The sequence below is a fragment of the Miscanthus floridulus genome, chromosome 1 (assembly GCF_019320115.1).
Source record: "Miscanthus floridulus cultivar M001 chromosome 1, ASM1932011v1, whole genome shotgun sequence".
In the NCBI taxonomy this organism is placed as follows: Eukaryota; Viridiplantae; Streptophyta; class Magnoliopsida; order Poales; family Poaceae; genus Miscanthus; species Miscanthus floridulus.
The window spans coordinates 43,845,463-43,915,595 of NC_089580.1; the positions used below are offsets into that span (position 1 = coordinate 43,845,463).

General features: G+C 47.8%; 6 protein-coding genes and 1 non-coding gene across 8 annotated transcripts; 3 read left to right on the plus strand and 4 right to left on the minus strand.

Moving 5' to 3' along the window:
* Positions 1–2,751: 2,751 nt before the first annotated feature.
* LOC136481776 (meiosis-specific protein ASY3-like) lies at positions 2,752–5,675 on the minus strand. Its single transcript, XM_066479074.1, has 8 exons — positions 5,421–5,675; positions 5,069–5,158; positions 4,317–4,376; positions 4,085–4,124; positions 3,900–3,993; positions 3,433–3,492; positions 3,269–3,360; positions 2,752–3,142 (listed from the first exon to the last, which is right to left on the minus strand). The coding sequence occupies exons 1-8, from the start codon at positions 5,561–5,563 to the stop codon at positions 3,053–3,055; spliced, it is 669 nt and encodes a 222-aa protein (XP_066335171.1). The 5' UTR covers positions 5,564–5,675; the 3' UTR covers positions 2,752–3,052.
* Positions 5,676–10,811: 5,136 nt separating this feature from the next.
* Positions 10,812–15,756, plus strand: LOC136481787 (uncharacterized). Of its 2 annotated transcripts, none has more exons than XM_066479083.1 (10): positions 10,812–11,281; positions 11,398–11,518; positions 11,865–11,950; positions 12,231–12,645; positions 12,744–12,844; positions 12,929–12,995; positions 13,261–13,488; positions 14,047–14,487; positions 14,749–14,821; positions 15,051–15,756. In XM_066479083.1, exons 1-10 carry the CDS (start codon positions 10,917–10,919, stop codon positions 15,293–15,295), a joined length of 2,142 nt encoding a protein of 713 aa, XP_066335180.1. In that variant the 5' UTR covers positions 10,812–10,916; the 3' UTR covers positions 15,296–15,756. The 2 variants fall into 2 exon arrangements, with proteins under 2 accessions (XP_066335180.1, XP_066335185.1); XM_066479088.1 differs by having other exon boundaries at positions 10,813–11,281; positions 12,234–12,645.
* A 207-nt stretch (positions 15,757–15,963) lies between these two features.
* On the minus strand, positions 15,964–16,035 carry TRNAQ-UUG (transfer RNA glutamine (anticodon UUG)). Its single transcript has one exon. It is a non-coding gene; the product is annotated as a tRNA-Gln (tRNA).
* A 1,091-nt stretch (positions 16,036–17,126) lies between these two features.
* LOC136504502 (G-type lectin S-receptor-like serine/threonine-protein kinase At1g34300) lies at positions 17,127–20,562 on the minus strand. The gene has a single exon (XM_066499469.1). The coding sequence runs from the start codon at positions 20,073–20,075 to the stop codon at positions 17,520–17,522; it is 2,556 nt and encodes an 851-aa protein (XP_066355566.1). The 5' UTR covers positions 20,076–20,562; the 3' UTR covers positions 17,127–17,519.
* A 35,629-nt stretch (positions 20,563–56,191) lies between these two features.
* Positions 56,192–59,075, plus strand: LOC136504584 (ammonium transporter 3 member 2). The gene is made up of 2 exons (XM_066499569.1): positions 56,192–57,261; positions 58,288–59,075. The coding sequence occupies exons 1-2, from the start codon at positions 56,322–56,324 to the stop codon at positions 58,797–58,799; spliced, it is 1,452 nt and encodes a 483-aa protein (XP_066355666.1). The 5' UTR covers positions 56,192–56,321; the 3' UTR covers positions 58,800–59,075.
* A 75-nt stretch (positions 59,076–59,150) lies between these two features.
* LOC136481803 (subtilisin-like protease SBT3.17) lies at positions 59,151–60,013 on the plus strand. The gene is made up of 3 exons (XM_066479095.1): positions 59,151–59,455; positions 59,547–59,644; positions 59,733–60,013. Exons 1-3 carry the CDS (start codon positions 59,241–59,243, stop codon positions 59,807–59,809), a joined length of 390 nt encoding a protein of 129 aa, XP_066335192.1. The 5' UTR covers positions 59,151–59,240; the 3' UTR covers positions 59,810–60,013.
* A 387-nt stretch (positions 60,014–60,400) lies between these two features.
* On the minus strand, positions 60,401–66,431 carry LOC136455814 (uncharacterized). Its single transcript, XM_066455575.1, has 7 exons — positions 66,125–66,431; positions 65,302–65,329; positions 62,030–62,310; positions 61,722–61,808; positions 61,556–61,607; positions 60,996–61,208; positions 60,401–60,707 (listed from the first exon to the last, which is right to left on the minus strand). The coding sequence occupies exons 1-7, from the start codon at positions 66,429–66,431 to the stop codon at positions 60,401–60,403; spliced, it is 1,275 nt and encodes a 424-aa protein (XP_066311672.1).
* Between the last annotated feature and the right edge of the window lie 3,702 nt (positions 66,432–70,133).

Here is a 70,133-nt window from a genome sequence, read left to right on the forward strand (position 1 = left end):
AGCAGAGGCTGCAGGGTGCATCTGCACTACGCCGGCGGCGGCGGCCGCACTGGCCCTGGGCCCTGGCCAGCTGCTGTAGTACTCCGCGAAGGGCACCACGGCGTTCGTTGTCGGCGACGGTGCCACCTGCAGGAACATGTAGTTTCCTCCGCCGCAGTGCGCGCCAGGGCGTCCCAGACCCTCGGCGTCCACTGCCTTGTCGCCTCCTACAACATCGGGTGGGCAGACCCGAAGCACGCCTTCCTGCGCGGCCATTGTCCTCCATCCGAAGCACACATTGCTGTGCGGCCACCGTCTCCCTCGGCGTGCACCTGCCGCGCGCTTGAGGGCGACTCCTCAACGTTCTCACGGAGATCCCGACCTCCCGATGGCCGCAGGCTACTGTCGAGCCTCTCAGCCCGGTGCTCCTCCCCCTCCCCGGCGCCGGCGCGAGTAGCGGGAGGTTCGACGACGAGTTCGGCTTCCGCGGCAGGGATGATAGATGCCACAAAGGCCGTTGACGGCTGGCTCTCTTACGCCGCTCGTGCGCCGGCGAGAGGCGCTGCAGATCGACCTGCGACTCGGCATGGAACCCATCTGTGAGCGGGCGTCGTGCTCGCGCCTCCAAGGCTGGCCCTACGGTGCTCCAACGAGCTGGCAGGAGCCCTACAGGCCACGTCATCAAAGGTGGAGTGCCGCATGGGCAAAACAACCTAGCAAAACCACCCAGAGAATTATTTATCCGATTTTACAAAGTTTAACATGTAGAATATCTGGTTTTATAGTTCAGGGGTTACGTAGACCATCTAAATACGTTAGGGGTTATATAGGTTTTTTCCTAATTCTAATATAAGTACCGAATTAAACAGTCATAATTTTGATCAGATTTGCTAAAAAAAATATCAATATTTATTATACTAGTATCATTTGATTAAAAAGCTAGTACTAGATGGACTCCTATTCCGGGGCGGAGCCAGGTGCTTCAATCGGGCGATTCGGACTCGACTCCGACTGGAACGCGCGCCGCGCGGAGACGAAAACGCCGCCACCAATCCGTCGCAATCCAATCGGACTCCGACCCCGACTTGGAGGCAACTGAACAGCAAGCTATATATCTCCCTCGCCATGCAAAGGCTCCGTCCATCCAGACCAATCCAATCCAGCAGGCTCCCACATGGCAGTGTGTACTGCGAGGGAGAAAGCCGAGAAGGCGTACCGGCTCGCGGAGGAGCTCTTCCTCGCCGGCAAAATCCGCGACGCGCACAGAAAGGCCAAGAAGGCGAAGCGGCTCTGCCCGACCCTCCCGGGCGTGGACAACGCGCTCGCGGCGTACGAGGTCCACGTCCACGCCGCTGAGCGCGGCGGCTGGCGCGCGATCCTCGGCATAGGCCCCGCCGCCGACGCCGCCACGCAGGACGCCGTCAAGAAGCAGTTCCGGCGGCTGTCGCTCCTCGTCCACCCAGACAAGACCCACTGCGCCGCCGCCGAGGGCGCCTTCAGGCTGCTGCGGGAGGCACACGATGAAGCCCTCTCGCCACCACCACCGCCGCCCTCCCCCTCCTGCTCCGGCCCGGCGGACCGGGACACGAGCACTCCCCCGCCTCCGGCCGCCGCCGCCCAGGCCCAGGCCCAGCCTCCGCGGTTGAAGGTGAAGGTGCTGATGATGACGCAGCCGCCGGTGCAGGAGCCGCGTGAGCCCATCCTCATCTACTGCCCCTCCTGCAAGAACGAGTTCCGCGGCATGGTCGGGCGCCGGGAGCGGCAGGACGGCATGAGGTGCGCCCGCTGCCCCGTGTGGCTCAACACGCCGTGGCAGACGAAGCCGCCGACGGAAAAGAAGCCTCCGGCCGCCCCGGGGCGGCAGGTGTTCCAGTGCCCGGCCAAGTGTCCCAGGTGTGGAGAGCGGTACACATCCATGGTGTGCGTCGGCCGGTGGTGCCTCCGGTGCAAGGCGTGCTCCATGACAGCCATGGTCGATGTGCACGGACCCAATCAAGCGACTGCCTCTATCAAAAGGCGTGCCTGATGCCCTGGACATGCATGACCTAGGAACCGGTTCCTTCCAAGCTACAGGTCAGGAGATGCTACCACTTCAAGAACCGTGGAATCGCCAACGGTATCAAGCCTTTTTTTTTTACCCGGTGAAGTATGTGTGTAAAGTCTCCCGTTCTTTTGCTTTTGCATTCCTTTAAAAAATATACTCCCTCCATCCTAAATTATAAGTCATTCCAACTCTCTTTTGGAGGAGAGTCAAAGCATATTAAGTTTGACCAAATTTCTATAATAAAATAATAACATATATGATACAAAATAAGTATTATTAGATTAGATTCTTCATCAACTATATTTTTATAGCATATCTATTTGATGTCAGAAATCACTGTAATTTTTTCTATAATTTTGGTCAAACTTGATCTCTCAAAAAAAAAAGTTGGAATGACTTATTTGGGACGGAGAGAGTATGAATTTGCAATGACATGCATGCTGTATATGTTTTATTACTGAATATTGATACAGGAGATGCTACCACAGTACCACTTCAACTTCAAGACATGTGGAATTGCCAACGATCTCAACCTTTTTTTCCCCCATTGAAGTATGCGTGTGTCAATCTCCTGTTATTTTGCTTTTGCGTTCCTTCAAAAACATATGAATTTGCAATGACATGTATACCATATATATATGTTTTATTACTGAATATTGATACAGGAGAACTTGGTTTGCAGTTGGCAGTGGCATGGGGACGGCAGATGCTGACCAAATTGTAAAGCGTCCAGGCCAAGTATAGCATGTCTTGTAATGGCGCAACCAGAAAATGCGTTTCCAACCTAGCACAATCTAAGCCTCTTGCTGTAAAATACTAAATTCCACCAACAAGTAAATAACGTGAAATCATTCTCCATAGCATCACAGCTCCAGCCGATGAGAACTAAGCACACGAGTTGTGCAGTCACAAACTATCAACTCCCTATATATATCCTTGACTCCCCTATGCACTGATGATTTATATTCTACAATAACATATTATCCACATAGATCTGAAACTAGAAACCATTTGGTGAGAGCAGCTTATTCAGTCATCATCCTGACCAGACTGATCATCAGGGTCGCCGCTCAGAAATGAGCCGATGGACTTGCGAAGGATGTGAATTGATTTGTCGTCCTGTGAAGGATGAATGCAGAATTTGAGAACTGATTATGTTTAGTGAACCATACGAAGTTTAGTCACGGTAACGATGCATGGTGATGAGATCAGTAATCGAAAAATCAAGCATGCTGTAACATTTACCTGCTTCATCTTCTTCAGAGATTCTTCTGCATTTGCTATCTTCTCTGAAAATGTTTTCTCAAGTTCAGATAGAGTAGCCTTCTCCTTCTTCCCTGTTAAAAGGCAGCATGTCAGAACAGCAAACTCATAAACACAACGGAAGGAACTAGCTATCTACTACTTACTCTGCAGTTCATACTGTGCAAGCAATTTCTCTTTATCATCTTCAAACTTTGAGAACAGGTCTGCACAAAACAGTACACAGATAGGTCAATTAAAAATGAGGATAACTGATGACAACTATCTCAGTGAAGAGGAAAGTGAGGCAATATATGCACAGCACAGTGCTCTATGGGTGATTTCACATTAACATTAAAATATTATCTCTTTCTAAATCACGAATTAAAGGAAAGTGTGAGTGTGTGACAGTAAAGGCACAACTCATTTGTGGCCACAGAATATCTGGAGTCAAGATCTAAACGTGTCATATTCAAGATGAAATGTTAATCATTCCAGGCCAGCATATGCATGATGAACAAACTAAGGATGGACCAGGACTGCTCAAGCATGACATGAGCTAGATAAAGATATGCTAGATGATAACAGTACAGCATATCACAATAGGTATCAGCTTAGCTCTTATCTGGCCTACCTTTGAAATTCTGTATGTGTGCAGCTTTGTCTTTGCAGAACTTGTCATGTGTTGCTTGAAATTTGGTGTACTCATTCTTCAACAAACCTTCGCACTGCATAACATATAAATGAATCTTCCATTAACCAAAACCTGATCAGATTAGTAACCAGAAGCACAATGAAGCATCAAGTACAATTCCAAACCTCTTTTGAAGTCTTTGACAATGCTTTCAGAAAACTCTGCCTGTGCACGCACATAAAAACAATTGTCAGGGGTACATTCCATTCAGGGTGTTCACAATATTTATTATCAAGAGCCTGTTTCAGTTCTTAGTTCATAGCTACAACTAAAAAGGAGCACATCAGATTTCGCTGCAGGAGCTAATGTATTTCTCTAGTGAAGAAGGCTGGTGATATGGATTAGTTATTTGCTCACCTTTCCTTCTCAAGCCTAGTCTTGGTGTCCTGTACCATAGTCTGAATCTCTGTTGCCACGCTGAAAGATACCAAAACTTGTTAGCAATGTACTCAAGATAGCTCCCTGCAACGAGTACAACATCCAGATAGAAGACATCATGTGGACATCGGAAACGACAGCAGAACAGAGCTTACCTAGACATTGGTCATAAAGACAGAAACTATACAAGATTATATGATATGATGCCATTGTTCCTGAACTCCAGTCTCAGTCTACTTGCCAGCCACCATAGGTGGATTCAGTTCAGTAAGTATTAATGCTACCTTCAGCATGCACAGACCAAGGGACAACAAATCCTCTAATCGTGAACTACAGCGAAAATCAAGTGATTCACTAAAGCACCCAGCGAATGGCGAAACAACTTGGCACACATGATAGGCGCCCTGCTAAACCTGTGGTTTCAAGCACAGCCATCTGAAGTGCACAAATCAGACACAACACAGCAAGTATCACCAACACATGCCTTCCATAGTAGGGTACTACATCAGGTACCAATCAGACGTTTTGTGCAAAATCTGCATATCTTGACCAGATATGCTGCTTGCCATGCACGCACACCAAATCCCCCTCGACTAGATTGGGGCAAACAGAACAGTTGCACACACACTGACACACATTACATTAGGTACACTTTACAGAATAGTCACGCACATGGACATTCAGTAAACTAAAATGCTGGGTGGGTGGGCGGGAATGGAAATCGTAATCACCTGGAAATGGCCTGCTCGGTCTTCTTCTGACCGTCCTTGTGGGCTTTGTCCTTGATGTGCTTCAGCAGCGTGACGATCTCCTTCATGTCACTGCCTCCACCAACCAAATTGAAGGCACGCCCCGGATCATGAAATGTGTACATAGGAATCAATCAATCGCACGAAATTTCCCCCAAAAAATTGTCACGGAACGGAGGCGCAGTTAGGAACGAAAACCCTCGCTTCGTTGCCCCGATTCGAACCAACGGCCTCGCTCACGGACCGGCGGCGAATCCAAAGCAGCGAACACGAAAGGCGGGGGGTGGGGGGGGGGGGGGGGGGGGGGGTGGGGGAGGCGGAGCACGCAAGGCACCTGTCGAACTCGTGGTCGGAGTCGTCCATGCCGCCGCGCTCCCGCCGCCTCTTATCGGAGACGAGAGCCTCGGCGGGGTCCTTCGCCGCCGCGGCCCGCTTGCCGCCGCTCGCCTTCGCCTTGGCCTTCGCAGCCGCCGACATCGCCGCTGGTGCCCGGGCCCGAGAGAGACCGCCTTGCCGCCTCTGGGGTTGGTGCGGTCGTGACGCCGTGCTTGGTTTCGCGGGTTTTGAAATGGACGCCGGGTAAGGGACTGGACGGCGAAGAGACTGGAGGGAGGCGTTGGGCCTAGCGAATTTAGGGAGGTCCCCAAATCAATGGCGGCCCAAGTCAATTTGTTCTGTATTTTCTGAGAGTTTCCATTTTTTTAGGCTCAAATGTGTGTTTTCCCATTATTACAAGCAATAATTAGCACGGAGTACTATCCACACACAAGGCACACCAGACCGATAATACACACACACACACACACACATATATATATGTATATATATATATGTATATATATATATATATATATATGTATATATATATATATATATAGAACTACTATCCTGTAGCTGGCTACAGAATAACTTATTCTGTAGCCACTTTGAGTTATGATAATTACTATATTAATTTACGAGATTATAGTAACTCCTTACTAAGTGGTTTAATATAACGTTATGGTAAATATCCACATGTGTTATAGTAACCCAACTATCGTAAATATGTATTGACATTATGGTAAATTAGTATATAAAATTATAGTAAATGGAGGTGGCTACAGAATAACTTATTTTGTAGCCGGCTACTGAATAGCCTCTCCCTATATATATATATATATATATATATATATATATATACGCCTCTGGTTAGTCATTTTGGACATCGACACGCTCTCAAAAAAACAACTTAGACAGCTACTTTTAGCTATAAACACTACTATAGGAAAACTTTTACATAGCGTTTCACTTTGGGCCTCAGAGGCGGACGGGCCAGCTACCCGCCTCGGTTATTTGTTGCAGGGCAGCCTGCCCAGCAACTGCCTTGGTTAATACTTAACCGAGGCGGGCAATGTAATATAACCGCCTCGGTTAATGCTTATTAACCGAGGTGGGCATTATAACGCAACCGCCTCGGTTGATACATTAATCGAGACGGACAATGTAATATAACCTTCTCGATTAATATATTAACCGAGGCGGTCGCTTCCAAACAGACTAACAAATTATTAATTGCGTTCAAACCTCGAGGCGCGAGCGCACAGGAACAGGAGTGGGAGTGGGAGTAGGGCCCACGTGTTGGTCGCGGTGAGAAAGCACAAATGTGCTGCGCGTTGGGGTGATCCGTGTGCTACTCCACGTCAGCGATCCGAAAGCGGGGCTGGCCACTCGTGGCTCACCACGCGTGCAGCGGTTTCACAAAACCGGAGACGGCGTCGGTGGTTTTCCCATTCCGCCCATGGGATAACTCTGAGCAGCACGGTCTTCCAGAGCGCAGCGGAAATAACTCCACGCACATTCATCCCTTTCTCTCTCGTCCGTCCCTCTCTCTCTCTCGTCTCTCTCTTCGGTCTTCCAGGAGCGAAGGCGGCTGCCAGGGAGGAGGAGGCGCACGGGGAGGAGGAGGTGCACGGGCCAGCCCCTTCCAGGGGCGGCGCGCAGGGAGGCCTGTACCGGCGACGACGCCCCCTCCCTCTCCGGCGTGGAGGCAACGAAGGCGGCTGGCGGGGAGGAGGCGGCGCACGGGCTAGCCCCCTCCGGCGACGGCGGCCACCACACATAGCGGCGCGCGCGCGGGAGGCCCGCATCGGCGACGATGGCCCCTCCCTCTCCTCTGAGCACGGCACGGTGGCGGATCCAACCACCGGAGGCGGCAGGGGCGCAGATTAAGTCACCAGCAGCGGTGGGGGCGCAGATCTGGCGACCACCGAGCGGATCCGGCCACCGGTGGCTGCGGCGGCGTGGATCCTACCACGGGCAACGACGGCGCGTGGTACCAGGCTCGGTGGGTTTTTTTTATTTCATAAAATTATTAACTGAGGCGGACATTATAATGTAACCGCCCCCATTAATAGCATTAACCGAGGCGGTTGTCTTATGCCGACCGCCTCGGTTAATGGGCCCGCCTCGGTTGAGGCCACGATTAACCATGACCTTTCGTCCAAGGCGGTTGCAAAAACCGTCTCGGTTAACCCTTTTTGTCCACCACGGTTAAGATTCCTGTAGTAGTGAAAATATTTATAAAATGTAGTCAATATATACTTTTATGAAACTACATTTTGAGATGAATCTACTTACATCACTTTTATATTTTCGAACTCAACCTAAAAAAGTTTATTTATGGTCAACGTTTAAAATGTTTGGCTTAAGACAAGCTCAAAACGATTTACTTTAGAGGACCGGAGGGAGTATATAAGTTTAATTTGGAAATTATGTTTGCTTATGCTAATAGACTAGGTACCCCTGGTCCTCTGAACTTGATGGCTCACTTTGAAATGCCGGATTTTAGGGAAAAAAACATATTATGCTCTCTATAATCATGACTACTACGTGCACTTTCCATATGTCTATATCCCGCTAAGAGTTTGTTTGGAAATGTATGTATCCATCTCAATCCATGTGTGTTGTAGTGAGTTAGGATAAAATTTAGTTTAAATTTCACCTTGACTCACTCCAACACACATAAATTGAGATAGATATATGCATCTAAACCAGACTTAAGAGAAATCTTAGTTCCACGCGCCATATCCGGTGCGCCGGCGCTGGGCTTCGGCTGCAGCCTGCAGCCGCGGGAAGCGGCGTACAACAACTTATATTACTATTTACTAATGTGTTGCGGTGATTATAACTAATTTACTCTTTCTTGATTTAATTTTAGGTGTTTTACATGATAAGTGTTTAGGTTGTCAAAAAAATCTAGCACCCTTTCATATTTTGAATACCCGAGTTGAGAAGGCGCCCTCACTGCTGTAGCTTCACCCGTAACCAACAGCATTGGGATGGGAGCATATGCCACTGAGGGGAAAAAACCTGCTTTCGTTGCCGCTCGTCAGGTGCGTGGCAACGCAGCGAAAACCCATACCCATACGGCCACCCATGCTCTAGCTACTACGGTGGCTATTTTTGGTTGGCTATTCTCCACAAAAAGGCGCGCACGTACGCGTACGCGTACGAGTATGCACGCACGATGGTACGTGGACGCGTATGCACATGTCGGGCGCGAGTTGGGGTTTTTTTCATACCAACTCATTCAAAACGACAATTAGAGGACAAAGGCAAACTCACGACAATTAGTTATTACAGTAGTTGCCATAACTGATAAGCTACGGTTAAGCAGTAATAAAGCACATCATGCATGAGAAGCCCCAAGCACTAGTTACATGTATACTCAGTAGGAAAAAACCCTAACCACATTAGCTAAACCACGCACCCTAACCACAGTAGCCCTAAGCTCTAAGCTGCATCGTCTCCAGCGCCAAATATGAACGTGTACAACCATGGCGGGGAGGAAGTCAACGACGACGATGGCGGCGAAGACATTGGTTGTGGAAGTAGATCGCCTGGCGGACCAAACTTCATGATGTCCAGCACGGTCCCGAGGGCGATGATGCCCTTGAGCTCCTCCCTGGCTTCCACGTAAGAGGGCGCCGACGGGGCGCTCGACAGCGTGTCGCCGACGTCTCCTCAACGGGGACGACCGGAGGCTCCAAGGCTCAGACGACCTCGAGATCCGCCCGCTCCTCCACGTATGGTGGCGCGGATGGTGTGCTAGGCGACGGGCCCAACCTGGAAGACGACGGCCACATCATCTCCGAAAACGTGTCGTGTCCGCTGGCGAGCTCCGAGGTGGAGCTAGCGTCGCGTCCGCCCGTGAGCACCTCAATCTCCGAGGCTGAGTTGGAGCTTTAAGATGACATCAGCGTGTTTTTTGCCCTCAGGGGCATATGCTCCCATCCCCAATACTACCGGATTTGTATTGGGTTGGATGCACTATAAGAGAGAGAGACAATCAAATACTATTGATCTGAAATGGAATGGATTCCACATTGCATGCATGTGAGGGCGTGAGCCTGGGACTCACGTCTCCTGATGTGATGGCCAGGGGCTAGAAATGTGCCAGAATGCTCCCTTTGCTCGCCTGTAGGTTTTGTTTAAATCTTTTCCGTATTCGAGAAAAAAAAAGTAGCCAAACAATATCTATGTTTGAATGTGCCAAACTAACAATAAAACATCTAATTTGAATGTGCCAAACTAACAATCGATCTTTGAAAGACCTAACGCATTCACTAATGCAAAAGAAAATTCTTAAGCTATTTTATTTGACATGTTGCCTTCCATTCACGGCAGCAACAGAAGCAAATGACCATACTGACCAGTGAAATAGGTTACCAGGTAGCAACTTCATGGCTGCTCCAAAGAGTGTGGAGCTAGTATTTGTGAGCAAGCTAGTAGCACTGGATCGGATGAGCCAGATTGCAAGTTTTTTTTTTGTGTGTGTGTTTATTTTCTTTGTTGGTGCCTCCGTTGCGTACTCTATATGATCATCAAAACGAAAATTTAGACCAACCAGTATAGGTCCATTTTAATTATGTAGGTGGCAAATATCATAGCTACATTGAAGGAACCTGCATTTGCTGACCCCCCAATGTTTAGCGCGCCCGAGCCCTGGTGGCCGCGCCCCACTACAGCGCCCGCGTCCGCTGCATCCGCGCTCGAGTGTGACCCACCCCGGCGGCCCTCCTCGCGGTTGCCAGTGAGGAAAAACTACTATTTTCAGCTTCGTCTCAATCTATTCCTATGTGATAGCAGGTTTTCAAAAGATTTATCCATAAAACATGTTTGGCATAAATAATTTCAAACAGCTCAGCAAGCTGGTGAAGAAGCTTATAACCAAATAGAGCCTATGCCGGGTTTCGGGTTTCCTGGCCATTTGGCTTGACTGGGCCTACAGATTTTGCCGGTTTATGTTTGCAACTGGACGACCCAGCCCGATGTCCGTCAGTCCGTCCATGCGTGCTAACTGCTAAGCAGCGGCTGGGCCTGGTCGAGGCTGTACCAAATGGGCAGGCCGCACGGGAGGCGCAGGACGGGCCACGTCGGCCCGCTGCCCGCTCACCAGTCACCACACACGGGAGCCGGGACCGCACACGCACTGACATCCCAACCCCACATAAGATTCATCCAACGAAAACGATACTGACACGTGGGACCAGTCCCCACGCGCCACGAGTAGCTACGGTGCCTCCTCGCCTTCCCGCCACACATCCCCCACTCGCCTCTCACCGTCGCAACAGAAACAATCGCTTGTCGCCGTCGACCCAAGCCACGCCACCGACATGTGGGACCGTACCGCAGGTCCCACTCGCCATAGACTCCGGCGGTCCTTCGAGACAGCGAGAGCGAGAAGGCGACGGCTCCCCGGTCACCGCGCGCGTCTCCTCCTTCCTCGGCAGGCACGACACGACTCCCAGTGGCCAAGTACACTCTCCCGCTCGACTCGAGCGCACGAGCGATGAGAGCTCTCGCCTCGCCCGCCGCCTCCTTCCTCCCGGGGATCTCGAGCCCTAGCCCTCGCGCGCGCGCGCCTCCCCGTTCCGCGCTCTCGCGGGCCGGGCGCTCCGTCGCCGCCGCGGCCGCGGCCGCCACAGGGGACCACTGGGGCGCCGACCACCAGCACTACCACGGAGGACGCGCGGGCTCGTCGGAGGCCGGGTCCCCCGCGTCGGCGCGCGGCGTGAAGTGCGACGTGGACGTGGTGTCGTGGCGGGAGCGGCGGGTGCTCGCGTCCGTACCCGTTGCCGCCGACGTCGACACCCTGTGGCAGGTCATCACCGACTACGAGCGCCTCGCCGACTTCATCCCCAACCTCGTCCAGAGGTTCGCATTTTCTTGTTTCGATTTGTCGCGTCTGAACTGTGATTGCACTGATGGTCAGGTCCTTCTGATTTCTGAATGTGTCTGATTCGGGTGGTTTTGTTCGTGCTTGCTTGCAGTGGGACGATTCCATGCCCGCATGAAGGGCGGATATGGCTGGAGCAGAGAGGCCTGCAGCAAGCGTTGTACTGGCACATTGAGGCGCGCGTCGTGTTGGATCTCCAGGAAATCCATGACTCCGTACGTTCTGTCGCAGATTGACTTCCATTAACTGCTAAATTGCAATGGAACAGTTTTGGAGTATCCAACATTTGTCATCGCCGACAATTTTATGTGAAATGCCACTGAAAAGTACTAGTAGATGATCAGTTGGCCAGTCCATGAGGGTGTGAATGCAACATTTGTGTTTTTTTCAGCATGTGTTCTTCTTCTTGCTGTGGAGCTGTGCTATTGTGTTTCTCTCTGATATATTTCTTAGTTGTATTAGCAAATACGAAAAACGATGATGGATCTCCTCCATTTTCTATTCCATGTTAAGTTACATACATTGCCTTACTTGATTATTCGTTCATGATTATGCTTTCAGATCAATGGGCGAGAACTCCATTTCTCGATGGTAGATGGTGACTTCAAGAAGTTTGAAGGAAAATGGTCCATAAGATCTGGTCCAAGGTATGCATCTGATGATCATTTTATTTCTGAGGATAGGTGGGATGGGAGGTAAATCAATAAAGGCATAAGTACATGCATCTTATTTACTACCTTATTTATTGCTTTTCTTTTGATGAACATCCAGCTTAATTTCATCACTAGATTATATTTGCATCACCATGATGCCCCAGACTAAAAACAATTTTCCTTCTTTTCATTATTCCTTAAAGAGGTCTCCAACTTCTAGTGAGCGGAAAAGGAGATTAAGTCTAATATGGCCTATTTTGCTTTTGTTTGCTAGCAGGTCCTCTAGTGCAGTTTTGCTGTATGAAGTTAATGTGATACCAAGATTTAACTTCCCGGCTATATTTCTTGAAAAGATTATAAGGTCAGATCTTCCTGTAAATCTTGGTGCCTTGGCTTGTAGAGCTGAAAAGATTTATCTGGAAAATCAAAGTTGTGGTTCGAGAAAATTCTCTGTTGAGGACTTGAAGCCATCATCTACTTCTTCTCAGCTTGATAAATTCCATAGTACGACAGTTGATTCTTCTTCTAGTAAATTTAAAGAAGCACCTCCCACTTCTGGTGTTAGCAGTGTGCTTCCATCACCTGCTTCTGAATTGATTAGCAAATGGGGTGTATATGGAAACGTATGCAGAATTGATAGGCCTTGCGTGGTAGATGAGATCCATCTTCGAAGATTTGATGGCATGTTGGTAATTTACTAAACTTATATCATTACTTATTGGATTCTTAGCCATCAAGGGATGGGCATTAAAGTTTTGTCTTATCCTGTGATACGGTGTGCATGAAGGAACATGAGGGGGCTCATAGGTGTGTCTTTGCTAGTATCACTGTGAAAGCACCAGTTCGAGAGGTATGGAGTGTTCTCACGGCATATGAGAATTTGCCCGAGTAAGTAGTTCTATCTTTCTACAATCTTTTGAGTCCACATTCTTATTTTATTACAGGTATGATCTAACAAAAATCATTTGATAGATTCGTACCAAACCTGGCTATCAGTAGGATTGTTCTTCGTGATAATAACAAGGTCCGCATAATGCAGGTAGAATATGTGGTTCTCTTCTGTCATATTTTGTGGTTAACTGTTTTTACTAGAACATATGAAGTAGTCCTGGCTTAGGTTGTCCTTTATTTTTACTGCACAGCATAAAAAAGTCCTCAAGTCATACACAGTTTTGTCTTGTGTCCTGGTTTTGGTTCACTCGATTGTTTTCATTGTGCTCATCTGAAAGAAAGTTCTGTAAATTCAGTCTGATAGTCTTTGTTTTCTTTTTCAAGCATTATATCTTTTGAAATCATTTTTCTAGGAGGGTTGCAAAGGCCTGCTGTATATGGTCCTTCACGCCCGTGTTGTTATGGACCTTCATGAAAAATTTGAGCAAGAGATCAGGTTTGAACAAGTTGAGGGTGATTTTTACTCGTTTAAAGGGAAATGGCGCTTAGAACAACTTGGGGATCAGCACACCCTGTTGAAGTACATGGTTGAGACTAAGATGCATAGGGACACCTTTCTCTCTGAGTCTATCCTTGAAGAGGTGAGCCATATATGCATTTTCTTTAATTCATATAACATTTCGCTTAGCTTAAGATGATTAAAGTAGGCTTTTATGTGCACACTGTATTCTGTTTTGGTTATACAAGTGCTTTGCATGGTAATGGGTGTATACTTCATGCCATCTCAAATGGTATAAGCTTACTATAGTTAAATTTTCATATTTGGTTGGTTTAAACTTAATTATCTCTAAAGAACCTAACAGGGATCGGTTTTCCATTTTCTTGGTGGCTTACGCTTCTCAAATATCCAAATTAAAAGCTTGAAGGTATTTTAACAGCATTTGTTTTACAAGTCATGTTGTATCTTCAGCTCTTCAAATTCCAGGTGACTACATTCCGTAGCAGTTAGGACACCAAAAAATTTTATCATGGTTTCTGACATTTTTACTTGCTTTTGACAATAGGCTGATTTTTTCGTGCTCTTACTTGGATTAATTGCATGTGGTGCCTTGATGATTATTTCAGCTGAATGCTTTGATAAAGTTTAATGTCTTTAGAGATAGTAAAGCAGACTGTTCATTTTCATCAATCTGTTACAGGTCATATATGAAGATCTTCCATCAAACTTGTGTGCAATCCGTGATTATATTGAAAAGGCTGGAACCAAGGGTAGCAACTCCACAGCTCATTCTGATGTGTCCATAGACCCAGATGCTTATCATGCTGAAAGCAGGCAATCTGAGCAAGCATCTGTGTCTTGCTCATCCAGTACCATGAAGCAGAGACCAAAAGTCCCAGGGTTGCAAAAGGACATTGAGGTCCTAAAATCAGAGCTTGAGAATTTCATTGCAGAGTATGGTCAGTATGGTTTCATGCCTAAGAGAAAGCATCTCCGGTCTCATGGAAGGGTGGATATCGAGAAGGCAATAACACGAATGGGTGGGTTCCGGAAGGTTGCCAGCATAATGAACCTTTCTCTTTCTTACAAAAATCGAAAACCAAGAGGCTATTGGGATAATCTGGAGAACTTGCAAGAAGAGGTAATACTATATATCTTTAGCTCCCTCCTGTGCTTATCAGATATCCATTCTAGCACAAGAATACAGGTATAACCATGTTTTTTAATCTTTGAATAGTTTTGCACCATATATTGCAAATAGAGTTAAAACTTGTCCACTTATATTTCTAGTATGAATGAAAGCTAGCACTCTGACTCTGTCCCATTGAATTTTATAACGTCATATGCTGTATTCAACATTTTTCTTCAACTTCTGACATCAGCATCTGATCACTATATACAGATCAGCCGGTTCCAGAAAAGTTGGGGGATGGATCCTTCTTATATGCCAAGTAGAAAATCTTTTGAGAGGGCAGGTAATATCTGAAGCCCATTGTTGGAAAATGAAAAACAAAATAGTATTGTGGCACTTTCATGCTACTTTTTTATTCATTTTAGCACAAATGTCTTTAGCTTTATACCATCATTACATGAAAAACAGAAAATTGGCTCCTGTTGTCAGGTTAGATTTGCAAGTTAGATTGGTGTCGTGTCATGAAGTTTCCTTGTCTGGCTTTTGAACTGATTTTCATGCTCTGTTGGTAGGTCGCTATGACATTGCTCGGGCATTGGAAAAATGGGGTGGGGTGCAGGAGGTTTCGCGCCTTCTCTCTCTTAAACTAAGACGTCCTAGAAGGCAAGGCGACTTGGATGATGAGAGCCGGTCTGAATCCCCATCTGAGATGGCAAAGAAGCACGGGGTGAAACCTGATAAAGGCATTGTTTCCTCAGATGCACAGAAATGGCTCCTGAAGCTGAAGGATTTGGATGTCAACTGGGTGGAATACTAGATCAAGCTTTGAAAAAAAAAAAAAGATATGCTCTCTCATTGTTAGCTTAACTCTTTCCCTTCTTCGGAGGTGATCTGGATTCTGGAAGCATTCCAACAAAGACGCCGCAAATTGTGTACAGAAAAGCTCGATACACGGGCCAACCCATTCTGAAGCTACCAGCAGGCAACAGATTTTCTTGTCAGTAATCACGACTCTTGGCTACTGCATATCTAGAACTGTTGACTATACTAACAGTAACAACTTTGTTGCGGTCAAATTGATCCGTGGATTTGACAAAGACTAGCCACTAAACGCAGAACGGGTGTGCGATTTCGTGTTTGAGTCAGCCTTGCCTTTCAAAGCAGGTGGGTCATCACTGGGTTAAGCCGTGTTCACAGGCTGGTCGCCTACTTTGTTAGTGATGATGTAAGTTGACCTGGCCCTTCTGTTTTGACACGGAAAAGAAAAGTTACCATCCAGTAATAGGTTCAGTCGGCACGTTTGCATTGCATTGGTCTCAATCAGGCACAGCTACATTCCCTGTTGCTGCTTCGCAAGATGGGTTGCCTTTAATGTGTCTTTTTTTTTTTTTTTTGCTAATTTGGTATTAGCATGGCGGGTCTCTATGAGGAATCAGATAATTAGAGCGTGAATTTTAAAAGACCAAAAGAAAAGGAAAAATTAAAAGGTCCCACCTGGATTCGAACCCAGGTCGCCAGATTCAAAGTCTGGAGTGCTAACCACTACACTATGGAGCCATTTCTGTCATTTAGGTTAAATTTAAATTATAAGTACGTTTATAGAAAAAACAGGGTAGCGAAACGAACGGCCTTAGCTATGGCCGGACTCGATGAACATGGACCGGGTGAGCTTGCACTGAAGATTCCTGTTTCCTTTGTTGGGTTTGTTGGGTGCGACAGCATTTCTGAGAGCACGTGCGCAGAGGAAGGACTCTGAAATGAAATTACCAAAAGCACCGGACCTAATCTTTCCCTCTCTAAATCTGAATTAAACACACGCACTGTCACGGTTTTTGGCCGATGTCTACATAAAAGTACTGTTGGTTGATATCTTGTGAGAGAAAAATATTGTTTGTTGGCTGAAAAAGTATGGTTATAAGCTAAGTAAACAGTGCGTTTGCAGTTTGCAGTACGTTCCAATCATTTCGTAGCCCTGAATTAGGGTTCGACCTGAAAAGCACGAGTCCTAGTGCAAGAACAGCTCTGCCCCTGCCCTCATCATAAATCCATCGGTACCGAACGCTAAACGTCACCCAGCACGAGCCTGAATCACATGCGCCATGTGTTGCATCTACAGTGCCGTTTTGTTTTTGTTTGGTAATAATTGTCTTAGGCTCAAAACGTTCGTCTCGCAAAGTACAACGAAACTGTGCAATTAATTTTTGATTTCGTCAACATTTAATACTCTATGCATGTACCGTAAATTTGATGTGACGGAGAATCTTCTTTTTACATAGTGCCGAATTCTGAAAATTGGGGGAACTAAACAACCCCGACGGATCTGATGAATGCAGCTTGATCCAGGATGGGGTCATGGGTCCCTAGCATTGAACCGCACAGAAGCTGACGGAGATGTTTCGCTGAAACATCCTGCTCATGTTCTAGAACATAGAATTCCGGCACTGTGGCCACTGCTGACAGGTGAGTGTTGAGACGAGAAACACAGGAGACCCGCAACAGTTTTTCTCTAGAAAACCAAAAAGGAGAAGTGCAACAGTATTCAGTACTGACAGTCAGTCTAACTCTCTAGCAGCTCAGCATTATTATTATGAATTTATTTATGGTGCAATCTATTTGCCTGTGTGAGCTGCTCCGAACGAGCGAAAAAAAAACCCCCTACTGCATCCGTTTTTGAAACAAACCTGAAGTCCATACTAAAATATGCCGGTTATTTTGTACAAATTGCAGTGCTCAATATCAAGCTCGATCTGAATTTGATGCTTACAATTACAATAGTATTGTCATATGGAAGCCACACTACCAGTTTGTTCCACCAAGGTTCCCCAGCCAGAGGCCAGAGCTTAGAGCAAATTCAGCAAATCATCATCATTTCCCTAATCGCTCTACAAATCTGTACACTTTCCTCTTCCTAGGAATGGATGACACAAGCAGGCATTCTGCCTGCCTGCGTGTTTCAGCTCAGCGCCTTCACTTTGCTTTGCTATCCATTTCGCGGGATGATGATCTCTGCCATGGATGGATGAGGATGACGCAGACGCGCCTTACATCGTCATGTACGGCTGCGGCGACAGCAGCTGCCGCGACACCCGCTCACGGTTCCTGGCCGACTCGGATCGTCCCAGCGCCATCTCATGCTCCAGGTTGGGCGATGGCGCGGGCGCGACCGGGGGCCCCGACGAGACGACCGTCGAGACCATGCTGGAGCTGACGCCGCTGGTGGCCGTGGTGGTGCTCAGGAAACTGTCGGACGACTTCGGGGGCGGCGGCCTCTCCAGCTCCATGACCCCTTCCAGCATCTGCACCACCTTCCCCATGGACGGGCGCTGCGCCTGCTGCTCCTGGATGCACCAGAAGCTCACCTGCAGCGCGCGTTCCACCTGCGCCATGTCGAGGTCCTCCGCGGGGAGCCTCCTGTCGAGGATGCCGGCGAGGTTTCCCCTCTCGTACTCCTCGTACGCCCACACCGAGAACTTCTTCCGCCCGGTCTCCTCCGACACGTCGAAGTTGCGGCGGCCGCTAACGGTCTCCAGCAGCACCATCCCGTAGCTGTACACGTCGGACTTGGCCGTGATGGGCAGGTTGGCCAGCCACTCCGGCGCCAGGTAGCCCCTGGTGCCGCGCACGCTGGTGAGCGTGCGGTGGCGGTGGTCCTTGGGGTTCACCAGCTTGGCCAGCCCGAAGTCGGAGACCTTGGCGTTGAAGTGATCGTCCAGGAGGATGTTCTCGGGCTTGATGTCGCAGTGCACGATGCAGTCGCGGCACTCCTCGTGCAGGTACGTGATGCCCCGCGCCGTGCCCACGGCCACGGCGAACCGCGTCGGCCACGGCATCTTCCCGTCACCGAAGAGGAACGCGTCCAGCGAGCCGTTCTTCATGAACTCGTACACCAGCAGCCGGTGCCGGCCCTCGGAGCAGAAGCCGATGAGGCGGACCAGGTTCAGGTGGTGCGTGCTGCTGATGGTGGCCACCTCCATCCGGAACTGCTTCTCCCCCTGCTCGATCCCCTCTAGCTGCTTCACCGCCACCACCGTCCGGTTCGCCAGCACGCCGCGGTACACGGCGCCGAACCCCCCCGCGCCCAGCTTCTCCTTGAACCCCTTGGTGGACCGCTGCAGCTCGCGGTACGAGAACTGCACGGGCGCGCCCGACGCGTACTCCAGCAGCGCGTACTGCGCCGACGCCGGCCCGTACTTGGGGCTGTGCCGGCAGAAGAACCACCACAGCGCCCACTCGCAGAGCACCAGACCGGACACCACGCCCAGGACCACGACCGCCACGACCCAGGCGCGGAAGCCGGGGCCGCCGCGCGAGTTCCCGCCAGCGGTGCTGTCCGGGACCGGGTTGGGCAGCGGCGGGTAGCAGACCTTGACGAAGGACGTGCTGGGCAGCGCGGCCGAGTGGTAGCCGCTCACGAAGTTGGAGACCTTGAGGAAGCAGAGGCCCGAGCCGTCGGAGAGCGCGGTGGACGCGACGCAGGAGCTTCCCGAGAGGCAGTTGAGGCGGCAAGCGGTGATCCCGACGAAGAACTGCTCCGTGGTGATCTCCGGCGGGTAGGTGAGGAACTGCGTGTTGTCGAGCTGGAGCATGGTGGAATTGCCGGGGCAGGTGTTGAGGTCGACCTTGCGCGTGCACCCGCCGCGCGGCTTGGAAGGGTCGGTGAGCTGGAAGTTCTGCGACGGGCACCCGCACACGGGCGCCGTGCCGTTGTAGCTGCACACGCCCATGTTGCCGCAGTAGCCGAACACCTGGCACTGGTCCGCCACCGCCGACCACTGCTCCGTGGCGGCGTTGCTGCCCCGGGCGGCGCTGTAGGCGCGGAAGTTGCCGTCGTCGTCGAGGCGCACGAACCGCATCATGTCGCCGCTCTCGCCGTAGTTGCTGCTGTAAGCGACGACGACGGGGGAGGTGAGGGTGCCGTCGGTGAGGGAGACGATGCCGTTGGTCTGCATCGTGAGCGTGGGCGAGCTCAGCGTCCTGTTCCCCGTGAAGGAGGTGTTGTACCCCTTGTTGAAGTAGGTGACGGTGGTGGCGGCGCTGGTCCACCGGAGCGTGAGGTTGCCCGTGCCCTTGTCGACGGAGAAGACGTAGGAGCCCGAGGTGAGGTTCATCCCGGAGGTGAAGTTCTGCGACATCACCACCGTGTCCGTGGGGTGGTCGAACGACTGCCACAGCGTGGCGCCGCGGGAGTCCTTGAGCACGAGGTTGCCGCTCTCCTGGACGGCCGCGGCGGACACGTTCTGCCCCCCCGTGTTGGACGACCAGAGCACGGCCCCGGAGCCGTTGACGAGCTGGAGGTCGCCGTTGGACGAGAGGCGGAGCGAGCCCCCCGAGTCAACGGCGGCGCCGGCGCCCGCGGACCAGACGGGCACGCCGCCGGCGTAGGAGATCGCGGCGACGAAGAGCGACGGGGAGGACGCGGACGCCGTGAAGCCGAGCGAGAAGGTGTTGTTGGGCGACGTCCACGTCGCCGAGTTGCTCGGCGACAGGGACGACCCCACCGGCATGTCCGCGCCGCGGGACAGCAGCGGGAGGAGGAGGAAGAAGAGGAAGCAGCCGAGGGCCGCGTAGTGCCCGGAGCTTCGCCGCAAAGGCCGCATCTTTCCGGCTCCTCTGATTCGTTTAATCCTTTCTTTTCTCGGATGGAGATGGCCGATGGCAGACGGAGAGGCAGCTAGTCACATGTGCCATGGCGTCTTCTCTTGTCCTCTGCAATTGGTAAGGTTGTTTCGCAATCGGGCGCGTGGATCTGGTCTTGGCAAGAGGGGGAGGGATCGAGAGGAGGAAGGAGGTGGGAGGGAGGGAGTTGGACTGACCGGGCTGGTAGAACAGTAGAGGAGACCGGGACCGGGAGAGGCAGAACGAAGCAAGTTATGCTAGAACTAGAACTGAGGCCTTGGAAAATGTCAAGCGTTTAGAGCGCTAGTGACGCACACTGCCCGCCTCCTCCTCCTACAGTCCAACCCGTGGAAACAACAGAGGAACGGCATTATTGTCGGGTCAAAATGTGAAATAAAACCTCCCGTTCCTTGTTGACAGTCCATTAAGCCACGCTTCCAGCTGCTGTGTTTCGACCACAGGAGACGAGAAGATGAACTTTCCACTTCGCAGATGATGCTCTGTAAGGACCAGGTGGCAGATGATGCAGCGTTTTACGGTAGCAGCACGGCGATGGCAGTGCCGGAGGCGTATCATGAATGGAGCAATCGCCACCGTCCAAGGCAGGTATCGACGGCCCCTGATGATGGGATGGTGCCTTGGTGGTGGGCCTTGACCGGTTCTAGGCTCGGCTGGTTGTGTGGTGTGGTGGCCTGGTTAGTGGGTGAGTCAAGGTCAACATGGGCGGCTTAGAAAATAGATAGACGCTCATCCTCATCTGATGCCTTCCTTTTTTCTCTCTCTCTCCACAGATTATTAGGAGCTCAGCATTTTCCTCTGTATTTGTTGCGCTGTACACCATTCGGTACCGCTATTGTTTTCTCCTTCTAGGTTGACTTTGACTGTCCTTTTGCAAAATGCGCCCTGACGTTAATTAATTGTGATCATAATCACAGACCCGACGGATTGATGGGCCAGCGTGTAGTAGGGCGGTCTCAACGGTGTATTTATGATAATTTCTATCTCTATTAATTATCATGGCTGATCAACCTTTTGCTGATGTGGCAAAGAAATTAATGGAGAGAGAGTAAAAACAGAGAGACGATTTCTACTTCACGGAACCGCGTCTTCGCTAGCACCGAGACGCGAAGAAACTAGTCGCACCGCGTTGGGGAGAAACTAGTAGTTTCCAACGGCCTCCATCCGGATCCACTGCCCCGCCGTCGTCGCGCGTGAGGCGCTTTGCGCCCGCCAGCTTGCTCCTGCCTCCGCAAAATCCTCCACGCGCTCTCTTGCGGGGAGGTGCGGTGCGGGCTGTAGAAGGGGAGGGTGTGGCCGCCTGGGGCGGAGGTGGACGGGAGAGGGAGCTCGCCAGGGTTCTTACGCGGCGGCCGGCATTGAGCAGGAAGCAGAGAGGGCGCCGACACGGCCTATATTTTCGTCTTCCCCGCGATCGGCCACCGAGCGGGCGTGCTAGACTATGGAAACTGCACATGTTTTTTTTTTGCATTGGGACTGCCCTAGGATGGATGTCGGAAAACTTCACAAATTTTATTAGTTCTTCCTTCCCTTTTTTGTAACCATTTATTTTACAGCCACAAAGTTTGACATTCGCACGTAGCAGTTGCTGTACCGCTGTTCAAATTCACCCACGCAAATTAATCTCACAAATTCACAAAGTTACCATGACTGGCTTTAGTGAGGGATGTGAGAGACTTTAGTCTCTCTAGTTAATTTATTCTAAAAAATTGTAAAAGCCTTAGATTTATTGGCAGGTTACATTGCTGTATATAAATAAATAAATAAAGGCACATGTCTTCATATGCTAGTTTTATGCTTTGTGTGGCAGAGCTCCGGGCGGTTTCGACTCAAGCTTCTCTATCTGTCTTTTCAAAATGAACTAGTAATCGCCTAATCGGCAAAGTCACTATTTTTTTAGACTCCTTTGTGTACTGTAGCAAGGAGCCGGAGCCATACTAAACAGGGTCTAATATACCTACACATGTACGTATGCACATACACAAACTATGACTAGGTTAGTAAGGGTGTGTTTGGCACCGCATCCACCCCCACAATGCTGAAGCACAGAGCTAAATATAGCAAAAGCACCGATAACGCGGCTCCGCCATTGTACACCATTATACCGTAAAAACGGTTCTAACCCCTTTGTACTCCCCAGAAGCGTTCTTACTGCTCGATCGTTCGGTGCGACTCCAATTCCTCGCCGATGCCAGAGCCGGAGCCAAAGCGGCACCAAAAGAGCCCTGAATCTTTAGGTTGATAAATCAGAATGATCAACTCGTTATTGATTGCGTATGGATTGTCACCGAAAAAACTGGATCAATAAGAACTAGCGAACAGGGTACGACCATTTTAAGCTAGTGCTTGATTCTTCTCTCTCTCTCTCTCTTTTCTCGAAGGTACAATGGCTGAAATAATTGTCGCTCATAAATACGTATTATCACGTGGTTGTTCAAGAAGAAAAGTTTTGATCTATGGCAGCTTTCACAATCCCAAACAGCAGCCACGGCAGGAGAAATGAGGTGCGCTGGAACCGACCGCCTGAGGGTTGGATGAAATGCAATGTTGATGGTGCCTTCTATGAAGATCAACGGCAGTGGTGCGAAAACGGGCTTGACGCACTCACCATGGAGGCACTTGCTTGCCGGGATGGCCTGGCCTTGGCGCAGCTTGCAGGTGTTCAGAAGGTCTGGTTGGAGACCGATTGAAAGGCCTGATGCGCCTGTGGAACGAAGGTATCAATCAGAGATCGGCTGTGGTTTCGGTCCTGCGGGAGGTCCGGGATTTGAGCTTGTGCTTTCAAGCTTTTAAATTTTCTTCCATTAATCCAAAATGTAATAGAGTAGCTCATACATTGGCAAAGCCGGTCACAGGTGATGACAGTCCGGTTGGTCACATGTTAGCCCGACTTGCATTGAGAACCTGATGATCGCAGATTGTAATCCAGGAACTACTTGATGAATGAATCTCCCTAGTCGTGCAAAGAAGAAGAAGAAGAAGACGACGACGACGACGACGACGACGACGACGACGACGACTTTTGCCATCGTCATTTGAACTGTACTTGTTTGTACCCACGAGAGCCCGTGCCGAGACCCCTTGCATTACAGGCGTCAACGAATTCGACTCCCGCGTATATATAGATTATAGAAGAAAAAACCACGAGGCACGGCCGAAGGCAAGAAGAACCGATCGAGGAAGAAAAGTAAAGGAAGGGTGGACGACCGTTGAAATAGTGGGATCTTTGTGTTATTTTTTCATCTAATATAAAAGTGTTATTTTTTCCCTCAAATAAAATTCCTTTCTCCCCTTTTATATTTTAGAAAAAAAAACGTCCGGTGTTCTCAGGATTGGAGCATTGGATATAAATAAAATAAATGAAGAGTTATCAAGTGCTCAAAATAAAATGTCATGTTCGTTTGTTGGTTTCAGCCAGGGCTTATCAGTCATGGTACAGTATTTTCCTCTCATAACAAATCAGCACTAGCCGGATTTATCAACCCAAAAACCAACCAACGAACAGGCTAAATGTAACTGCTCACAGTCTTGCTTCTAATCAGACGCATGTTCCTTCCTGTTCGTTTAGCTCTATCCTCTTACAGTCTTCTTGGGAGCCTTTCTCCCTTCTAAGTGTATTCTGTTCTTAATTTTAATACAAGTGCTTCTTATAAAAAAAAAAATAAAAGAGGCCCAATGCCTTTAATACAAGTGCTTCTTAAAAGAGGCCCAATGCCTTTAATAAAAAGAGGCCCAGTGCTTCTTAATTTTAATACAAGTGCTTCTTGGGAGCCTTTCTCCCTTCTGAGTGTAATCTGTTCTTAATTTTAATACAAGCGCTTCTTATAAAAAATACAAGTGTAATCCAGTGGTACAACCCACAAGAGGCCCAATGCCTTTCAGGAGGCTAGGCCGTCTTCTTTAAACAGCCCAGTTAAGCCTTAGAAAACTGGGCCGTGTGTCGGCATGAGAGAAACGGGCCAGAAAGTTAGTGCTCAGCACACCACACCGTTTAACAATCCATAATACTCTCGTCGGGACGTTCGGATGGATAGATGTGGCTTCCTACTCGGGCCGTCCGCTCCCTCCTTGTGGGGGGTACGACCCCGGATACCCATGACAGGTCATATGGGCTATGCCTCCAGGGGTGGCCTAGCCCGCAAGAAGGAGCCTTGCGGGGCACGGTTCTGCTCGGCGACCCCCGCAAGGCACGGAGAGGATATCATGAAGATGTTACGAGATCTGATAGGATACGTACGATCCCATGTTTCTTGTAATCTGTTATTACTTTTCGGTTATCTCTCAGATCTAACCGACTTGTAACCTTGCCCCCCAGACTATATAAGGCGGGCAGGGACCCCCTACGAAAACACGGCAAATCATACGATAGCTAACACAAACCAACAGACCATAGGAGTAAGGTATTACGTCATACTGACGGCCTGAACCTGTATAACTCGTGTGTCTCTGCTGCCTTCTTGTTCTTGATTACACGCTCCTCTGCCGATCAATCTACCATCGCGGGATACCCCTCGGTGGACTGCCGACGATATTCTGTCAACAGTTGGCGCGCCAGGTAGGGGTGTGCGTGCTGTTTCCTTGTCGAACAAGATGGTTTTTTCCGTAGGCTCTTCGTCCCTCCCGCAGCCCGGCCAGATCTTCACGGTCGGATCCATCACGTGGGTCATCAACGCCGATGGAGTTGGAGAGCTTCTCGAGCCGGTGCAGATTCATTCTGCGCCGACCACCCTCGCACCTGCAACCGCAGATCCAATCTTGGAACCACTTCCGGGGTTGACTCCATCAGCCACTCGCCGCTCGCTTCCTTGCTACCAGAGGAGGCATGTCAACAATGACGATCTGATCAAATCTATCGATCGGGTCGGTATGAAACTCGCCGATTGCCTCTCCATTGCTGAGTCGGCTCTGGACACCCTTGTTCAGCACCGAGCACCCTCTGATCCTGATCTATCGATGTTCAATGCTCGGCAAACTCCAGGGCTCGCCGCCCCGCCCTTCGGGCTGGCCAACACCGCAGCTACATATCAGGACACCCTGAGGGGCAAATTCGCCGACCAGCTTCCACCAACCGTCAACATGCTACACGCCGGCTGGGGTCTCGGAGCATCTCTCCAAACTATCCTTGAGGAAAATCCGGACTCCGAATCTCAAGGATCCACCGAGCCCCTCGCCGAGACCTTCACCAAGCAACCTTCTCTCCTGCCTTTCCGGGGTGGCGCAATCTTCAACGTCAGTATCGACAGCCCCCCTCGGAACAGTGAAACAGATGAGGAACGCGCTGCCCGTGAAAACAGGAACGCCAACTGCGCGCAACGGCGTGATAACGAACACGCCATTGCGATGGCCGAGGCCGCTCGTGATAACCAATTTGATTCACAAGGAAGGCCCCTCCATCGCAACCTCAACGAAGAATTCCTCCGCATTGACGGCCACGATGTTTTCAAGACTCCGAGCGCTAATCTGGCCATGGCCGCCAACAAACTTGCTCACCTCCCGTAGACGCCCGAGCTCGCCAAGGTCGCCGCTATGCTTAAAGCGGCACACTATCAAGTTAACGAGATCCGAGAAGTTCAGAGACCTTCATGCTCCACAAGCGTGATCCGCCGATCAGCTGATCCTAGATCTAATCGCCACCCAGTCAAAGCCGCTTCGCTGACCAGTCACCACCTCCCTAGGGGGGAGTTGGAGGCCACAACGCCGAGCATCATCGCCAACACGACCAAGAGGTCGAACAGGATGCCTGAGTGCACCTCAGCAACCTTCGGGATGCACGACGGTGTATTGATCAACGACGTTTTGGGTGCCATGAAGATGAAGTACGATGTTGCTAGGAGTACGAGCAAGAGTACGGCAACCCGGACTCAGCTCTAGAGTCGATCGTCGCCGGCAATACTACCAATGTCGGCCCCGACAGCCCGAAAGGGCCCCCTATGTTCACCAGGGCACTTCGAACGCTCCAGTGGCCCCGTGGTTTCAAAATCACCAGAGTCGAGCCCTATGAAGGAAGGATGAACCCAACTCAGTGGCTGCAGGCTTACGCCACCGCTGTCCGCGCCGCCGAAGGAGACACCAACGTCATGGCAAACTATCTCCCTGTCATGCTCACACCAGCCGCCATGAGCTGGTTCACAAGCCTCGCCCCAGACTCCATCGGCTCTTGGGAAGATCTAAAGAGAGTCTTCACCGACAACTACATGGCCACATGCAGGCGGCCGGGCACCAAGCATGATCTCAACCGCATCAACCAAAAGCCATCTAAACTACTCCGCAGCTACATCAGACGCTTCTCCGAGATGAGGAATTCTATTCCCAACATCACGGAGGCCAAAGTCATCACCGCCTTCGTCCGAGAACTTCATCACCGAGAACTCCGTTCTAAGTTCAATAGAAATCCACCTACCGGCATCGGCGAGATGATCACAACCGCCAACCAGTACGCCGACGCCGAGGAAGCAGAGGTACGTTTTAACAAAGATACGGGCACTAATCGCCCGCCTCGCCGCCACGACGACCGCAACGACGACCAGCAGCACAATGTTCGCCGCCACGATGACCGCAACGACAACCGACAGTACAATGATCGCCGCTACGACGACCGTAGTTTCCACCGGGACAGCGGACGTGATCGGCCAGATGGATTCAAACCTAGTCAGAATCGCCGCCGCCGACCAGATCACTTTGTTGCCAACGTCAATGAGCCACGTGCAAAGCGTAACTACGATGAGCAGTATAAGAAGATCCTCGATGGTTCGTGCCCCCTGCACAAGAACGCCAAACACAAGATGAAAGATTGCCTTGGTTTGGCTATGGAGTTCCAGGAGAAAAAGTACAACGACGATAATGGTGGGAACGGAGGACGCTGACCACCAGGGGATAATAATAATGCCTTCCAGGACCACGACAAGGTGGTCGCCACCATCTTCGGGGGTTTCACCTCCAACGAAAGCAGAAGGGAATGGAAGCTTGTCGCCCGACGAGTGCTCGCCGTAGTTTCAGAAGAAACTACCACCAACCCCAGCTATCGCCCGTGGTCCGAAATCTCCATCACCTTCAGTAGGGCCGACCAGTGGGCGGACATACCCTACACAAGGCATTTTCCCCTCGTCCTTAATGTGACTGTCCAGAAGGTGCTCTTCAGAAAAGTCCTCATCGACGGTGGGAGCGCTTTGAATCTACTCTTCATCGGGGCCCTAAGGGAGCTCGGACTTAGGACAACAGACCTCACACCCTTAGACTCCTCCTTCTGGGGCGTGGTACCTGGCAGGGCATCTAGACCACTTGGGGAAATTACCCTACCAGTACAGTTCGGCACGGCAACCAACTACAGAGTGGAGCATATCAACTTTTATGTCACCGACTTCAACACCGCCTACCACGCCATACTAGGGCGTCCGGCTCTGACCAAGTTCATGGCCGTTCCACACTATGCGTATTTGGTGTTGAAGATGCCTTCGCCTGTAGGAGTCCTATCTCTACGGGCCAACCTCTCTATCGCCTACACTTGCGAGACAGAAAGTCTCACCCTCGCCGAAGCCACCGACCTCTCCATCCAGATGGCCAGCGTGGTCGCCGAAGCCAAGACCGCATCTGCTGATGACATGGAGATCCCAGAGCCTCCCCGGACCTCCGCCAAGTCCAAGGAAGTCAAGGAGATCGGCCTCGGCCTCGACGACCCTTCCAAGATGGTGAAAATTGGGGCTCACCTTGACCCCAAATAGGAAAGCGCACTCGTCTCCTTCCTACGTGCCAACGCCGATGTGTTTGCTTGGAAACCTACAGACATGCCGGGGGTACCACAGGAGAAGATCGAGCACTCCTTGAATGTCTCGCCGATCGCTAAACCGATCAAGCAGAAACTTCACCGATTCGCGCCGGACAAAAAGGAGGCTATTAGGGTAGAAATAAAATGACTCTTAGCTGCCGGATTTATAAAAGAAGTGTATCATCCAAATTGGTTAGCTAATCCTATTCTTGTTAAGAAAAAGAATAAAGAATGGAGAATGTGTGTTGATTATACTGATCTCAACAAACACTGCCCTAAAGACCCCTTCGGCTTGCCTCGGATAGACAAGGTTGTAGACTCCACCGCCGGCTGCGAGTTGCTCTCCTTTCTCGACTGTTACTTAGGCTACCATCAGATCTCCCTCAAGGAGGAAGACCAGGTTAAAACGTCGTTCATCACACCTTTCGGTGCATACTGCTACACCACTATGTCCTTTGGACTAAAGAACGCCGGCGCGACCTACCAAAGGGTTATCTAGACGCGCCTCGACCAACAGATCGGACATAATGTCGAAGCCTACATCGACAATGTGGTTTTCAAGACTAGAATCGCCGACAATCTTATCACCGACCTTGAAGAAACTTTCTCCAACCTAAGCAAATACCGATGGAAGCTGAACCCTTCAAAGTGCATCTTTGGAGTTCCATCCGGTATCCTGCTCGGCTACATCATCAGTGCTCGGGGCATCGAACCAAACCTTGACAAAGTCTCCACCATCACCAACATGAAATGGCCGATGTGTGTCAAGGATATACAGAAGCTTACAGGCTGCATGGCTGCGTTAAGCCAATTTATCTCGCGCCTTGGTGAAAAAGGGCTACCTTTCTTTAAGCTCCTTAAGGCCTTCGAGCTTTTTTCTTGGTCGGAGGAGGCAGACACAGCTTTTGAGCAGGTCAAATTGTTTTTAACAAAACCTCCAATCATGACAGTGCCATGACCAGATAAAACTCTGCTGGTTTACATCGCCGCCACCTCTTGAGTTGTCAGTACGGCTATTGTCATCGAACACGAGGAAACTGGACACGCCTACAAGGTACAGCATCCGGTCTATTTCATCAGCGAGGTACTTAATGAGCCCAAAACTCATTATCCTCAGGTGCAAAAGCTGTTATATGCAATTTTAATCACCTCACGCAAGCTCCGACATTACTTCGAATACTACAAGATCACCATGGTCACTGAGTTCCCTCTGGGAGACATTCTCCGCAATAAAGAGGCCAATGGTCGTATCATCAAGTGGGCTGTTGAGCTCGGCACCTACTCCATTGACTTCAGAAGCAGGCCGACCGTAAAGTCGTAGGTGCTCGCCGATTTCATCGCTGAGTGGACCGAAATCCAAGAACCCATCACCGCCACTTGCCCCGAGCACTGGGTGATGTACTTCGACGGCGCCCTTAATATCAATGGGGCTGGTGCGGGCATTCTGTTCATCACACCGACAAAGGATAAACTCCGATACGTTCTTCGCATACATTTCTCGGTCTCCAACAACGCCGTGGAATACGAAGCATGTCTCCATGGCCTCCGTATAGCCGTCGAGCTCGGCGTCAAACGCCTCATGGTACACAGGGATTCCGCGCTAGTTATCAATCAACTTAATAAAGATTGGTCCTGTTCTAGTGAGAAGATGGATGCTTACTGCGCCGAAATTAGGAAGCTTGAAGGGAAATTCTATGGCATCGAGTACCACCACGTGGTACGGGATCAAAACCAAATAGTCGACTAGCTATCGAAGATAGGATCTTCTCGCACCACGGCTCCATCGGGGGTCTTCGTTCAGGACCTCTTGACACCATCCATTAAGGAAGACAAGGAAGTTATAGAAGTACCCCCTGCCGAGCAGTTGGTACTCACGATACCTTCGCAGGTCGCCGATTGGAGGGAACAGTTCATCAAATACCTCTTCAATGATGAAGTACCCGCCGACAAAATCGAAACTGAACGACTAATTCACTGAAGTAAGCACTACGTGTTGGTGGACGGTAGCCTGATGAGGAAAAGTGCCAAGGAAGGGATACTATAGAAGTGCATCATCCAAGACAACGGTGTGAATCTACTATCTAAAATTCACTCTGGCTCCTATGGCAATCATGCGGCTTCGAGAACACTGGTCGACAAAGCTTTCCGAGCCGGTTTCTACTGGCCCATGGGCATCTCCGATGCTGAAAATCTCATTCGACGATGTGAGGGTTGTTAGTTTTTTGCCAAGCAAATACATGTACCGGCACAGGAACTACAGACCATCCCAGCTTCTTGGCCATTCTTATGCTGGGGACTGGATATGATCGGACCTTTCAAACCAGCGCCAGGAGGTTTCCAGTATGTGTATGTGGCCATTGATAAGTTCTCCAAGTGGATTGAGTACAAACCACTCGTCGCAGCTACTGCTAAGAAAGCAGTCGAGCTCTTTGAAGACATCGTACACAGATTTGGTCTCCCAAATAGCATCATCACCGACCTTGGGACAACTTTTACCGGCCATTATTTTTGGGACTTCTGCGAAGAACGGTGCATCTCTGTTAAATACATTTCCATTGCTCATCCTAGAGCTAACGGCCAGGTCGAACGAGCCAACGGTATGATCCTCGATGCCCTCAAAAAAAGGCTCTATCAGAAAGAAGAAAAGCATCCGGGCAGATGGCTCAAAGAACTACCAGCTGTGGTCTGGAGACTGCACACTCAAGCTAGTCGCAGTACCGGCGTATCTCCATATTTTATGGTCTACGACTCAGAGGCCATACTTCCAGCGAATATTGCATTCCAAGCACCAGAGTAGAAAACTATGATGAAGACCAAGCCACAGCTGTTCGGACAAAAGACATTGATCGGGCCGAGGAAGAATGTCTGATTACTTGCGTTCGCACATCCAAGTTCCTCGAAGGTCTGCAGAGGTATTACAACCGTAATGTCAAAGGTCGTTCGTTCGTGATCGGCGACCTCGTCTTACGTCGGAAACAAAAAACCGAAGGGCTTCACAAGCTGTCTTCACCATGGGAGGGCCCTTACGTCGTAAAAGGTGTTACTCAACTAGGGTCTTATCGCTTATGCGACTTAGATGGACTTGATGTTCCCAACTCCTGGCACATAGAGCACCTTATATGTTTCTACCCCTGAAATAACATAGATATGTATTCTTTACTTTAATATTAATAAAGTTCTGGTCTCCATAATTTCTCCCCATTTTTCCTTCATCATAAGCTTCACTTACCGTTAGCGGGCTATACGCCACTACGTAACAGCCTCCAAAACGCTCGCCAAGTATGCCCAAATCACCGAGCACGATTTCTCCAAATCGCCGAGCACGGTAACTCCAAAACGCCGAGCACGATTTCTCCAAATCATCGAGCACGATCACTCCAGATCGCCGAGCACGATTTCTCCAAATCGCCGAGCACGTTAACTCCAGATCGCCGAACACGATTTCTCCAAATCACTGAGCACGTTAACTCCAAATCACCAAACACGACCTCTCCAATTTGCCGAACACGTTAACTCCCGATCGCCGAACATGACCTCTCCAATTTGTCGAACACGTTAACTCCCGATCGCCGAACACGACCTCTCCAATTCGCCGAACACGTTAACTCCCGATTGCCGAACACGACCTCTCCAATTCGCCAAACACGTTAACTCCCAATCACCGAACATGATTTTTTCCAAAAATTGCCTACTATGCTTCCTTCGGGTCGCATAGGTTTTTCTACAAAAACAACAACGGTCTTGCGTTCCAATTTTTGCAACATAGCCCGTCGATCGTCAAGCAGCACACCTTTTTCCTTCTGTTTTCTATGGAAACGACCCAATCTCTGACTACATCCTACACGTGCTTAGGGGCTGCGCCCTCTGCGTTACGGTTGGTCGGTTGTGGTTCCTTGGCCATGCCTATTCGTCCTACACGTGTCAGCGCCTCTGCGGTAGACGTTATGGACTATGGGCTAGTCAAGGCCTAGATTTCGAGCATGAACTAAACGCTCGGATGCCGCTTTTGACATTTCTCTCGCCACGTTACTCAAGTTGGCTGCTGGGCAGCACGTTTTTTCGCAATAGTAACTCCGGGGGACACCAAGGCTCTAACATCCCACCAAACGTACTATGAGCTCGGTGCTCTACGTGTTGGGCGATAGGCCACGGTCTTATGACAACGCCTATTTCTCCAACATAGCATGGGCTCCGCGTTATGCGTTATGGATCACGACCTAACTAAGGCATCAAGTTTAGTGAAAACTAACTGATCGAACAAAGCTTATATTGCGCATAACTACATCGGGTTGATAATACGACGATTCTTCATAGCCAGATAAATCAAGTATTACAGGCGGTAATATCCGGGCAGTTCGTTAAGCTTCGCCAACAGTTTCTGTTTCGCCAAACAGGTCTATATCGCCGATAAGCACTTTCGCCACATCCTCAACGTCATCCTCTAGCTACTGGGTTTGCGCATCGCTCAGCCCATCGGCGAACCCACCACCTATTGACTGGATGTCGACGGACGGATAATGGGACCGAACCACCGCAAGGGCATGAGTAGCGGCGGTCAAAACGGCGTCGCGGTTGAAGTTTTTGAAGTTCTCCCACGCTGCCTTGCATCTCTGAACAATGGTGTCTAGCCCTTGCTACCTACCATCAGGATGGGGCGCCGGTTCAATGTCGACGCAGTCAAGCACTGGTTTTATTGTGGCAGTTATAGTGTTGAAGTTGTCCTTCTGGACTTTGGCTTCCTATACCAGCACATCGAACTGTGCCTTGGTTTTATGTCGATAATCTGCAAGAATTACAATGGTTTGTCACAGCAAAAAAGTATTACGATGTCACTTCCGATTAGGGGAAACCTACCTTTTAGTTCTTCGGCCAGTTTATCTGCTCGCTCTGACTCCTTTGTTTTCTCTTGTCGGATTTGTTCGATGGTCTGGCGAAGCTGGTTGAGTTCTGCATCTTGCTCTACAAACACAAAAGATAAGAAAAGGAAAAAATATATACGACCAATTACTACAAAGCACATTATGTGAAAAAGAATACCGGATTTTAGCTTGGATACATCCTCCAACTGCTGGCACTTCCGGTCGAGCTGCTCAGTTTTACCATCGAGTTCTCTATTTTTCTTGCTCAACTGCTCGGACATATTCTTAAGTTCCTCGGATACAATCGCCAGCTACTCGGATGTCTTCTTCAGCTGTTCGGACGAAGCCATTAGTTGCTCAGACAAAACCCCATTCTGATGTTCAAGGTCCTGCGAGTTTGACTCCGTAAGGTCCCGCTCGCGCTGGGCCCTCTGAATACTTTTCTTCGAAAGGCTTAACACCTCTCGGAGTATCTTATTTTCCTCGGCGAGGGGCTCCATCCTCTTTATCAGTTGGTGCCATTGATCGGCTGTCCGAGCTATCCCCTGTGGATTAGCAATGAAAGAGATAAACCTTGATCTTTCCGACAACATATATCGGTGTTATTGGCGTGGCACTCACCTCGATTTGAGTCATAACTCTAGCGACAGCGGATTTCAACCTCTTTATCTCCCTGGTGGTGTTTTCTTCCTCCACGACTACCACCTCTTCCCCGCGTTTCCAGAGAATCCAGACGGACTGGGGCTCAGGTGCGGCATGCTCGATCTCCATGACCTCATCCTCCTCCGCCATCGCTTGAGGCACCACCGGGGGGCTCCGCGGTCAGACCGCCACTCCGACCACTCCTGGCATCCCTGTGGGTGACGATGTTTGCTCCTCAGCCATTGACAGAGTCACATCTGTAACCTCCGGCGCATCAACAACAGCCGTAGTTTCCGCTTCCAAGGTAATGACTTTTTCGGTCGTAGCCGTGGTTGCGGTCGCCGATGCGCCCGTTGTGTATGCCAATGATTCACCATCGCCAGGTCTGCTGGGAGCGGCGGCTGGCCCGTCCTCTGTTCGTCGAGCACTAGGGGACTCCTGGACGGGAGCAGTCGTCGTTTTTTCTTCTGAGGTCACGGGCCTCGGCGTTGCACTGCGTAATATCGGCTTCTCAGTAACAAGGAGAAATCAAGGAACAATATTATTACTCCAAGGCAAATATACTTACGGTTTGGTCTTCCGATTGATTTTCTTGAATCGGCGATGCCTGCCTGACCCTCTAGGCGTGGCTGCTTGGTCGGCTTTATGGGAGGACTCCTACGCCTCTACAGTGGGCTGCCGCTCTTCTTGGTACCCGGGGGCACCCCCTTCTGTGCGTTGTTCGGGGACTTCGGTAGTTTGCATCACAGGGACGTCCACCGTTGCCCGACCATAACTTTCCCGTGCTTCATGCTTGGGAGCGTCAGCATCCGCCGGTGCCTCCGTCGTGCTTGGCGGAAGTGCTGACTGGTCCTCGTCATCGTCCGACCACTCAAGCATAGCCGTTCGTCGTGGCCGAACTGCTCGGTCCTCTCCAAGAGAGATGCCGCCTGGTTTGTGTGCATGAGAGCTAGCGGTTTTTTCTCCTTTTTTGGACCGGCTCGTCTACTGCTAGTCTTTTCCTACAGACCTTCTCTGACACTGGGGATGGACTATCCGACGAGGAGCTCGGCTCATCCTCTTCGGGCTGCAGCGGCCACCGAGGATCTACTCCTTTCGGCCAATTGGCTCTTGGCACATTTGAAAAATATATTGCCCTATCCTGTGAATGTATCTTTTCATAAGTAAGTCAGTCCTATGCTCAGCAATTGATGCCTAGTCGATGCGAAGTGAAAGGGTTACCTGAGGAGGTGGATTGCCGTAGTTGAAAGCCTTCGTTCCTTTCGGCCAGCTGAATGAGACATCGGAAGTAAATAGATCTATGGCATGATCTATTACTTCTTTCTTCGTCAGGCGGTCTGTGCTTTCACGGGTACCATCGTTATCACCTTTAAAGTCAAACGCCGGGTAGGCCCTCTCTTTGTAGGGTTGGATGCGCCGCACTATGAAGCTAGCTGCAACCAGTTCACCCCTAAGCTCCACGCCCTTAATCAATTCCAGAAGTTCCATTACTTGCTCCATGTCAGCGTTGTTGGGTCTCTTCGACCAGTTACTATGGTTAATCGGGATGTGATGGACGTCGCATCGAATCATTGGGTGACTTTGTTTGATATAGAACCATCTAGAGTTCCAACCTTTCAGGGAGGTATTCAGCGTAATGTTGATGTATTCGCTGGCCATCCCATCCCTGAGCTGCAGGTACACGTCGCCGACCACCTTTGAACCATTGCCCCCCTTCTTCTTTAGACAAAACAGATGCCTGAAGAGGTTGAAGTGTGGAAGAACACCAAGAAACGCCTCGCTGAAATGGATAAAGATGGACACATGCAGTATGGTGTTGGGGTGCAGGTTGCAGAGGCTAATCGCCCAAAACTCCATAATATCCCTCATAAAGGGGTGGACAGGAAACCCTAACCCTCGCCAGAAATAATCTTCAAACACAACAGCCTCATCAGTATGTGGTGTTGGGAAGGGCTCACCACTAGCCGGCCACCATCCAGCAGTGAGGCGGTCTGGGAGAACGCTCGCTGCCACCATCCTATCGAGATCTGCCGTCGACGTCTTCGATGGCACCCACTCCTCGTCGCGGCTGGCTCCGGTGGCCACTTTCTTTGGCTTTGCGGCTCCTTTTTTTGGCGCCATTTCCTATGGATTGGTCCTAGGGTTGGAGGCGAATGATTGCGATTGGTGAGGAATGTGGAGCGTAGGGAGTGCAAAGGAAGGAAACAGGGCGGCTTGATAGAGGTAGGAGGCGATGTATGTGGCGGCGCGGTTATAAAGCACTTTCCCCACTCTCCCTTGAATCTGAGGGTTTTTGGGAAACCGTTCCTGCGATCAGCGCTACTTTGACTCCTCCAAAATGGTTTAATGTGCCGCAACTTGGGCTATCACGTCACAGTAGCCCACACCACTCATTTATCACCGCCACTTATTCTCCGAATTCTCCGCATTTTATTGATGCTTAGTAACTGATACTGTACAACCATTACTCCGAATTTCTTGCCGCGGTTTGATTTATCCAATATCTATGCCAGAAACATGAGGACTGGCTACCTGCTCGGATGGTTTACTAATTTCTGAGCCTAGCACCACGTGACTACGTCACCTACTGTCAGGCTCAGGGACTAAGTGGGCACACTTCACCTTACGGTGAATGTGTTTGTTTTTTGTCTCGAGGCTACGCTCAGGGACTGGCTGCCTGCTCGGACGGTTTGCTAATTTCTGAGCCTGGCACCACGTGACTATGTCACCTACTGTCAGGCTCGGGGACTAAGTGGGCACACTTCACCTTGCGGTGAATGTGTTTGTCTTTCTGAAAGACTCCGAGCCTCTAAAAGATAAAACCAGGTATTTGTACCCTCGTTTTCAGATTCTAAGTGGGCACACTTCCCTTTACCATGCAGGAATTTTTAATTTTGGACTTGAGCTCCTTACACCCTTATGACAAGCCGTGCTCAGAACACACTGCTCGGCGATGTTGTATGCTGCTCGGCAGCTGCTCACAACTGCTCGGTGACTCCTTATGGTGGTTAGACCACAATTTGGACAGCTCTGTTTTGGTTCGCACCTACTCGGAAAGTCTCAAGACGACGTTGCACAACGGGTACAAGGCGCTCAGGGACTAGCTGTGGGGGGTACGACCCCGGATACCCACGATAGGTCACATGGGCTATGCCTCTAGGGGCAGCCTAGCCCGCAAGAAGGAGCCTTGCGGGGCACGGTTCTACTCGGTGACCCCCGCAAGGCACGGAGAGGATATCCTGAAGATGTTACGAGATCTGATAGGATACGTACGATCCCATGTTTCTTGTAATCTGTTATTACTTTCCGGTTATCTCTCAGATCTAATCGACTTGTAACCTTGCCCCCTAGACTATATAAGGCAGGCACAGACCCCCAACGAAAACACGGCAAATCATACGATAGCTAATACAAACCAATAGACCACAGGAGTAAGGTATTACGTCATACTGATGGCCTGAACCTGTATAACTCGTGTGTCTCTACTGCCTTCTTATTCTTGATTACACGCTCCTCTGCCGATCAATCTACCATCGCGGGATACCCCTCGATGGACTGCCGACGATATTCTATCGACACTCCTATTAGAAAAAATCTCTCTACCCATCTCATACCCCTGCCTCCCTGAAAAAGAATTCCACCGCTCCAGACTCTAGAAACGTCAAGAAAGCCCCGTGCTCTAGTCTATCGCTCTATCTCTATCCACGCGCACAGAACTGCCCATTCTCGGCGGACGCCGTGGATGCCGAAGATGACGCAACCGCCCTAGCCTGCCACCACTATGTAAAAAACAATTTTTAGCAATAGGACAAATTTTTAGTGACGTGCTTGGGAGCCCAGACACTAGCCGCCCCTATAAATGGAACAACAAGGGTGGCTGGTGATACGAGCCGACCCTACAAATAGGTCTGATTTGTAGGGGCGGTACACTCACCAGTCGCCCCCGGCGTTGCTATTTGTAGGGGCGGCTGGTGATTGAGCCGCCCCTACAAATGCCTCCGTATAAATACCTCCGATTTGTAGGGGTGGCTCAGACCCACATATAATACAACTACAGCACCTTCTTCCTCCTCAGGCCACTCACCCCAACCCGTGAAAGAAAGGTGGGAAGGTCTTGGGCATCTCTCAAAAATTGCTCTACTAAGAGGGAAGGTTTTGGTCTCAACAATGATCGGTTTATGCTGAGCCAATGATTATAATTAACCGAACCCTTTTTTATAAAAAGAAACAATTCGACACCACTTAACCATTTAATAAAGATAAATCTAATGAACATGTTAGATCTCATCTATCATCATGACCAGTGGGGCATGAGGCAGAATCATGTAGGCCGTAGAAATAACAATAGACTCGACGACCCTAACTTATTACTAATATCAGTGGGGCATGAGGCAGAATCATGCAGGCCATAATACAATAATAAGATCTTAGGGCTAACATATCTTTCAACCTATCTTTACTTCAATGGTCTCGTGATGCAAACTGTTCGTGAAAGCGCTCGATATCGGCTAAAACAGCTAATTTAGGCATAACGTACAGTTAAAGTCATGCCTTATTAGGAATAGATCTACTAAATATCGATCCCCACTCCACGGTGCTAATAGTGGGGTGTGAGGCAGAATCACACAGGCCATGATAACGGGCCGTGGAATGGTTCTCTCTAGCCAATAGATCTACTCAAAACGCAACATGCCTTAACCGCACGTTATGCACGATCAAGATTGATGTAAAACAACCGATAAGACATAACTCATCGTTTAAGGTGTAGATTGGATTAGTTTTAGGCTAGCAAACGATGGGTCAAATAAGATATAAGGCCGATCTAAATCAATCTCAATCGGACAGAATGATATTGCTGTAATTAGATAAATAATAAAAGCAATAAATAATATCGGTAACTTAATGAATCTACCAAAGACTACTATTCTAAGGTAGAGCCGATAACTTGACCTTGATCTAATTTAAGTAGTGGGGTGTGAGGTAGAATCACACAGGCCATACTTGAATTAAACAAGAGTCGATAACTAGCTTATGCCAGAGCCACAGTGGGGGTCGACCGGATCGATGCAGCCATACAGACAGCAGTGGAGGTCTACTGGATTGATGTAGCCATACTTGCTGAAGAACTCGCCGAGATCTACTCTACTCCTACTCCTAAGGGGTGGCCGGAGCCAAAAAAGTAATTGACTTGTATTTGGATTGATTGATTGATTCTTTTTATAATAGTCGGGGTTTGGTATTTATACCCGGACCCTGTGCATGACTCATATCTAAGCATGACTTATTACAATTTTTGAGTCTAGAGAAAATATTCCTAATTTAAGATAACTTGGACTCTAATCTTTCTCTTTTTGTAGAGTTCGGCATGCTTCGTCCTAGCGCCAAACGTAGCCTCTGTTGTTATCTGCTAGCGCTATCTGTGGAAAGCTGATTCCATTTTCTGCATCTGAATCAGCTGGTCCCGATCTGCACGTAATTGATTCTTTGGTGACATGATTTTGGGAGCTTTCGGGTCCCTATAACATCTTCTTCCAAATTTTGGTGTAAACAGTGACAAAGATAGATAACTAGACTAAAATGATAGAGTATGATTTTAGAAAATTTTAGAAAAAAAAACCATCACATTTGGGGTTAGTATGAGGGAGAAAAACTAGTTACAAGTTTCAGCCACAGATTAAAAAGAGAAATCACACTTGTTCATCATTGATCATCATGAACAGTTGCGATTTTTCTTTTTAATCTCTGAGTAAAATTTGTAACTAGTCTTTCTTCCTCATACTAACTCTAAATGTGATGATGTTTTCCCTAAAATTTTCTAAAATCTTACCGTATCAAGTTAGTGTGTTGATTTGGTCATTCTTTTCATTTGACAAAGTTTGAGCACTTCAATTTTTCAAATTTTAAAAAAATAACAAGTTCGAACGAGATTTTCAACCATTAAATGATTTCAGCTGAAAAAGTGATGAATACCAAAATTGTATAACTCATCAAGATCTACAACTTTTATTTTGATCATTTCTTCATCTGACAAAGTGATATTAAACATTGTTCACAAATCAACATGTTTCTCGTATAGTTCATGAAACTATGAGTCATATGTGAATTTATGGACAATGTTTACTAATACTTTGTCACATGAAGAAGCGACCAAAATAAAAGTTATAGATAGTGATGAGTTCAATAACTTTTATGTTTACGACTTTTGTTGTTGAAATCATTTAAGGTTTCAAAATCTTGTTTAAAGTTGTTATTTATTGAAATTCAGAATTTCAACTATTCAAATTTGGTCAAATGAAAATATGATCAAAATAAAGTTGTAAATATTGATGAGTTCCACAACTTTGGTATTCATGAGTTTTTCATCTGAAATCATTTACTCTTTAAAAATATTATTTCAAGTTGAAATTATTTGAATTTCAAATTTTGAATCGTTCAAATAAAGTCACATGAGAAGATGACCAAAATAAAAGTTGTACATGTTGATGAGTTATACAACTTTTATGTTTACACCATTTTTATTTTATTTCATTTAATGTCATAAAATTATAGTCGAAGTTTTAAAATTCAAATTTTTAATTTTTGTTTTTTTGTTTTCTACATTGTTTTTACTACAGTTGTATATATATATATATGCATATATAGAATAATACAAAATATTATATTTGTGCATATATACAATTATTTTTATATTACTTTGTATTTTTTGTGATATAAAAAATACAGAATTAATAATTAAAAAAATAGAAAATATTTGTAGGAGAAGTTGGATCAAGAACCGCCCCTATAAATGTATTTGTAGGGGCGGCTGGATCAGGAACCGCCCCTACAAATTGTCCTGAGTATAAATACAAGGGGGCTCGGGTGTTAACATGTTGGGCGCTCTCTTCTTCCTCAGACGCCGTCAGGCTGCCCACATTTTCCCCGGCGCCCCGCCGACACCACCTCCTGGACTTGTCCCGACGCCCGCGCCCCATCTTCGCACCCCCGAACCTCTCTCGACGTCCATACCCGCACACCCTATCTCCACGGTGGCTAGGGTTTTAGAGCCTCGGCCGGCGGCGCTAGGGTTTTCGACCTTGAGGTGTCGTGGGCCTGCTCCCCGCTCTCCCATGGCCCAGGTGCGTCGGCATCCGTGCTCCCTCCCGCGGCGAGCGGCCACGGTGCCCGAGCTCTCCAGCGTCCGCACTCCTTCCCTAGCGTCCACACCTCCAACGGCGGGTGGCCTCTGCGCACCTCCACCGGTGTCCGCACTCCTTCCCATGCTCTTCGGCGTCCGCGCACCTCCACCGGCATCCGCACACCTCCATCGACGTCCGCGCTCCTCCATAGCTTCCCCTACACCTGACAGGTAATTCAGATCCACCTTGAGTTAATTTGGCTTTTGTGTTAATCAACCTTGTTGGCTCTGTGATAGTTTATTTATTTACTTAAAAGCAAATTCGGTGTGGTGTTTGGTTCTAGTGCTAGCGGAAACGCCCTTGTGATTGTTTCTTTTCTTGAGTCCTATAGATATAGATCGACTAAGACTGGTGACTTGGTTTTTGTAGGATCCTATTTTTCTGATGATTTGCATGTGTCATGTGTGTGCTTCTATGTGTACCATTGAATCTAGTTTATGTGCCAATTGGGGACAATTAGGTGGCTACCACCTTTGCATCCCATTCACTGAACAACTAGCATGACAAGATGATCGAGATGCCAGGCATTGCTCCTCTAAACAAAGACAACATGGCAGATATATATAGCTTATCAATCCATAGCTTAGAGTGTAGGAGATACTAATAATGATGAATTGATTATGCTTAGAGATGAGCTGCATCAAGCTGGATACATAAATACTACATATATATATGCATCTGCAAGTCTTAGAGTATCATTTACTACAGCTTTAGGCTTATATATACTGCAATTATTGAGAGCGATCTAACAAACGTGAGAGGTTTTATCGACAAAGCACGTACTTAGCAAGCAAGCTGTGATCCAGCCTAGACACAGAGTAAACTCCTACTACATTGGTATGGAAGAACAGTCAAACAGTCGAGCTCGATCTAGCAGGCCTCTAGCCTAGGCAAGTCTGTGTGTCTGTCTGATGAATATATGCAAATAAATTCTCTCCCAGATGAATACGAAACCTTTCTAAACCAAACTGGCATTGACATGGAGTACATCATCAATCAGCCTGTCTAAAACTTGGAAACCTTTTTAGTGATATAAAACGTACTACATATAGTATTATCCACATCGCTAAAATCTGTGTTGGCTCTTGGCTGCTAGTGAACCCTGACCGGTCAAAGGGTTCATGCATGCATAAACTGGTGCTAGGATAGCAAAATTCAAAACACATCAAAGAGTACTAGCTATACTATTATCAATCTGCATAATTAATTTAAATTGCGGAAAATTAAAAATGGACTGAATGAATGAAACATTATTGCAATTTGGGTATGTACTGTGTGGTGGGGGGCTTGTCGGCCTCCTACAACAGCCATTGTTATTGCAACTGGTGGGATTAAACAATCTTTCAGTCTCAGGAAGATGAGGAGCGAACTAACAGATATATAATAGTGGGCACATGCACAGTGGCCAGCCTAGTGCATAAATCACAATGATGTCACCCTTGGAAAGGTGGTGTATGTCAGCCTACTAGTTAAGCTATTTGCTCCTGCTGGTCATGTCATTAGTCAAACAAAGTTCAGGGATTCCCATTAGCTAATTAAGGTGTAGGCCTTGTTGCCTAATTTGGAGACAGTCGCCACACATTTTTGCAGTAGATTAAGAAGCACTTGATGCATGTCGTAGCACGTAGTGCACTGCATTTGATTCCATGTGTATCTAAACCCAGGGTTCAGGTTCAGTGATTTTGGGGATTAGTGGTTTCTGGTATTGTCCGACTAACTAATTAGCACCTGCATGCCTGTGTTGTTCTTGAGAAAGTAGTCGCTATGACTTGGCAATGGCAGCTTAATTATGTTAGTTAACTATCCAAGGCATGCATGCGTTTTGTAAAAGGGAAACGCACACTACTACAAAAATATTTTTTAGGTGGCTACCACCTTTAAATTATTTTGTAGAAACTATGGATTTATGTTTCGTGTATTGCCTTAGCTCAAGATCTCATTGCTTAATTTGTGTTCAGCTCAACATCTCATTGCTCTATCTAAAATGTAAAGCTCAATCTTCACGAATCAAGAGCCTCTGCAATGAATGCCTACATTCAGTTCATAACGTAGATTTCCTCATATAAAAAGAAAAGCGATCATGTACTATCTATTTACTGACGTTTTAAATATCTCATCCATTCATCCTCAGTCTGTTAGGTTGCCGCAGTTGTGTTTTCAATTTTAGTGACATAATTGTACTGTCCGAGAGGCTGAATGTAAATAATTCAATATTAGACTTTTAAGACATCACATAAGTTTGGCGGAGTACATCTTTTATTTAATTTCAGACTGTTTTATTTAGATATTACAGTAGCTTGCTACGTCCCATATTATGCTCTGTTCTATTTTTTTAGTGACTTACTTTTAACTTAGCATGCCTAATATGAACTTTCAACCCTAGCTTGATGCTGCTTGTGATGCAGCCCTAGCTTGATGCTGCTTATGATGCAACCCAAACTCGATTTGATAATTTAAACTGAGCAGATGTCACTGCTAATGATTTGATAATTTCAACTGTGCATATATGCTACTTTCGATTTTGTTTCCATTGTCGATTTTGATCCCATTGAGCAGATGCCAATGATTTGTTCCCACTGTCTTTGATATATTGTTGTTTGTTACCTGAGCACATACTACTGATGCTTGCTACCTGTGATGCCAAATTAATTTGAATTGAGCACATGATGGCTTCTACTGAATTGAGCACATGTTAGCACTCTCTGTCTCAAATATTTTGAATTGATGGCTTCTACTGAATTGAGCACATGTTAGCACTCTCTGTCTCAAATATTTTGAATTGAGCAAATACTACCGCTGCCTGTGATGCTCTCCTCTCCTATTGCGGGCTTATGCAGCTTGTGAACTACTACTAGCTAGTCCTACTACTATTACTCTTCTCTCTACTCTGTACTACTAAGTGCTGTTCCTGCTGCTCTTCTCTTATTTTTCTACTCTCTGCAAATTTAAAATGCCTAAGTGGTGGCTGCTTGTTGTGCTTGCTTGCCCACTACAAACTAAATTTTTAGACTCTACTTAACTACTGTTGCTGCTATGTCTCTAACTCACTCTGTTGACTCTACTTAACTACTGCTGCTGCTTACTGATTTTTTTACTCTTCTCTCTTATTTTTTGACTCTGTACTATGTCTCTACCTCTTTTACGGTCTTCTAACTCTACTCTACTGAACTACTACTACTCTACTTGCTACTGAACTACTACTACTCTACTTGCTACTGCTAGCTACTCCTACAACTACTAGCTAGCTGCTACTCTACTCTCTTCTCTAGTTGTGGGCTGCTACTCTACTCACTTCCCTATACTACTAAGTGGCTCACTTCTACTACTCTATCTATGACTACTACTAGCTGCTACACTTCTCTACTCTCCTCTCCTCTACTCCTCTACTATTACTCCTCCTCTACTCTAATCCATTATTTACCACATCGAAGTTATCAGATTTTGATATGTAGTCAACTCCTATCCTCTATGTTTGAGAAGCAGCTGCTGCTTTTTTACACATTTTTCTCTCTATGTTTGTTAAGCAACTATTGCTTTTTTTTGCCAAATCTCCCCTCTCCTCTCTTCTCCTTTGTTTTGTCGATGATGAAATTATCTAAGTCCATACATTATATGGAATATGAGCTGATGATCAAGAACTTGTGAGGAATTTGGCATCATTAGCAGTCGCCCCTACATTACCTTCTCCTCTCTTCTCTGTTATGATGCCTTGATGCTCCAAGTTCAAGATTAGATTATGATTGACATGTTTCCGAGGCCTCTACTACTGCTACTTCTCATTTTTTGATATATTGTTGTTTTATAGGACTACTTTGGTTTATAGACCTTTTTTATTTCTTATACCTTCTCGCGTACCTAAAGCACACTTTCTTGCATCTATTAGAACAAAGCATGAAATAATGTCGCGGACACCAGACAGTGCAGCCCGATGCCCCAAGCATGATGAGCAGCCAACCTATGAGGAGCAACCACTAGAGGACCAGCTTACTCAGGAACAGTTCAATAACGAGGTAGAAAAGGATCTAGAAGTGATGCTTACTCAGGAGCAGTGTGATGAGAAGGAAGGGGGAGCAGAAGGAAGAGTAGAAGAGGTTGCTGAAGGCGAAGAAGTTGATGATGATGATGATGAGGACTCAGAAGACGGATATGTAAGTCCTGAGGATCCTTTCCCACGTGAAGCCAGAAGGAGGCCAATACAGGAAGATTTCGACAAGAATTTTGATCCGAACGAGGAGGTAGGAAAAAAGCCTTAGCTTGTAAATTTTGCTAAAGCTTTGGCTGTGTTACCTCTGCTAACACTTTGACATGTCGTATATACAGGTTCCTCCTAAAACTCAGAAAAGACGACATCAACGTCCGTGACATCTCGTTGGACAAGACAGAGTAGAGGAAAGGAGAGCAGAGACAACAGCCATAGAGACGGATCACGATGCCTCTGCTCCACAACCTTAAGACACAACCATGACTACCAAGCCTAAAAGGAAACGAGGGGATAGAAAAGAAAATCTATATCTAGATAAGGCATGCTATGTGATAACGGAGGTCAGGCAAGCAGGGGAGATCCTTGAGCCGAAGGAATTAAAAGGACGATTTTGTAATGCGATCGGAGCCCTAGTAAGAGATAAATTGAACCTAGCAATCCCTAACTAGAAAGAAGTGCTAGAGAACAAAAAGAATGCACTATGGGATAGGTGGCTGAAGCTCAATTTTAGATTTCTAGAGAGTAAGCATGAACTGGTAAAAAATGTTTTTAGGATGATGGGAGAGTCATTCCGACATTGGAGGTCGGAGCTCAACACGAAGTATATCCAAAAGGGGTTAACTCCCTTTAACGAGTTTGACAAAATAACTCATAGTCAATGAGAGGAGCTCATGGCTCAAAAGACTTTACCAAAGGCATTGGAGCTTAGTGCCCGTAACACTGAGCTGGCAAAGAGGAACAAACACCACCATCATCTAGGCCCCGGTGGCTACTATGACATGGAAGAGCAGTTTAGGAAGATGGACGAAGAGGCCGCAACTGCTGGGAATATCGATGTGATAAATTTGAAGGTACGCTCAAGGAATTGGATATATGCGAGGAGTAAAGAATCATCCAGCAGTAATCTTAAGTTTGATAAGCCGAAGACCCAAGAGGCAGTATCAAGGATACTGAAATATGATGAAGACAAGGAGAAGGGCTCATTTAATCCTTCTAGAGATAGGGACGAGCTTAGCCTTGGCTTGGGAAACAAGGAGCACACAGGCCGCACCAGGGGGCTAGGTAAAAGGACAACCTGGAAGCAAAGATTCAAAGAGGATAGACACATGTACAAGAAATATGGCAGAGACCAGGAGACTAATCTTGAGCTCTAAGTGAAGGCTCTAGTTGCGAAGGCGCTGGAGGAGCAAGGACTGTCTACGGAGCCATAGATATTAGTGACGTCACCAGGAGAACTGGCATTAGTTGGTAGCCCTCCAAAAGTTCCTAGCAGCCAAGGTTCCACTGTAGCCACAACCCCCATCGATCGCATATGGGAACCAACTAGTTGCACCTTGGTGTTTCTCAGTGGCCAGTAAAACACTATGATGGAGGTGGTAACGAGTGTGGCACATCCTCCCGGTGGCTTACACCATAATATTAAGATACCGCTGGACTACACTAGGGTCGAGGTGCATACCGTGAAGCCCGAGTTCATGCAGTGGTGGATAGACTATGCAACCCCCAAGGGGCTGGTGTTACTCGAAGATGTTATGGGACAGTTCATCCTCTGGCACAAATAGAGCATTATATTGACTACTTCTTCGCCGCCTCCCCCTCTCCCAAATTTGGAGCGAGTTGTTGAGGTTAGGGAGATATTTTCACCGTCTCATGACCACCACATTCCTGAGATGCCACATTCTTCCCTGCCTCCTAGCGAGCATGTGCCTGATGAGATGCCACAACCTTCTCTAGCTCGTACCGAGCAAGTGTATGATGAGATGCCACAGTCTTCTCAACAAGTATAGCCGATACATGAACAACGAGTGCCTCCTGAAGAAGGTGATGCACAAAAAGATGAGGACGTGTCTGAATGGGAACTTCAAAAGAAGCATCCAATCACCATAAGGTTAGTTTATGTTTCGATGAAAGATGTTTCATCGGTGTCCAAGTGGTATTATTATGACCAGTTCAAGCCTGAGAACCAAGTTAAAAAAGTCCCATCACAGGGTTCTGAGGAGGCCGTCACTAGCAAACTCCACCAAATTGCAAAGCAGTATCCAAATGTTGATGCCATCAAATGGTCAAAGATTGCCCGAAAACATATGAAAGAGGCAAGCTCTTCCTACTAAACTGGGACATCCAACGCCTACCACTTGGAATGAGAAGGTTCCATGATTAGTACTTGTGTGTTCTCCCAACGAGCATAGACCTCATACAAGCATGCTTCCCCACCGGCACATTTGGAAGCCCAGTTGGGAAAATTGTCTTTGACTTCAATGACATGCAAACATGCTTTCACCTGGGAGAAATGGAGATGAATCTAATTCGCACGTGGTGCCTGTAAGTCCTTGTCCTCTCGATATGATATGAATATAATCTTTGAATTTTGTTGTAACTAACCCACGCCGTGATTTGTAGAATGCAAGTGCACATTGTCAAACAAATGCCAAGTGTGAAAGTCAGGTATATAGACCCTCAAGCTATAGCCCAAACAAATTTTAATTACCCTAAACAGTGGAAACTAGATGCCAAAGAGTTAGCTGCTGGAAAGACTCTTCGGGAGAAAGAGCACATCCGTATGGCGAAACTAAGGGAAAAGTCCCTTAAGGTTGCGGCATACATTGCCCTAGCTTTCAAAACTCTCCAACAACACTCTACTATATGGCTACCATACAACTTTGAGTAAGTTCAACTCTATACTTAAAGCTTTGTTCGATATATTTTATTCGATGCAAAAGAACTTATCTAGTTCTATGATTAAATCCATGCAGCAACCACTGGATTTGTATAGCTGTTGATGTCGGGAGGAGCATGGCATGGGTCTTTGATTCAATAGATAGGGACCCGGTGACCTACAAAGACTTCATATCGATTCTCAAGACGTATATATATCGACAATCCTCATTAGCTTATATGTTTGTATACATACTTATAATGTTCACTTTTGGATACTAACAAGTTGTATTTGCTAAAATAATTCAAACAGGGCATTTAGGTTCTATGTCACTAATCATCGAGGAAGGCATGATCCAGCAAGGAAGGAAAAGCTGGCTATAAAAACAATATGTGAGGTAAGTGTAATTTACTTCTTCAGTACTCTATTACATGACTATGAAAAGCATTACTTAACATTTTCATATGTAAAACACACAGTGTCCCAAGCAGAAGCCTAGGAGTGTACATTGTGGATACTATATATGTTCTATGATGAGTAACACCGGTGCCTACAGGAGACACCCCTTAAGGGTAAGTTTGAACCTCTTCACCCGTAGTATAAAAACTTCATACATGGTATGAAATACTAAACCGAAACTTGTTCTCTTATAGTGGAAAGAAGAGAAAGGAATGAAAAGAGACCCATACAAGGATGACCAACTCTTAGAGCTCATCGGCGACCTTTGCAACCTCATATTGGACCAGATTGTACACGTTAAAGGCGCCTACCATGACCGAGAGTTTGACTTAGGTAGAAATCCTCAGTACCAACACCTTCGTGAGACTGAAAAGCTAGCTCTAGGACGTTGATACCAATGTTTATGGAATTTGTATATTTAATGATGGATTGTATATATTCTTGTGAATTGGACTTGTAATTGTAGTTTATATAATACTCTTGTGCTTGTAGTCTAAGGGGTTCGGAACGCTGGTCGTGGGACGTTCGGCAACGCGAACGCGGTTCGGAACGCTGGTCGTGGGGCGTTCGGCAACGCGAACGCTGGATGGAATACGCGGAAACAAACAGTGTTCTGGTCGAATTTGAATTGTAAATTTGAATTTTTTTGACGGAAAACGTACTGTATGGGCGGTTCTAGATTGAACCGCCCTACAAACAGGTATTATAGAGGCGACTGGTACTACAGTTACCCCTACAAATCTATTTGTAGGGGTGGCCTAGGAACCGCCCCTACAAATATATGATTTGTAGAGACGGTTGGGTAGGGGCGGCTGACCAAACCGCCCCTACAAAGGGTTATGAGCCGCCCCTAAAAAGCGTTTCTGCAGTAGTGCACGCGCCCGCATCCTCCACCCGTCGCCGGGGTGCTAGCCTAGGCCGCGCGAGCAGGTGCTCACCAGGGGTGCTCGTGGACTCGCACAGGTGCTCGCCCAGGCCGTCGTGCTCGCCCAGGGGTGCTCGTCCAGGGGTGTCGCGGCCTCACGTAGGTGCTCGGCCACGGGCGCACAATGCTCACCACTCTGCTGGCACACCGGCGAGCTCCATGTGCCGCCACCGACCTCTGCGCGGGCGTTGAGCTCCACAACGATGAGCCTCCATTCGTCAAAGCAGTAAGTTGACATTGCGCTAAAAGCGCATGTAGCAAGCGTATGTTTCACGTGTTTCAAATGTTTTATCTGCATGTCGCATTTGTTTCACGTGGATGTTGCAAAAGTAGATCGGGATATTGCATATATGTTGCAATGGTTGTACAGATATATTGCAAGCGTCTATTTTAAAAGTTTCATCTGTTTTTTTTTCAGACGTATGTTGCAAGTGTGTTTAACTGGATATTGCATGTGTTTTCACACATATGTTACATGTGTTTTTACCTGGATGTTGTATATATTTTGCAATGGATTTTCAAGCATTTTCAGGTGTTTTTACAAGTGTTTCAGACATATGTTGCAGGCGTTTTAACTATTTCGAACGTATGTTGCAAATATTTTATTTGGACGTTTCAAAAGTAGATCGGGTGTTGCATCTTCCTCCTCGCCTCCTGCTGTCTTGTATCAGTGTATCTTCCTCTTCTCGATGCTATTGATGTTCGAGCGGCGTGGGCCCGTGTTGGGGCCGGGCGACGTGGGTGGGGCGGGTTGTTCGTGCGGCGTGAAATCCAAGAAGGCGGGTCATGCGGCGCGGAATCCAAGCAGGTGGGTTGTGCGGCACGGAGGAGGCACGGTGTGTGGGGAGCTACGTCCGGACATGGGCCTAGGGTCAGACGTTCGGGCGCTAGCCTCGCCTCACCGTTCAACAATTTGTCGCATTCCCCTAAAAAAACAATTTGTCGCATGGGCTAGGGGTGGTACGAAATTTATGCTTTTTTTTATCTGCAACACTTCAACCGTGCAAGAAACTTGCTTTTTTTAGAGCCCGTGGATTTTGAACAGATAATCACAAAGCACCAGGTTTGGTTTCAAATCTGATCATGTCAATTACTTTCAACGAAGAAGACGGTACTGGAAATGGGACATACGAGTAGTGAATGCTTGATTTTGCCCTTAATAAGAGAGAGATTTGTCTTGTATGTAGTACGCATGATCCCTGCTATGTGCATCCAAGAGACATGAGTGTATATATGTTTAAGGGCAGCAGGTTTTTGTCAGCTGTGAACGCTCAAAAGTCAGAAGCAGCACGAGACTCAATAAAAAACTACATGCGACGAACAAATGATGTTGCGTTACGTTTTGGATTGTCCAGAGCTACAAGCTTGTAGACGAACTCAGCCGATTCAACTGCTTTACAGAACAGCAAACACTCTGTCAAATTATTCAATTATACATACTCCAGTGGTTATGTCAAGTAATAACCTAATATTGAACGATCGCTGAATATTCTTCATGTGAACCGGGTATCTATTTCATTTATATGGACGCTAGCTGTCAGGAGTTCAAGTTCATCAGATTACGTACCTAAAAAAAGGGAGTTCTAAGTTCAGCTAGAGCCTAGACAGCGACGGCCGTTGCACGCATCATAGGCTCTCAGGTCCCAATCATTTCGCAATGTCAACCGCCGCTGAGGTCGCCGCAGCGATTTTCTTATCATCCCAGTTGATGATGATGATGATGAGCCTCTCAGCTGCCATTATTCTGGATCGGAGCTCACTGCACGTCTGCACCGAAGACGAACAGACGAATATCCTCATTCCTCAACTCAACTGAACTGATGAGAGCATCGGCAACAGCACGACAACTCACTTGGTGCCTGTGATTCGTCGAGACACCTTTGAAATTTCTCTGCCATTCCATCGACGGTTGCGTTGCGCCGTTTGAGGATCGGATCTGCTCAGACTGTCAGACAGCGTGGTTTTAGTTTTAGGGTTCCTGCTGCAGATTGGAGGAGCAATGTAACGGGTGCCAACATGCACAGGATCGCACGAGGAGCGTATCGTCGTCTCGGCAGGTGTACAGATCCGTTGCTGTACTTGCATTGTTTTTTTTTACCCAGCGTATAAGCATTACTAAGCAGAAAGGGTTACAGGGGTTGGAATCCCTTGTTACAGGCGCGAGAGGTGCTAGACCCCACACAGCAGACCGTTGTGCTGTGCAGGTTTCCAAAATGTAGACTAATTACTCATAGGGGGTTGAACAACTATTAGGGCTTTCAGAAATCCCCTCCTCCCTGCCAAAGACCAAAGAGAACATACATCCTTAATCTATATAAAAAAACTGCCTGAGTTGTGCGTCTGGAATCTCTGAAGGTTATTGCATGCATTTCTTTGTTTTCAAAGGCACCATAGTGTAAGGATGACGAGTGTGTGTGCCGCTTTGCTGCCCCCTTCGGCCATTGTTAGAAACCAATCTTCGCAGTCAGCCACCACTGCCCATTCTGGCGACCACAGGCTGCGACAGCCACTCCATGTTGCAACTAAACTCCAAACCAGGCGAGAGAAAGGACACTCGACGAACAGATGGATCTAAGTTTCCAGGTTTCCTTTCACATAGGGCACAGAGATAATTGTTTTCCCACCCCCTCAATTGTAAGTGTGCCGCTGTCCATAGTTTGTCCAGGAGGAGTCGTGGGAAGAATTTACACCTGCATTGGAAAATTTGAAAGGATGTGACCAACAAACTGATTAATGTCATAAGTTGACCTTGCATCCTCCGATCCTTGAGTACTTGCATTGTTCTCGCGACGACGTTTGATCCTCCGGATCTTAACAGAAGATTGTGAGAATAATTAATGGAGGCAAATCTTATCGCTCTTCTCACAAGCAAGCAGCTGGCAGTGTTCCTCGTGCCGATCGTGTAAACTGAACATGAAGCTCAGTTTTCTTTCTGTTATTGAGGCCCCAATCCATATGTATTAAGTGGAAAATTGACTATTTTTTCACTTCAATATTAATAATATGGATTAGAAATTTAGAACACCACCAAACAAGGCTTGAGACGGTGTGAGAGACTGAAGTTGACAAGACGTTTATATGTTGCTTGTACTCAAACTCGTACCATATCCCAATTTTTACAGCAGCTTGCTAGACATTTTTTTTTTCAAAAACGAGCTTGTATCCCAACTTTGATGACAAAGTACACCTATGTACGTAGTACTATGGATGTGCTTTGTTTAAAGAGTGAAATCCCATTTACCCCTCATAAATTTGTGGTTGAGTCTGTCCCTCTTCCCCGAGTGCCATAAACCATCGTCATGTTCGCTTGGTTTATAAGCTGTATTTTTTTAGCCAACGAACGGTATTTTTCTCTCACAACAAATCAGCCAACAATATTTTCAGCCATGGCTTATCAGCCAAGCGAACAGGGCATATGTCCCTCCAACTTCCAAAACCAAGCAAAATACCCTCCCTAACCATTTTTCAAGGTGGTTTCTGACGTGGTTTGGATGGTGTGACAGTAATGACCTATACGTTAGGTGGTCTCTCTACTCTTCCTCTTACACGAAGGAAAAAAAATGATCTCGTCTTGGATCTGACCCATGTCTTCTACTCCAAGTGTTTCTACACCCTTTAAGATGAGGCATTTATCCAAGTGTATTAGCTTCAATGTTTTTTTTTGTGTGTACTGATTGCCTTGGTGAGGTGGAATCAGTGGCGGCGAAAGTCCTACAACGTACGTTACTGTTGGCACGTAGCAAGAAAACGATCGAATCCAAATCCAGGTCAGGACCTTGCATTGCCGCCGACGTCCGGCAAGCAGTCGTGCCGGACACGTGCGTGGTCGTGTCCTCTCGACCGCGTACGTATGTACTGCTCTCCGGCCGCCCGCTGTCATTCGTACAGAGTTGTAAACAAAAAACTGCAAGCACAGCTGTATATATATAGACTAATAACATACACCAGAAAAGTCTACGCCCTGAAACGAGATCCACACGAATCGAATCTGATTGGGCCTGATCGATGAATCTGTCAGATCGTACGTGGTGACACTGCATACGAATGCAATGCGACAACAAAGATTTCGGTGGCCTACTGGTCTTGTTTATTAGCTTCTACTTGTACACAAAAGTAGCCACAATCTGTAGATGCATACCACCGAACTCTACGGCCGGTTTGATGGTAGAAACCGCGACGTAACCATGACACATCAGATCGGCATGTGATCTGCTACTCCGATCGTCCTAAAATTAACAATTTTAGTCTTGATACTTATGATGAAATTCATATATAAAGAATGTCCTGATACTGAAGTAAGTATCGTTAAATAGGTCATGTAATATATTGTTATAGTTTATATCTATTTTGATGCCGTAAACATCGTTAGTCTTTTCTATAAAATTTGAAGCTTAAATTGGTTGGATTAAAGGCAGAAGTCTCTTTTCAGACAGTAGCAAAACTAGATACGGAGGTTGTCGGCTAGCGCTACACCGTTGACTTTTGTACTTATACACGTCGACCATGAGCTAGCTGGACAATGACAATACATTTGAACGCGAGAATCAACGATTTTTGTTGGCGCCGCACCTTGGATGTGGTACGGTCAGTTGAAGCGTAAGTAGTACTCAGGAATATATAACTACTACTGGCGTCACAAAAAATTCAGGGATGCTCATCTCTTCCGCCATTTTAGTTAGGTTATAGCTATCATATGCATTGTCACGGTTGTGTCACTACTACGTATGTAAATTAATTTACTGAATCTTTTGTTGCTTTGTTCTTTTCTTCGGTTCTCTTTCCCGGGTCCAACGTAATTAGTAATTTCTATTACGCGGTAGGTTTATGTGGAATCAGTTTTCCATGACTCAGTTTGTGGCACTGGTTGGTGCTCGTTCTTTTTCTCTGCCTACACTTAGGTCCAGTTTGACAAACTAGGACTAGTTATTAGCCATAACTAAAAAATAGCCAGCTAAAAGTTAGCCAAATAGTTATCAGTCCATACCTGTTTGGATCCCGAACTAACTGTTGGATTTTATAAACTAGAACTTGTCCTTGATAGTTGAGTTCTATGGACTAGTAAACTAACAACTATTCAGGGCTTTGACTAAACTTTAGCCCGTCCATTAGTTCTCATGTTTAGATGGACTAAAGTTTACCCAACTAGTTGTTAATCCAAAATATCCAAACAGTGCCTTACTACACCCTCTGTTCCAAAAAGAAAGGCCTTATAAATTTAGCCAAAGTCAGACTATATTAAATTCAACTAGATTTATGATAGCAAATAGCAGTGGCGAAGCTAAGTTCAAATGAGGGGGGTGCAACACTTGAGTAGTACAAAACCTTGATATACAATATTTACATTGTAAAATTCAAAATTTCTAAATCAATACTTTCTCGGTCCCAAAATAAATGCACTCTCGTTTTTCGAGGAGTCAAACTTTTAAAGTTTGACCAGATATATAAAAAATACTCATATTTATGATGTATAATAAGTATCATTAGATTAAGCATAGAATATACTTTCATAATAAATTTTTTTGGAATTCACAAAAAAAATTTGGAGATACAAATGTTGATACTCTTTTCTATATTTTTAGTCAAATTTAAAATGTTTGACTCATTGGAAAATAAGATATGTATTTATTTTGGGACAGAGGAAGTATATATGTTTCTAGAAACTTATGTATAAAAATAAAGAGATGTATGCAAAATCAATAAATCAAGGTGTATATTGGGTTCGCAGTCCTAAATAAATATTTATCCCACATCTGTGCATAGTTCTATGGGCAAACAATTTGCAGCTAAAAATTGGCTCTAATACATCTAATTAATAGGAGGACTATGGGTGGACTTTGGCTAGGTACATAACTTGTGCTAGTTTAAATTATAAGTTATTTTGGCTTTTTAGGTACGTAACTTTTGCTATGTATCTATATATTTGTCTTTTTCAAAAACGTTAGCCAAATAATTTGTTGCAGTGTAGTAAAGGTCATATATAAAAAAAGCCAAATAATTTATAATTTGGAACAATAGGAGTAATACCAAGCCTCACTACATCATATGCTAGACTACTAAGTCTACTTCTTGATCCCAGCATGCTTGGGATTTGGTGGTGTAATGTCGATCACTGGCTTGGTACTAGTTTGCTTGACCTTTCACGCTTCCACGTCGGCACATGGGGGTTGCACGATCCTTGGCTGAGGGGGGGGGGGGGGGGGGGGGGGGGGGGGGGGCATATGTGGTAAATGTGAGATGATTAGTACGAAATTTAATTTTTGGCGTGGGTACATTTGCACCCCCTATGTTGTGCTTGGCTTTGCCAATTACATGCATGGCAAATACAATTTAATGGTACTAATTTGGTATCGCACATAGTTTCTTTGTGAAACTTGCAACAACTTATATTTGAATAAATCTACTATAAGATCATTCTTGCAGAGAGTACAATACTATTAGTCATATTCATCAGTATAAAATGGTCCAAAAGGATAATATTTTCTCAAACGTTACACTGTAGCGCTGTACTAGAAGAATCTCCGTCGCAATAAAGGCCCTGTTTGCTTCGTTGAAAAAAACAAACCGAAACACTGTTCCCACTAATTTATTATGAGAGAAAAATATTGTTCCGACTAAAAAAACAAGATAAAAATGACGTATTATAAGAGAAGCGATCAGGGCCAAGTATGCTCGGAAGTACATCTGAATGCGTTACCAGCACGACGCAAACACCAATCAGCTCACTACACCATGGCAAGCTGCAAATATATATAACATAATAACATAGTACAGAGGAAATCAAAACTCTGTTGATTGTGTGAAAAGAAAAAGAAAAAGAAAAAACACCAGCCACTAGTCGTCCGGTTGATAGTTTTTGTGGTAGCTGGCAAAGAAGGTCCCTTTAATTTGGAGATACACATGACCTGACCTGCAAAACAAATAATCAACGCGAGAAGTTAGTGACCTACACTACCTTTCACAGCGACAGGCAACGAACTTTCTCGCTCCAAGAATATTCAAACGCCCGTGTGAAGTGCACCGCCACCGCGTGCATCTCCTCCTACCCGCAAAGATTAATAGAGCTAGCAATATTCTCTAGAGATTGGAGTCGCACGCTGTGGCCACTAACTTCACCACCCCGCACGCACTCTATCTATCAGCCTGCTTGCTGGTTTTTCCATCATCCAATCCACAACAAATTGAATGAAACCGCTTCGGATTTCTTTTGATGAAAACCCTTGTTCCGCTCTCGCTCGCCGCTACTAACGGGTCTCGGTTGATTTTCCTTCCTTTAGCTACTCAGATGTTTGGAGGTCGTATCTATCGTGGATTATTTACTGCGGGCTAGTTTGGTGTGAGAGAAAAACACTGTTCCCGATTGAAAATTTACGATCGTTTACGAGCAAGCAAACAGGCTGTATATCTATATAGCTGCCAAGTCGTCCATGGGTTGGGGAGTCCGCACTCCGCAGCTTCTTCCATTTCACAACTAACCCCAATAAGCAGCGAGAGGAGAGAGTCGTCGTCGTCGTCGAGGTCGTCGGCAACATGTCGTCGTCCGGGACGATGCCACTGGCGTACCAGACGTCCGCGGCGTCGCCCGACTGGCTGAACAAGGGCGACAACGCGTGGCAGCTGACGGCGGCGACACTGGTGGGGCTGCAGAGCTTCCCTGGCCTGGTGGTGCTCTACGGCGGCGTGGTGAAGAAGAAGTGGGCCGTGAACTCCGCCTTCATGGCGCTCTACGCGTTCGCCGCCGTGTGGATCTGCTGGGTGACCTGGGCCTACAACATGTCGTTCGGCGACAAGCTGCTGCCGCTGTGGGGCAAGGCCCGGCCCGCCCTGAACCAGGGTTACCTGGTGGGGCAGGCCGACCTCCCCGCCACGGTGCACTACCTCGCCGACGGGACCACCATCGAGACCGCCGCCGCGGAGCCGCTGTACCCGATGGCGACGGTGGTGTACTTCCAGTGCGTGTTCGCGGCCATCACGCTGATTCTCGTGGCCGGGTCGCTGCTGGGACGGATGAGCTTCGCGGCGTGGATGCTGTTCGTGCCGCTCTGGCTCACCTTCTCCTACACCGTCGGCGCCTTCTCCGTGTGGGGCGGCGGCTTCCTCTTCCAGTGGGGCGTCATCGACTACTGCGGCGGCTACGTCATCCACCTCTCCGCCGGGTTCGCCGGCTTCACGGCGGCCTACTGGGTGGGTCCCCGGGCGCGGAAGGACAGGGAGAGGTTCCCGCCCAACAACATCCTGTTCACGCTCACCGGCGCCGGGCTGCTGTGGATGGGGTGGGCCGGGTTCAACGGCGGCGGGCCGTACGCCGCCAACGTGGTGGCGTCCATGTCGGTGCTCAACACCAACATCTGCACCGCCGTGAGCCTCGTCGTCTGGACCTGCCTCGACGTCGTCTTCTTCAAGAAGCCCTCCGTCGTGGGCGCCGTCCAGGGCATGATCACCGGACTCGTCTGCATCACGCCCGCCGCAGGTGATCCCATCGTCGTCCCTGCCTCTGATTCTGATTTTTTTTTTTTAATTTTCTCCTCTTCCTCGATCGGAGGTAAGGAGATACGTGCGTGTTGGTGTGAACATAACATCGTGGGTATGCAGACTAGACTACGGCGTTGAATGGTTGACTTTGAATTCAAAAAATGGTTTTGGTGCCCAGCAAACCGAGGAATCTTCTTCTTCTTTTCGCTCCCTGATGTGACTGGTACATGGCTGTGTTTAGTTCGTGGCAATTAGTATTTAGTCATGGACTAATTAGCCTCAAAATGTTCGTCTCGCAATTTCCAACCAAACTGGTAATTAGTTTTTTTTCGTCTATATTTAATGCTCCATGCACAGATTCGATGAGATGACTACTGTAGCATTTTTTGAGATTTTTTTGAACTACACAAGCACTGTATACATAAAAATAAAATACTGAGCCGCACAGTTCCGTCAGGAATCGGGAATCTCATGTGTGTGCCAGTTTGTCGTACCTGCTTTGCGTATTTGTCAGTATTTATCAGTAAAGTCAAAGTCAAATCTTGTCTCCTTTTTAGGGTCTGTTTAGTTTCCAAAATTTTCTGTGCAGTACCCATCACATCGAATCTTGCGGTAAATGTATGGAGTACTAAATGTAGACGAAAAAAAACTAATTATACAGTTGGGTGAGAAATCGCGAGACGAAACTTTTGAACCTAATTAGTCCATAATTAGACACTAATTCTCAAATAAAAACGAAACTGCTACAGTAGCCAAAACCACTGCGGTACTACTTCTGGACAAAGTTACAATTAATTATGTATGACACCGAAAGGTAAAGAAAACGCAACTTGCTTGTCAATTGCGACGTTCATACTTCACTGTCTGCTGTCGGCATTATTATATACTATATACTTAGTTGCGCCTAATTTTGTGTACCAATATAATGACGATTTTCTTGTACGCATGTAAACATGGTTTAATTATCTTTGCCGATAGACCATGAGAATGAGCTAGATATCTGACGGATCGAATGGACATGCAGGGGTGGTGCAGGGTTGGGCAGCCATGGTGATGGGCGTGCTGGCCGGCAGCGTCCCCTGGTACACGATGATGATCCTGCACAAGCGGTCTCGGCTGCTGAAGCATGTGGACGACACGCTGGGCGTCATCCACACGCACGGCGTGGCGGGGCTCCTGGGCGGCATCCTCACGGGGCTCCTCGCCGACCCCACCCTGTGCGCGCTCTTCCTGCCCGTCACCAACTCCCGGGGCGCCTTCTACGGCGGCACCGCCGGCGGCGCGCAGCTCGGGAAGCAGCTGGCGGGCGCGCTCTTCATCATCGGATGGAACGTGGTCGTCACCTCCATCATCTGCGTCGCCATCAACGCCGTCGTCCCGCTGCGCATGACCGAGGACAAGCTCGAGGTCGGCGACGACGCCGTCCACGGCGAGGAGGCGTACGCGCTCTGGGGCGACGGCGAGCTCTACGACGTCACCGAGCACGGCCCGCGCGGCGCCGCCGCCGTCGCGCCCGTGTCCACGACCCCGAATTGAACTAGTTGCTAGTTGTGCATTGTTAGTGTTGCTCGACGACCATGTATATTGCTCCATCCATCCATGGCATGCAATGCATGCATTGTGTTGATGACCATCCGTGACTAGGCATTGTTCATTGTTCTTCTTCTGCTGAATCAAACGTGGCTTCTGCATGTGCAATACTTTCCTCTGTAATACTTACTACAGATGAGAGACATGTGAATTTACAAGCATGCATGTAATCGATCATCAACGTAGAAGAAGTTTGCATTATTTAGATTTTAAAATCTGGCAGATTATTGTTATCTTGGGGTTCCTATTTTTGGAGGACGTGCAGTGCAGCAGCGGCATTTCCTGCCGTCCTCACGAACGCGGCTATAACATGCACGCATCGCCGAGATCTATCGACGATCTGGCCGGCTCTCTGGACGAACCTAGCTAGCTACCGGGCAACCTGCCATGAAGCGTTCGGCGGCATCCACCGTACCCCTCGTCCTTCTCCTCCTCCTCCTCCTCCTCGCCGTCGCAACGGCGTCCGCCGCCGCCACCGGCGGCATGGCCGGCGCTGCGGAGGCAGAGCACGCCGCCAACTACCTCGTCTACGTCAACCCACACCCGCCGGGCGTCGACTGTCAGGCGTACCAGCTCGGCATCCTCGCCGCCGCCCTCGGAAGGTACGTGCACCGCCATCGATCTCTGAATAAATGCATCGTCGGAACGGAAACCTCATGGTGATCCATGATGCATGATCTATCTGATGTGCAGTGAGGCGAAGGCGAAAGCGGCGATCCTGTACAACTACAGGAACGTCATGAGCGGGTTCTCGGCGAGGCTCACGCCGCCGGAGCTGGAGGCCGTCAAGAGTAATCATGCTTTTATCTGTCTATTTATTTATTTATGGATCACCACGGCAGGAATCATTACTGATTATTGTTTGTTTTGTGGATGCAGAGCAACCTCAGGTGAACCGGGTGCTGCCGAGCGCGACCTTGTCTCTGATGAGCAGCAAGTTCGACGGCGTCAGCTAATCCCGTCCGTTTCCTCCAGCAGCCAACAAGCACATCCATCGCCAACCATAAAATAAATCTCATCTCATCTTTGAATTTGTTTGTGGGTGTGTGATTGGTTGCTTGCATTAAACCTTGTACATCACAAAAAGCCAGTATATTAACGTATACACTGTCTTGGTGTTATATATGGTATCCTGCACATGCAACCTTTGTTTGGTAAAACTTATATGTTTTTGTTTTACGTTATGTTGCATGAAGTCACCTCCATGTTATGGTAGTTGTCTCATGTTCTATTAGTAGTTGACTAGTTGTAATGTTTTGTCTAGTATTATGCCTTGTAGAAAATTTTAATTAGGCTATTCAACCTCTCACCCACCCCACCCCACCCCAGTGGCGGACCCAGGATTTTACCTCTGGATATGCGCCGCAAAAAAATTTCTAATACAATTCAGTAAAACCATATTATAATTCATTAAAATCGGTTACATTAAATAACATAATAAGATTTAAATTCAAATATTAAGCTACGAACGACGCCAAATCTTGATATAAATTGTTCCAATGAAATACAAATACTTCAAAATATAGCAACATGAGAGACTTACAATATTACTTGTTTATCCGCGGCTTTCTCAATGACATGAATGTCTCAATTATATCATCTTCATCAACTTGGAAGAAAATATCCCGCTCAATAAATATGACTAGACAATCATCCAAAACAGTATCACCTATCCTATTCCTTGTCTTTGTTTTTACTATAACCAATGCAGAAAATACCCTTTCAACACTCGCAGTTGCCACCAGGAAAAGCAATATCAATTTGAAAAGCAAGTACACCATATCATACACTTTGTGCCTCTTTGTTACAATAAGCTTAACTGAGAGATCAACAATGTTGTCTAGACCTTGGAAGCTAGCATCTTATCGCATGTCATCAATATAATTATCAAGTTGCAATTCAAGTTTTAACAAATCATTGTTGAAGAAGTCCTTAGGATAAAATTCAGCCAATCTACGTACTTTCCGTGCATCAAAAGAAGCAAAGGAGTTGGAAGGACTGAAGGCTGCCATACAAGAGAGTAGCTCCATATTGATCTCATCAAACCGATTATCAAGCTCTTGACTAATTTGATCAATGACACCAATGTATACTTCTCTTCTGAAATGGTCATCATTTGTTTGGTTTCGGGCACGGGCATACCATGCTGATTTTCCATAAGGCACATAAGCACCATCCATAGCAGGAACTTCAACACCATGTTTAATACAAAAAGAAGTGACCTTCTGAAGAAAATTATCCCAACCATCAGACCTCAACTCCTGCATTCTGCTCTTTGCCACATTAACAAGTGAGATTGCATTAAGAATATCTTGATCCCTTCTCTGCAAGCACTCGGATAACTCATTTGTGTATCTAAGAATAACATACATTAAGTACACAAAGAAAACAAACTCAAAGGTTTCAAATGCTCCAAGCACAAAATGTATCTTTGTCCAATCTTCCTTATATGCAATATCAGCACTAAGTTCAATGAGCACATCATGGATTGAGGAATATATAGTGATGATGCTACATATAGTTTTGTAATGAGAGCCCTACCGAGTGTCACCAGGCCTAGGCAAACCCATCTCTTGATTTAATCCCCTCCATGTTTCAAGCTCACCACACTCTAGTGCTTTCTTAACATTCTCAAGCATTGCATTTCGAAGCATATCGTGACGCTTGCAAGAAACCCCAACAATGTTCAACAAGATAGATACTTGATCAAAAAAGTCTTGCAGTCAGTATTTCCCTTGGCAACAACGACAAGAACTAGTTGGAGTCAATGTGCAAAGCAATGAATATAATAAGCAGAAGGTGATTCTTGCATGATTAAAGTTTTGAGCCCTTTAATTTCTCCTTTCATATTGCTAGCCCCATCATAACCTTGGCCTCTAATCTGCTGCAGACTCAATCCATTAATAACAAGTAAACCTTCAATTGCTTTCTTAAGTGACAAAGAGGTAGTATCATCTACATGAACAACTCCAATGAAGTGCTCACATGGCCTTCCAATTTATCAACATAACGCAAGCAAAGAGCTAGTTGTTCTTTATGTGATATATCACTAGACTCATCAGCTAGAATTGCATAGGGCTCATCACCAAGTTCCCCAATTATTTTCTTTCTAGTTTCTATGGCACAACAATGAATAATTTCCTTTTGTATGTTTGGGCTAGTCAAAGTGCAATTACCTGGTGCATTGTTCAAGACATACTTGTTCACTTCTTCACTATTTCCTGCAAGAAACTTCAAAAGTTCAATGAAGTTGCCTCTATTGCTAGACTCTTCACTTTCATCATGTCCATGGAATACCAATCCTTGATGCAAAAGAAACTTGATACATCTAAGTGAATATGTCAATCTTTTCTTGTAAAGACGAAGCTCCTCCTCACTCCACTTGTCAATGTGATAATCAATTGCAACCTTGGAATTAATAAAACCAATGTACCTCTCTTGAGCTGCTTTATGTGCCCTAGAACCACAATGTTTAAGAAGTGTTGTGTTTCCTATATTCCAATTATTCCATCCATCAACCACAAAAGTATTTGACCCACTGCCCTTCTTAAACAAGTAGCATATGAAGCAAAATACAAAATCCTTCTTGACACTATATTCAAGCCACTCATAATTATACAACCATTGTATACTGAATCGACGAGGTACACCTCCAATGTTTCGGTATGGAAAATCATGTATATAAGGTTTGCAAGCACCTTTAGTAATATATGCTCTATAGATTGCATCTTGATCATTAACATGATAATTTTCAATGGGTAGCCTTTCACCTGGATCATATGGAAGGCGATTGATGTCATACACCGGCGGCTTTGATGCGGGGGGGGGGGGGGGGGGGGGGGGGTGGCGGTGATGCTAGCGGGGGGCGAGGGCAAAGGATCTGCAATTTCTTCAACTTGTACTCTATCTTTTTCTTGATTGTGCTCTTCCACAATACTTTGATCCGGAGCCGGAGGTGGGCCAGGGTTCAAAGCAACAGCAGCAGCCTTCTTTGCTGCATTCTGAAAAAGCGATCGAATGTCTCCGTTTCTCTTCATAATTCAACTATTCAAGAGTTCTGAAAATTAAAAAAAAAACTCACCAATTAGCAAAACTAATGAACGGACGCCTGGAACTGAGGAAGGGTGGAGACTGGAGAACTAGAGATGGACGGGGAGGAATGAGGATCACCTGTCACCTGATCGCCGATCAGCTGCCTGGTGCCGCAATGCCAATCCGCGAAGGCCGAAGGGCGATGGCGGCGTCCGCGACAGGCTCGCGGCGAGAACGCTATGCGGCCACGAGTGGAGTTTGGCGATCCGACTCCCTCCTGTCCCGGCCTCCCTGGACAGTTCGACGTTTGCCGATCCAACTCCCCCTGCGAGCTAGGCCAGCCCATCGAGCACGAGCGCGCATTTACGCCGCACTCACGTACTACGAACGTCGAACGGACGCCGCACTCACGTACTATGAACAGGACGGCTTGTTTTTTTTTTCATTTTTTCTATTATGTTTGACTGACGGGCGGGCCACAGGGTGGTCGGTGGACCACCCAGACCACCCATTGGATCAGCCACTGCCCCACCCCTCCCCACCATGTGGCCATCCAAAGATTCCTTTCTGCGGGAAGCCATTCCCGACAGTAAATTTCCTGTTGCCATTATAATTTGGGTACGGAAAAATAAAACTAAGGCCCCAGTACTAATATTTAATTAGCTATCTGTAATACTCCATTGCAATTATACTTCCCTTGGGCTTTAGCCTAAATCAAACTTCTTTAACTTCAATCAAGTTTATAGAAGCATACAACCTTAAATAGTTTTATTAAACAATTTTTCATAAAATATATTTTGGTTTTGATAGAGTATTTATTTAAACGTGTAGGTGTTAATATGTTTTTAATAAAACAATAATCAAATTTAGAGTAGTTTGACATAGAATAAAGACATAGTTATAGTAAGTTGGAATGGAGAGAGTACCTGCTAGCTATTACTAGATAATTATTAGCATTGCATTCGGGACATCCTAGCTAGCTCATATACAAAGCCACCTTAGCACTTTGCTTACATGCAAAGAGTGATAAGAGGAGGAGAGAGAAAAGATAACTCTTGGTTTCCCCGCTATGATCCAAAGAATTAGGCTAGTCTCAGACTCTCAGTGGAGGTTTCATGTCCTAGTTTTCGATACACTCGTATTTTAGAAAAAGTGTAGAAGAGTTCATCTCCCTCTCTTCATCAAGACACTATCATGTTAGCGTATTTAATGCCGATAAACCCTCGTTAAGATTGACCTTAGGATTTTTCATCGAAGGTCTACTCGCATCTTCACCACTTCCATGTTCCCCTCCTCCGCACCGATCTGATGCGGCCCTGTGGGGCATTGGTCGAGGGCAGCGATGCCTTCGGACCCCGCGGCATTGGTCGAGGGCAGCGGCGTGGGGCACGGTCGCACGGAGACGATAGGACGTCGGTCAAGGACGAGGATATGCGAGGTGCTGACTGCTGAGTGATAAGTTTGTCCTAGCAGCGTCAAGCTCCTCCACCGCCGCGCCATTCGAATCGTGTACGACCCCAAGTACTAAGCAAGCACCTGCTTCGAGTTCGAGATCAAGGCGGCTACTCCTCCCGTGTCGTCTGCGCAGTGCACACCGCTTCGATCGACATGCCGGAGCTGATGTTGTGCCGAGAAGAACACGTCTTCCTTCCAACAGTGTGCTGGTGCGTCCAGTTTCGAAGTGAACATGCATGGGTGAGTACAGTAGCTGCTAATAATTATCTTCTTGGATCCAAAGAAGTCTAGCTAATTGTTATGAGTACTCAACCAATAACTATTTCACTAGTTGGATCAAACTAGCTAATATTAGCTGTGACCAATTAGCAGCTAATGGCCAAACCGGTCCTAAGACTGTGTTCCTTAGATGACTCGTCATTCAGTGCATACTACGTACATATACTAAGAAAAAACATATGTTCTCCATCTGAGCCTGCATACTACGTACATATACAAAGAAAAAGCATAGGCCACACACACGCATCTTGTACTTGGGAGACCCGCCATCTCTGACTGCATCACCACGTATAACAGAAGCTAAGCAAAAGGCTGTGAAAGACCAGTCGATCAAGCTCACTGCTCACTCGTTGAGCTCGCCATCCGTGTCACTGACTCACTGTCCAGGTCCTCCTGCAGGCCATGTGGAAGGTTACGTTATGCCAAATATCAACACTTAAACCGCTAGTGGATGCATATGCATACTCTAATCCCTGCCACAATTCCTCCATGATCCAACCCACTATAATATGTTGTCAAAAAAACCCACCTCTATAATATGAAAACTCAATAACATACTCCAACATGAAACAAAGATATTGATGAGCATGGAGGACAATGTGTGGCTTCCAATAGAATCAAGTCTGAGTTCTGCCTACGTAGGGACAAAAACGGTAGGGCATGGTCTAGACTCCAGAAATACCTTACCACTTTCAATTTCACATTTCTATCTGAAATCAAAATCAGATAAGTCATTTGGGAAAACGATTAAGGTATGCCAGGATGTCGCGAAAGCAGACCTATTTGTTTGCAAACATGTCAATAACCATCGAGAAACGGTAATTGATATTAGGGAAATGTAACCGACTCAGAGCAGAAAACAAATATGATGGCCAAACAATATTACTATACTACCAAGAGGATGAGAGATAAAGAAACAATACAAAACTAGCCAAGGTTTCTAGCCCATCATCAGCGAAAACCCACATCGAACCAAGCTAAAGGGGGAAAAAAAAAGGAAAAGATAGCACTAGAGGTTCCTGCGAGAACCCCTGGTACTAGCAGTCAAAGTGAGATGGCCCAATCAAACTAGCAAGCGTGCAAGACATGGGTGATGCTATCAGGCGCCTGTGTTCGTGCATGCATCTCAAGCCAATGGGCTGAAGGCATATCATGTTATATATGTGTTAGAGTATATTAGGCAACTCCGGATATGGTTAGTTTAGGATTGATTGTAATCCTAGGATAACCTTCCTTATCTCTAGGAGAGGCTACTTGCCCTCCAAGCCATGTACTCCTATATAATCAGCCCAAGGGGCTCAAGCAATACATCCACGCATTATACACCAATCTTACATGGTATCACGAGTCTAGGTTCTAACCCTAGGCTTCCGGCTTCCGCTGCCCTCGCGCCGCCCTCGGGGAGATCGATCTCCACTGGGGGCAGCGCCTCTGTATGATGCGTCGCCGACCCTTCTGGTCCGCCGCGGCGTCGTGGAGTCAAGAAACAACAGCAGTGGTCTTACCTCCTCTGGCCGCGCCCGGCGCGGCCACCGACCTGCCCTGCCCCGCGCCTCGATCCTCAGCTTCGCAGATCCGGCCGCCTCCCAGAGCGCCAGGCCCTAGCCACCCCCCGCTCCTACCAGCGCCGCCGCTGCTTGCGAGTGCGACATCGCGGCTGCTCAGGACGCCTGGGGGTTCGCCGGGCCACCGTGCCGCTTTTGGGGCCGCCGGATCCCTGCGTCGCTGGTCGCTGTCGCCGCCGGGTTGCAGCGTCGAGGGGATCCACCCCTCCCGCCCGCCCTCCCTTGCTGGCTCTCCCCCCCGCGCCATCAGGCCTCATCCGCCTCCGACCTAGCGCCGCTGCCGCCGCCGCCGCTGCCTCGAGCGCGCGGACACGGCTACAGGGGCTCTTGGCCCGCCGTCCTACCGGGGTGGGGGGGCGCTCCCTCACCAGAGCCCTCCTCTCTACCACCGCGTGTCGTTCCGGCCCGCGGGAGGAGGGGCGACGCTCGGGGAAGCACCGCCGCCCGCCCGAGCATTCTCGTTCAGTCGGATCCGCCCCTCTCTAGCTTTCTTTGTTCTCTCTATCCTGGTTGACGGAAAGGATAACGTTATGAGAGGGGCCAGGCTTAGTGCACCCCAGGTTTGTACCCATGATTCCATCTGCTGCTGCTATTTTCTTTTTCCCGATCAGAGATCGGGTTGCGTCGCCCTGCCGTTCGTCATCGCCGAAGACGAGGTTGTCATTGTGCCCTTCAGGCTGCTGTGGCAACGCTCATGATCCAGCCATCCTCGCCGGCGACGCTGCCTTTTCAGGCGGTGGCGCCACCCATGCTGCTGGTCCCCATCACGCTGGCTCTCGGTCCGAGTCTGCGCCTATTGCTGCACGCTCGCGGACACCGCCGCCGATATTGTTGAAGGAAGATGCAGTTGCGCTCTTTAGCTGCACCATCTACCATCGCAGTCGGCCTATCGTCCTGCTGAGCCTATCGGCAAGAAGCTGCTGATTTTGTGTATTCGGGTGCCTTCGCTGACGCTTCGGACCTGCGCCCTCCTCCACGGCATCGATCATGTCCATCTCGACCTCGGCTACTTCGGCACTAAGGGGCTACCATCTGCTTGACAAGCCTCTTTGGCTCCCATTCCAGCCACAACATCTACGGCACATCGACGGTTGCGACTGCGGGGGGATGTCATCTCTTAGGCTTATTCTCGAGTCTCATCGTCTGCGCGCTCCCGTTGTGACTGCGGGGGGATGTTAGAGTATATTAGGCAACTCCGGATATGGTTAGTTTAGGATTGATTGTAATCCTGGGATAACCTTCCTTATCTCTAGGAGAGGCTACTTGCCCTCCAAGCCATGTACTCCTATATAATCAGCCCAAGGGGCTCAAGCAATACATCCACGCATTATACACCAATCTTACATGGTATCACGAGTCTAGGTTCTAACCCTAGGCTTCCAGCTTCCGCTGCCCTCGCGCCGCCCCCGGGGAGATCGATCTCCACCGGGGGCAGCGCCTCTGTATGATGCGCCGCCGACCCTTCTGGTCTGCCGTGGTGTCGTGGAGTCAAGAAACAACAGCAGGGGTCTTACCTCCTCTGGCCGCGCCCGGCGCGGTCGCCGACCTGCCCTGCCCCGTGCCTCGATCCTCAGCTTCACAGATCCGGTCGCCTCCTAGAGCGCCAGGCCCTAGCCGCCCCCCCCCGCTCCTACCAGCACCGCCGCTGCTTACGAGTGCGACATCGCGGCTGCTCAGGACGCCTGGGGGTTCGTCGGGCCACCGTGCCGCTTTTGGTGCCGCCGGATCCCTGCGTCGCTGGTCGCTGTCGCCGCCAGGTTGCAGCGTCGAGGGGATCCACCCCTCCCGCCCGCCCTCCCTTACTGGCTCTCCCCCCCGCGCCGTCGGGCCTCATCCGCCTCCGACCTAGCGCCACTACCGCCGCCGCCGCTGCCTCGAGCGCGCAGACACGGCTACAGGGGCTCTTGGCCCGCCGTCCTACCGGGGTGGGGGCGCTCCCTCACCGGAGCCCTCCTCTCTACCACCGCGTGTCGTTCTGGCCCGCGGGAGGAGGGGCGACGCTCGGGGAAGCACCGCCGCCCGCCCGAGCATTCTCGTTCAGTCGGATCCGTCCCTCTCTGGCTTTCTTTGTTCTCTCTATCCTGGTTGACGGAAAGGATAACGTTATGAGAGGGGCCAGGCTTAGTGCACCCTGGGTTTGTACCCATGATTCCATCTGCTGCTGCTATTTTCTTTTTCCCGATCAGAGATCGGGTTGCGTCGCCCTGCCGTTCGTCATCGCCGAAGACGAGGTTGTCGTTGTGCCCTTCAGGCTGCTGCGGCAACGCTCGTGATCCAGCCATCCTCGCCGGCGACGCTGCCTTTTCAGGCGGTGGCGCCACCCATGCTGCTAGTCCCCATCACGCTGGCTCTCGGTCCGAGTCCGCGCCTATTGCTGCACGCTCGCGGACACCGCCGCCGATATTGTTGAAGGAAGATGCAGTTGCGCTCTTTAGCTGCACCATCTACCATCGTAGTCGGCCTATCGTCCTGCTGAGCCTGTCGGCAAGAAGCTGCTGATTTTGTGTATTTGGGCGCCTTCACTGACGCTTCGGACCCGCGCCCTCCTCCACGGCTTCGATCACGTCCATCTCGACCTCGGCTACTTCAGCACTAAGGGGCTACCATCTGCTTGACAAGCCTCTTCGGCTCCTATTCCAGCCACAACATCTACGGCACATCGATGGTTGCAACTGCAGGGGGATGTCATCTCTTCGGCTTATTCTCGAGTCTCATCGTCTGCGCGCTCCCGTTGTGACTGCGGGGGGATGTTAGAGTATATTAGGCAACTCCGGATATGGTTAGTTTAGGATTGATTGTAATCCTAGGATAACCTTCCTTATCTCTAGGACCACTGTCGACGAAATATGGTCGGCAGTCTACCTAGGGGTATGCCCAAGGTAGTAGATTGTCGGTAGACAGATGCGTAAGCCACAAATAAGACGGTGACAGAAGACAGACACGAGGTTTTATTCAGGTTCGGCCACCAAGAAGGCGTAATACCTACGTCCTGCGTTTGATTTTTATTGCTGTATGTCAATGAGAGATGTTTTTTAGAGGGGTCCCCTGCCCGCCTTATATAGTCCGAGGGGCAGGGTTGCAGATCTAGAAACTAGTCCTAGCCAGTTACAATTGTCATATGTGGCCGGATAAGGATTCCTATTCTAACCGACCAGGATCTTGATTGATCGTCAAATCCGCCTTAACTCCTTGCGCGGGACTCCGATCAGGTTAACCAGGCCGCACGTCGTCTTTTGGTGGACCGGACCCACCGATCTGGGCTAGCCCAAGCATAGCCATAAGGGTATAGGGGTTAATACCCCCACAGCTAGTCCCCGAGCACCATGCATTATGCTGTGACACGCCATTTTAACCTTCTCTGACAAGTAAGGCTTGAGTACTTGACGTCTCTGACCACCGTTGTCGCCAGAGAAGTAGGTTGTCCGAATAATATATGGTGCTCTTAAGAAAAAAGAAAAAGATTTCCGTCCTGGGAAGTGTGCCCACTTGTATTTCTGAACAGAAATGTAAGTGTGTCTTGGAGCATAGCGTCCTTGATCATCAGAGGCGTAGGGGTCGAAAAACAAACACATTCACCGCAAGGTGAAGTGTGCCCACTTAGTCCCCGAGCCTGGTAGTAGGTGACGTAGGCACGTGGTGCCAGGGTCTGAAAAGAATTCCCAATTAAGTTGAGAACCCAATTGTCGAACAAGAAATACGAGATGCACCGGCAGGTGCATCGTACCGATGTAGTCCCCGAGCTTGCTGGAAGGCGAAGTATGAGCCTTGTAGCAAGGTCTAAATAAATGTCTCTCAACTGTATGTGAGTACAAATCACATATAGCCGAGAAGAACGATCTCCGAGCAATGGTCGGGACAGTCCCCGAGCACGTTAGTAATCCTTACAATCAGTCAAAGTATAAGGGTCGATTAAATAAACACATTCACCGCAAGGTGAAGTGTGCCCACT

Coding starts and splice junctions, on each gene's coding strand:
- LOC136481776 (XM_066479074.1), bottom strand. CDS start 5,563: ATGTCGGCGGCTGCGAAGGCCAAGGCGAAGGCGAGCGGCGGCAAGCGG. Junction 4,125..4,316: donor ACTAGGCTTGAGAAGGAAAG/GTGAGCAAATAA, acceptor GTGCGTGCACAG/GCAGAGTTTTCTGAAAGCAT. Junction 3,143..3,268: donor CTCTGAAGAAGATGAAGCAG/GTAAATGTTACA, acceptor CATCCTTCACAG/GACGACAAATCAATTCACAT.
- LOC136481787 (XM_066479083.1), top strand. CDS start 10,917: ATGAGAGCTCTCGCCTCGCCCGCCGCCTCCTTCCTCCCGGGGATCTCG. Junction 12,996..13,260: donor ACAAGGTCCGCATAATGCAG/GTAGAATATGTG, acceptor TCATTTTTCTAG/GAGGGTTGCAAAGGCCTGCT. Junction 14,822..15,050: donor AAAATCTTTTGAGAGGGCAG/GTAATATCTGAA, acceptor CTCTGTTGGTAG/GTCGCTATGACATTGCTCGG.
- LOC136504502 (XM_066499469.1), bottom strand. CDS start 20,075: ATGCGGCCTTTGCGGCGAAGCTCCGGGCACTACGCGGCCCTCGGCTGC.
- LOC136504584 (XM_066499569.1), top strand. CDS start 56,322: ATGTCGTCGTCCGGGACGATGCCACTGGCGTACCAGACGTCCGCGGCG. Junction 57,262..58,287: donor CTGCATCACGCCCGCCGCAG/GTGATCCCATCG, acceptor ATGGACATGCAG/GGGTGGTGCAGGGTTGGGCA.
- LOC136481803 (XM_066479095.1), top strand. CDS start 59,241: ATGAAGCGTTCGGCGGCATCCACCGTACCCCTCGTCCTTCTCCTCCTC. Junction 59,456..59,546: donor CTCGCCGCCGCCCTCGGAAG/GTACGTGCACCG, acceptor TCTGATGTGCAG/TGAGGCGAAGGCGAAAGCGG. Junction 59,645..59,732: donor GGAGCTGGAGGCCGTCAAGA/GTAATCATGCTT, acceptor TTGTGGATGCAG/AGCAACCTCAGGTGAACCGG.
- LOC136455814 (XM_066455575.1), bottom strand. CDS start 66,431: ATGGCGCGGGGGGGAGAGCCAGCAAGGGAGGGCGGGCGGGAGGGGTGG. Junction 65,330..66,124: donor GCCGGGCGCGGCCAGAGGAG/GTAAGACCACTG, acceptor TTTTGATTTCAG/ATAGAAATGTGAAATTGAAA. Junction 60,708..60,995: donor CCTTATGGAAAATCAGCATG/GTATGCCCGTGC, acceptor ATAAGATGCTAG/CTTCCAAGGTCTAGACAACA.